Consider the following 72,089-nt stretch of genomic DNA (forward strand, 5'->3'; position numbering starts at 1 on the left):
AGCATGGCCAGGTGGTAGGGTGCTTAATTCGTAATCTGAGGGACACGAGTTCGAATCCTCGTCTCACCAAATATTCTCGCCCTTTCAGATGTGGTATCCGTGGGTAAAATAGTAGTCCAAGACTAAGTGGCGGGTGGTGGGGACGAACTGCCTTTCCTCTGAACTTACATTGCTATCATTGGGCACCTTGGCATGGTAAAAGCATGGTAAAAGAATGAGATCAGACAGCATGATAATTAAAAAGTCCAATAGAACGTGTAAATGCATGCTAAATTTAGGAATATTTAAAAATTTACCTTCTCTTTAGTGAAGACTTGTATATTACACGTCATATTCATCAGAGCTATCAGTGCTCATGAACTGCTTTTGTTTAGGGTATCAACACTGGATCTAACGTTTAGAGTTTTTTGTTATTAGGAATATCATCTTTATCAAATACACTTCTTTCAGTCGGTTTGTTTCTATTTGTTATCTTCAAGGAACGTTCTTTTCTACTATCTATAGTTCATGCACCATTTTTACTCACCTTTTGCACATTAACGTTTTAACACCTACTGCATGAACTAGCCTATCATTTTGATGTTCATAGAAAATTCTAGTTATTCCAAAAAAGGTTTGAGCTTATGTGGTTGAACAAAACGATGTTTGGCACTATTTCAAAGTGTGGGTCACTGAAACAAATTCATGAGCTGACCTGAAACCATAAACACTAACATGGAGAAGTTAAGTTGTAAATGTAAAGTAAACTTGTTTGAAATATTTCAGTTACAGATGTGAATGTGATGATGATGATGTAAGAATGTATTCGAAAGTATCACAATTGATTTGACATACTAGCTGAATCGGAGAGCCATCAACTAATTAATGCACTGACAGCGAAACATAAAACAAAGAACACAATTGTATTGTTATCTTAAAAAGAGAGTTTGGAATCATTAGTTGCAATATTATGTCAAAGTAATACTACAAAAAACTCAAAGATGCAGAGTTCATGTTAAAGGAGATGCATGATGCATTAGAAGACGATTTAAAAATACCATTTCTTCAATGAAGAGTAGATATAAGAAGGAAGATATGATGCTCATTATGGCATTACCACAGTATAACTAATATAGAATTCATTACTAGGTCATAGTTTCATTAATATTTAGTTGTTTCTCTTTCTGTTGAAAAGCTGTTTCGAGTTTCATTTACCAGGATATATTAAAATAGCTCTAAATCGCCTGCTTTCAGAATGAGTCATGATATTTTCAACACATTAGTGAAAGATGTTAATTCAAATTAATACGAGTACTAAACACATATTCAGTGTATCAAGATGGTGCAGGACGGTCTCAGACAACCAGTACTAAGCCTAGTAGAATTTGTTATATCCATATGTTTCAGATTGTTATGTAAGAAATGGAAAAAAATGTAATTTAAGAGAAATTGGACTTCATTTGATACTTGCATGATCATTAGATCAACAAACATTTCATCATCTTCTGAACTTTTCAACAGCTGGCCATATAAGTAATAAATAGACGGTGCAAACGATAAGATATCAATTCCACTGAGTTAGATACCAGAAACCTTTAATGGATTAATATAAATCACGTGAACAGTGCTGTGAACCAAATGATCCACAAAGGGCAGCTATAACAGTATTGTGTCAAAGCACCACTTGAAATAACTGTTGTCAACGTGCTTTTCTCTCTACATCGACGTAACACAGAAAATAAATACATTCTCAAATCACTATTTCATAAGTTCATTACATTTTCTGAATAATCAAATAGTACTTTTTAGACAATAATCTTCAATAAGACAAGTTATTAAAGATATTCAATAACCTGATTATAATAAAAAATTCTGCACACAATATTTCTTTTTAACAATATATTAATTTTCGTACAATGAAGATTTTCCAACCTGATCTACATAAAATGGTACGTCTATTGAGGACATATATACGTGAAAATGTTTTACATGAAAATCGTGAACAAAATATCACTGCTATATTTGTGGGATCCAAACTTGGATATGAGTTTTCGTTTTGACACATGTAGACAACAATAACAAACATAATATATATAATATTGCCCACACAAAGAAGAATATGGTTCTTCTGGTAATTTTTGTTGTAAGTCGGCGTTCGATAGTTCTTATTAGTAAATGTTGTCATGTTGACATTATGTGGAAGTGATCTTAATGGATCAAAATATTCTATTTCATTTTGACCAAAATAAATAAAAATCCAGAGGCTACCGGGTTTATGACTTGGATCCAAGTTGGCGATGTGTACTTGTTTTTCTGAATGGCAAGTGTACCTCCAAACTTTTTTCACGTACACAAATTTTGTGAAAGCTAGAAATATATTTCTAATGTCTTTATAACTTCTCAGATATTAGTTATGATGTTTCTAAACTTATCAACTTGTAAAAGTGACTTAAGTTTTACATATGCTCGAACATTTATAGTGTTGTGTTAGACACTACTAAAACTTATTTAAGTTCCTAACCATATTTTTGTTTTGTTGGGTGAACTAAATACCCTTTTGAAGAGTCATCATATTATAACATAAGAAATAGTAAATTGAATAAAATTTTTATTCCCACAGGTTTCGATACTCAGGGTGGGAAGAACACAAATAGCCCTTTTGTGTAGCTTTGTGCTTAATTCAAAACAAATATAAAAACAAATTATTAAAAAGTGTAGAGAGCGACGGATTGTGAATTTGAAGTTCCAGGAGTTGTGCCTCGCTATTGCCAATAAATAAATAGTGTCTGAATCTTGGGCTATGGGTTATATGAATAGCTGTCTGATCCTATTATAAGATCTTAGTTAGCAAAGTGTTACCGGTTGTTGATGGTATGGAACTGCTTTCATTTAGTCATTTTAAAATTAGGCCGCAACATTGAAGAAAACGAAATATTTAAAGAAATGATGTTTCGAATTCTTATTTGAAAACTAATGGCAACTCCAGCAATGGGTCTGAATAAGATAGTTTGTGTTCCACAGGGATTACTGCAATTCAGCATTTTTTAAAGAATTTCATTCAAAGTAAATTTCTTAGTCGTTTATAATCATTAATGTTTTATTTCTATGGTGTAGTTAATCATTTGTTTTTTCTAAAAAATTCTGGTATATATTAAGGATTCTGCTCAACAAGGCTTATTATAATCACACACCGATATCAGAATATACTAAATAGGTGTTTCATTCTTTTTAATAACTTTTACATTTTAAACAAAGAATATCCCAAACTTAATATATTTGGAAGGGTGGTCAACGAGTTAGAGTGTTTTTGTATACTCTTAAATTTTAAACACCTGATTTTTAATTTTATTTCACCACGTATCGCTACTGTTTTTCTCTTTATACATGGATTCCTAATACATATATTTCAGCATTTAACTATATGTTGTAATTTATGGATTGTATTTTAAATCATTTCAACCTTGTTAGAATTAGTCAAATAGAGTAGAAGATAATGATTCATTTTTGTTTTTTTTATCAGTGCTTTTGAAAACTTCTAGTATATTAAAACATACGATACTGTAAAATTATAAAAGTCGCTGTTAGGATATTTATCGTGAGACATTAGTTGTAACTTAGGTTTCAGTTAATAGCGTCAATGAATGTTTCCAGCAGTTAACTTATGATTAGAAAAACAGTTGTTACTATTTTCTACCTTAACTCTACAAAATGGAGTACCTGTGCTCTGTCCATCGCATTTAATCTTACTCCGAATTTTTGGGATTAATTTCATAAACTTATCACTGACCTAGTGGGGACAATAATAAATGTAATTTTGGTATTTTTTGTTTCTTTATTTGTTTATAAAAACATACACAATAAGTGTTCTACGAAAATGAGTTGTAGCGGGAAATTATTTACAGTAGCTTTATTTATTATATGCATATATTCACTCGTTTATTGTATTTTCTAACGATACATCCGAACGTATTAGATGTATTCTGTAGTTTTTAATGAATACTTTTCTATATTTTTCCTCTTAAGTAATTACTATTCTTATTAACACAAGAATAATGTAACTATTGTTCTTGCTACTGTGAGAAAATACGAGATCTTTTACTCTTTTTGAGAGTATTGTGATATGTGAATGTATGTATATATATGTATACGTATGTAAGCGATTGAGAAGTAGCGATCAATGACTGGGTGAATGAGGTGTGGTTAATGTAGGTGGCTGGAGAAGTAGAGTGGTCCTTGTGGTTATACTAAAATTTGGTCTTGCGATTCGTTAAGACAACAGACAGAGGTTAGAATATAGCTCATTTTACTTAAATTTGACTCTAATTTTTTATTTTGTAAAGTATTTAGTAGATAAAGCTAAATATTAACACAAGAACCAACAAATGCTTTTTAATTTTACGATGCTCCATACAGTCTATGTCGTTGTATTAGAATTATTATAGTCTGTGCTGTAGTAAGTAGGACACTACTACTAATATTTAGTGTACTAATATAACTATTTAGCACTACTCGTAATATTACTTTAAATATGCTGTCAGATTAAGATCACTTAACTTTATTCAAGGTGGGAGGACAACAAGAATTAAGTCATTAATTTAATCACTTTGTCAACATGATGCTACATAAGTAGTATAATAATTTTACAATAGTGTATGTATACTAGTTGTGAAAAACTGGGTTGGGAGGTGTGTATGTATGTATACACACACACACACACACACACACACACACACACACTGTATTATAAGTATCATCCTAATGATGAAATATAAAATGTGGTATGTACAATGTACCATTCCAAATAAAATGATTGTTTTGTAACATTTTGTTCCTTTGACAAGAACTAGACAATTTTTTTTAAAGTATGAAATAACAGGTGGAAGTTGTTAGAGTTTCATATAGTAAATGATTTTTGATGACTTTATTTGATAACTCTCATTTTAATTGCGTGGTATTTTTTCAGCTAAAAAAAATGCTCAAAATTCTGAAATTGGATATATATCATTTGGCTTCTTAGCTTGTTGTATATGTATGTACAAAGTAAAATCTTAAAAGCTGTGTTGTTTTTCTTGCATGTTTTATATGATTGGAAGAGGAAGATTTTCAAGAAAAACCCAGTATATTTTTTTCTGACATTCCCTGGATTAGAATTAATTTAAATATGTTCCCTACATCTGGTCAAAATGGTTTTAGAAAAGTATTTTGCTATTTTGACAAATTTTGGGATTCTGTGTTTTTAGATTACAGTACTCTGATACATGTTTTGAGTGATGTTCAGGAAGCCTTTAATATGTGCTTCATTGATAATTTATTACAAAAAAACTTAGTTAGTTAAAAATAAAGAAATTTTAAGCTTAAATAAATAGTTATATTAATTGTGTTTTGTTTCTTATCTCTGGATAATTATATTTGTTCTTTATTTTGGTTTCTTACCAGAAAAGTTTTTTTGTGTAGTTTTAGATGCATGCATGTGTGCTGCGCACACACACACACACACACACACACACACACACACACACACACACACACATATTTTGAAACTATTTAGTTTTCCAGCTGGTGACAATTGTTCAGGATTTTGTCTGTTTTGGGTGATGTGAGTAATAATTTAAACTTTCCTTACATAACATTCATTTAATTTTTCATTGGTTGATAGTTTGTGTTATCAACTGAGTTGGGTTTGTGATAGCTGACATTGTTCCCAACCATAATCCTTATATGATTACAGTATAAGGTTTCATACCTAATGTGTGCATGTATATTTTTATAAACACCATTTATTTTGTGTATTAAAGAAAAAAGGATGTTATCAAGAAATTTTAAGTAATGCTGTTTGAAAATTGTTGAAGATCAAGAATTTGTAACAGAAAATAATCTTTGTATGACCTTTTGTTAGTTTTTATAACAATAACATCATTGTTTTACAAGAGTACATTTATGACCCTTTACATTCAAGTATGCACATTTGTAAATAGCTGAATTGTAAGTTAATGACTTCACCTGAATCATTCTGGCATGAAGTTCAATGACATGTACATAGTATTTTTATTGTCATGCATTAGTAATATCCAAAATTTGGAATCAGTGTACTGTGATGTGTTTTTCAATTTGAAAGTAATTAATATTAGATATGTCTTAGTCCTCGTTTTAAATTAATTATGTACATAGATGTATTATATGTGTGTATGTGTATGCATGCATGTATGTATGAATCACTGAGTGCTTGCAGTGTAGGAAGTGTTGCATGGTTTCCAACAAGACATCCATATATTGTAAGTACATCATATTGACTCTAGGTTTAAGAAGGAGAGGGTTCATTTCCATTTAGATCCTTTGTGTTATATAAATTATTGCCAAGAAAGGGGAAAAATATTTTGTGTATTGTAAGTAATACAAACTTGTATCATAAGTGATAAAGAATTTTATACCTTGCATATCTATACCAATTAAATTTAAGTTTCCTTCAAGTGAAGAGAATTTTGCAAATAATAAAATATATAAGTTGGCTGTAACAAATCAAAAGTGACACTTCAGTACTAATACTTGTTTCATAAATTAACTGTATCTTATTAGTAATATCTTAAATCTGGATATTGATAAGTAACTTTATTGCATATTTTTGTATTTATTTTTCAGCTTGGTGTATACTGTATAAATGATATTAAATATGTATCATTAATTGAGTAAAGATACTAAAATATACAACAAAAATACTTCATAAATACACAGAATAGGGTAGGTATATAAATATTAAAATTTTTTAAAAAATAATTTAAATTGTACAAGATACATGTGATAATACTTACTTATGTTTTTCTACTAAGCCTAAATGAATAAATTGTGAAGTATGTTAAATGCTATGCTTTCACTGTATTGACCTGATAGTTCATATAATTAAATTACTTATTTATGATAAAGTCATGAGTACATTAAAATGAAACTTCATTCACTTTCTGAAAATACAGTAGAATATTGCAGAGAAAAAATCAATGAGGGAAAATATTAAAATAAATTTAAAGTAATATGCAAATTTAGATTGTACAACAGCTATCTGCTTGACATTTTGTATCAGAACTGTGGTATATATCTTAATGCACTGATTTGACATAGTTTTAAAATACATCAAGGCTTTACTTTAGATTATGTCATTGAGTAAGAGAAAGCAAATAAATTCATCAATATGGTTTGTATTTCAAAATACTTAAAGAAATAAAATTGTTTAATATGTAATGTATATTTTTTATGTATATTGATTCTATTACTATTTTTATTACTTTGTAAGAATTTTAAAAATGGTTTTAATAAAAATTGTACAATCAGAAATGAAAACATTTAACAAATTTTAATAATACTTATAATGTGAAAAAATTAAGTTATCTTAAGACTGTGAAACTGTTTACCTAATAATTGTAAAGAAATATCAGGAGCCATTTTAGTTTATTTGCTTATTAAGTGTGTGTGATATTGTTTAATTTACTTTGAATATATGCAGTCATTTTTGTGTGCTAAAATATGAAACAATACATTTATTAAAATTATGTAAAGTGTCTGTATGATGAAAACAAGCTATAATTTTAGAAGAACATTTTAGTTATCTCAGTATTTAATCCAAGTTATCCATTGCTCTAGAAGTAATTTTCCACTTTCACTTAAGTGAAAATTTAATATTACTTACAAATATTCATAATTCATATATGTTTTGCAAAGTAACAAATATATAACTAAAACCATGAATGACTTAAACACATGCAGAAAAGTACTTAGGCTATCTTTTGTGTTTTTACAGAGTTAAAATGACTACAAAGTTGTTTGGGAAAGACCTAAAAGATTATGATGATCTAGACATAGATGATCTTTTGGCCAAACTAACCCCTGAAGAACTAGAGCAACTGAGCAATGAAGTTGATCCTGATGTACGTTTTGTGTGGTCATTGGTATTTAACAACACAAGTTAACTATCATTTTAATTCATGGTGAATTTACAATTTAAGAATGTACTGTGAATATTTATTTCATGTCATGAATATATATTTTTTTTAAACTTTAAAGAACAATGAAAATATTAAGTTCATATGAAAAATGCAACATTTCTTGGATCTGCCCTTGTTATGTGATTTGAAATTAAGTTTTTTATATATATAATTGAATTAAGCTTTTAATTTTTACAAAAGATTATCCCTACTGGGTTGGGAATAGAACTAGCCTTTAACTGGAAATTATATTTTAAAGTATAAAACATGAATTTATCAGCTGCTATTTTTTGGTGTTTACATTATGCTTATATGCACAGCACTGATATTCTAGATTGCTTCAATTAGTAGCTGTGATTAATTATATAGTTGAATCCTATCCATATGGCTGGCCCATAGGAAGGTTCCAAAACATTGCTATAAATACAGTAATTCAAATAGCACATCTAAGCATGTGCTAATTGAAACAGAATAGACTTGTAACTTATTTTAGGTAAAGGCTTCAATTTAAAAAAAAAAAAAAATTGTCATCAAAATAATAGAATCTTGAACATCTTTTCTTTTTCTTATTTTAAGAACATATAACAAAAATACTAATTTTTTGCGTGTATTTATCATGGTACGAATGTCAGTTTTGTATGTTTTATCATTAAAAAAAAAAAAATCTGTCATCCTGAAAATAAGGTATCAGTGTCAAACATGGTGGAATATTAGAAGATGCAGCTTAAGTGTTTCTATGTGTGGTTAGTCATGCTGAACCACTGTAAATGTATTGCATCCATGTTTGGTATAAGGATAGATAATGTAAATGTTATTGTATGTGTAGATGTAAGATATGGTTACTAAACTTTTTATTTCAGTTCAATGGCAGTTCAAAAACTGTTGATATTGTAGTGGTTCTCTTTGTGTGTCTCTTCTATACATTAGAGGATCATGTAATTTTATACTTTCTACAACTTGTGTGACTATCCAATATATCTATCTTTGGCTTTGCTGACAGGTCAAGTGATATAAATTTGGTATTTTTACTTAAACATACAGACATTGGGCTGTAGTGCAAATATTTCATTGTATTGTGCCTCAGTTATATACAATTTATATAAAATCCGTGAAGTATACCCCGTAATCTTGTTTTTTGTATAGTTTGCTGAGATGTGTATAAACTTATCTTTAGATAAGAACTTTAGTAGAACTTAATTGTTTTTTCTCAGGAATTTTCAATGAACCTTTGCTTTTGTATGTTAAAGGATTAAAATATATTTTGCACACATTTTGAACTCAATGTATTGGTATTATCATGAAGATAAGAATGATAGCAGAATTGAAGTTGAAACCTCTAGTTATATTCTTAACCCTCATACACACGGTGGGGGTCAAAAATGGGCCCACTTGTGTTTAAGTTGTTATAGAAATATCAAAGGTGTGACTTTCGGGCCTAAAAATGTACCAAATTTAATCTATACTAATAACATACTATACTAATACGTTTAACATGTATTTTATACAAATGGGGTATTACACCCCTTGTCTAATGTTGAAATTCACATTTTCCACATTGGGGGTCATTTTTGACCCCCGTTTAAAAAAACTCAATTACATTTCTAGTAAACAATCAATTAATATTTGATATGAAATTTTGTGTTCTCGAGCATTCTAGAATATTCTTATCTACGTTGCATAGAGAGCCCTCAATCGATGATGAATCAGGAAAACCTGAAATAATATCATACTATAACTCCACCAAAGGAGGAGTCGATACACTAGACCAAATAGTTAGATTCTTTTCCACAAAATGAAAGGCCAGAAGGTGGCCAATGGCACTATTTTATAACATTCTTGATGCTGCCGCATACAATGCTTACCTTCTCTATAGCCAGCGCCACCCAGAATTCGCATCAAAATACCAAAAAAGAGTAAGACGTGAATTTCTGAAGTTGCTTACTGATGAATTACTGCCTGAAGAAGATACAAATGAAGTGATCCCTCCAAAAAGACAAAAAGTTGCTGAAGAGAACGTTAGGAAATGGTGTCAAATATGCGCACATGATTCAAGGAAAAAAACTTCTTCAAAGTGTATCAAATGTAGTAAAATGGCTTGCAATGACCATAAAGTTACCCAGAGTGTATGCATAAATTGTATAGAATAAATATTTTGTCCAAATATGTACTTTGCTTTTGTGAAAATAAATTTTTTAAATATTTTTGGTGGGGGTCAAAAATGACCCCCAGTGTGGGCAACGTAATTTTTTTGAGTGTGTGTACTAGGGTTAATGCAGAGAAATCACTAATTGTCTTTGGTACTAAACAAGGTAATAGAGCTTAAAGTACAAAAATATATTTATTAAAATTCTGTTAAATAAGATATCAATTTTTTGCTCATTTTTTTTTTTTTTATGGGATAAAATACAGTACTCATTAACATGTTGAGATTGGCTGATATACAGATATTATACACTAATGTTAGTTCTTTTGCTCTAGCTTACACCCCCTTGCACTGTGACTGGGACAAATACTTCCCATTGTCATTCACTGCACTTCAAGTATGCAAGTAAAATGAGTTAAAGTATTTATTGTCATCTCACCTAATGTTAATATATGGTTTCTTTCAATGATCTTCACTCAGCCCTTTGTTAACCAACAAGATACTTAAGTGGAACACGTACTTTTGCTGACCATATCTGCATTGCTTGAATGGCAAGTAGTTACCCAAATTACAATGTGAATATGCTTGATTCACTTGTATGGAAGATAGTAAAAGTGAGTGAGGTGGTGTTCAAATGTGTGATAAAGAGGCAATGAGATAAATACTAGCTCTCCATCTAGTGATGATACCCAAGATGATAAACCTGGACTCAGCAGAGGTAGGTGTAAACAGCTTTGACAATGGGGAAGCATATATCCCAGTTGCACTGCAATTAGGTTGGAGCATTGGAAATGTACATCCAATTCACAGTGAATGGGTTAAAATACTGTTTGCAGATATTTTAGTTAGTGCAAACTGAAACAAAAAGGAACATTTTTAATGTTAATGAATACAAGGTATTGGTATTTTAAATGAAATGAAAACTAAAACTGTTTATTCAAAATGATCGTGAACTAAAATGAAAATCTCAAAACGGCAACAGTAATTGGTAAGAATTTATTCACTGGGGAAGGTTTCAACCAATTTTCTCTCAAGAGCAAATGCTTTAAATTTTCTTATGGTATTGGAAAGACTAATAATGGTCAGTTTACTTATCATAAATGTCAGTACTGAGTAAACTTTTTGTCACATAAAATCACAATGGAGACTAATTACTATAAGTTATTTTTATAATTTATACTTGTTTACTTTGTATTTTATCTGTAAATTTAAAAAGGGTGGAATATATTAACTGGATATTTGTTTTTGATATTTTGAGTTTGTCATAAATGTGAAGCATAGTTAGTAAGTGATATTTCATATTTGTAAAACACGAATGTATTTTACTTGATTGTTAATAGCATTGATATATTTTTATCTTCGAGCTCATGCTCAGTTTTTATTTAATTTTTCTAATGTTTTATTCACATCTAGGACTGCAGTTTATTCTTTACTTCCTTATTATTTTAAAATAACTTGTTTTCCTTATGTAGGACTCTCTTCTACCTCCTAGCCAGCGATGCAAAGACCAAACAACTAAAGCTCCTACAGGACCATTAAATAGAAGAAAGCTGTTAGAATATTTAGAAACACGAGCCAAAGAGCAGGAAGATTGGCCAGAACATAAACCTTTTGAGGCTGGTATAAAACGAGGTAAAATATTTCCTTTTAGCAATAATTCAAGATTTTCTCCATCAAAAATGAAACAGACTGGATTCATCATTAAAAAAAACAAAACAAATGAATTTTGTATTAAAATATCAATCATTAGTCCTCTGAAAATATAAATAATTCCTTAAGTTTCAAACTTTAAATATTTCTTTTGGATTGTACTTTAACTTGACCAAGAAAATGTGAAATAACTTGTTTCATTATTTTTTTGTGTAGACGTAAAAGTATCTCATATAAAACCTTTGGTTTTTATGCTATTTTTACGAGTGAAAATTTTCTGCACGTTTTTACATATTGTTAAAATAAATAATAGTTTAGTGACATGAATGATTATTTTTTTTGAGTATTTATTTATCACATTTTTTTTTTAAAATAAAATGCCAGTAATGTAGAAGAATGCCTTTACTAATAGATTAATCTGTAGAACTGTTTAAGTGTTCAAAAACATGCACCTCTTCACAGAACGGATAGCTAATGCCTCATCTAGTTACTGGAAAGGTTTTGCTCGTGAGGAAAGTCTTTTGAAAACATTTCTGCTTTTACAAAGTTTACTGCAATGATCATAGTAATTTTATGTGTTTAGAAAGAAATTGAAATGAGCCTATCCATTGTTGCAGATAATTAAATATACTTGTGTATCTACTTGTAAGGAGTATAATGAATTTTCATCAGTTGGATGCCATTGGTGTTAACATTTTTGGTCATGATGCAATAGGATGGTAACACTGTGTATACCAAAACTCATTTTTCCCTTGGAACTGCATTGCTTTGGCATTTTATTTTCAGTTTAGAATTTTAACTTTTCATTGACATTTAGTATGTTATCTTTGCTTTCAGAAAGATACAAATTAAAAAAAAAATTTCTTTTTGGAGATTTTTGATATAAATCATCATTTTCTTGTATTAATTTGGTATTTTGTTAATCTTTTTTGTTGTGAACATCTTTTAATGTGCATGTCTCAAGATTTTTAGTAAGATGCATTCAAAATTTGAAATACTTTTTGTTCATTGTATACTGATAAGTATAGCATATAAATGTATCTAGTAATCCATATTTTTAATAGTATTTAAGTGAATTTCCCCTATTGTAAGAATTGTAACATTCTCTCTTCAACCATCTACTCATTCCAAATTAATTTTACCTCTCCTCCAAGCAATATGAAATTTTACACAAATTGCTCATTATGATGTTATCATTACTTGGGTGAAGTATAATTTTTAGTCTTCAATATTATTTGGCTACAGAACCATCGGATCCCTTTTGTCGTGCCCATGTTTCACGTTTTCTCCTTTTTAAAAGTTGCTAAAGTTCTGATGCTTAGTGTCGTACATAACCAATAGATAGCAGAGATACTATATTACATTGTTTTCTATGCAATTAATTGTCAATTTCACTTTCAATTTAGACTTTATTTCCACAGGAATACATCAACTAGCTTAGATGAATTTGTAATGGCTCTTGCATAGTTTTAATTGTTGTGTTGTTGTCAGCTTTTAGCATGTTTTCTTCTGTCTTGTGTAGTTTCTTATGTAATTCACACAAAATGGACCTTTTTACCTGTAATTTCTTGAAATGATCACTGGAAATCTCTGGAATATCATTTCTGCACAGGTGAAGGAATCTGTTTATTAATAGTTCAAGTCAGTTGTTATCAGATCATAAAAAGGTAGACATGAAAGGCTCTGTTAACAAAACTGGTGAAAGGGAATGAAAATCAATTAGAAACAAAAAATATGAATAATTATAATTTTAGGGTATGACAATTCTGTAACAAATATAAACTTGTGCTTTGAGATTAAGTGCAATGTTTGCAAGACATTTTCTTAGATGCTGTGCAAAAATTAACATTTTAAATACTTTTATTTTCACCTTCCTGAGTAAATTACTTTAAATAAATGTTCAGAAATAAGTGTCAATTCTAAAGATTTTTTATGGAAAATTTGTAGAAGTAAAGTTACTGTTATTTTTCTTAAATTTTGGCATTTGATTATACAGATAAGCACTCAACACATGAAAGGTACGTTGTAGACTGAAAAGGTTGAGACATGTAAAATTGATTCATAAAATTACTGAGACAGCAAATATTATCTTAATTTTTATTAACTTTATATGCTTTGTTTATTGTTTTCATTTAAACTACAGGTAAAGTATGGATTCCAAAGGAGAGGCCTAGCGACCAAGAGGAAGATGAAATTGAAGTTGAACTTGACCTTGATCTTGACTATGAACAGGCTCTTGCAGGAGCATCAGAGGCTGAACTAGTTGACTTGGCTGGTAAACACATTTTGTTAACATACAGTTCTACTTGACCCAGCATGGTCAGCTGGTTAAGGCACTCGACTCGTAATTTGAGGGTCACTGGTTCAACTCTCCATCACACCAAACATGCTTGCCCTTTCAGCCGTGGGGGAATTATAAAGTGTCGATCAATCCCACTGTTCATTGGTAAAAAGGTAGCCTGTGAGTTGGAGGTGGGTGGTGATGACTAGCTGCCTTTCCTCTAGTCTTGCACTGCTAAATTATGGATGGTTGGTGCAGATAGCCTTTGTGTAGCTTTGCACGAAATTCATAAACAAACACACAAGCCTACTTGGTAAAGAGATGTTATTAACAGTGGTCTTGAATTTTGTAAACAATAAGTGATTAGATATACTTAATGTTATACAATAGTATCGGGCTACTGCATATGAACTGTCAGATTTTTATGTTCAAATTTGAAACTTGCATTTTAGTGGCTGAAAGAGAAGCATTTTAAGTTTGTCAGAATAATATAGTATTGACTGTTTCATTTCAAGTTCAATTTATTTGTCTTATTTCAGAAACTAAATCATATTTATACTGATTTTTGCCACCATGGGTAAAATTGATATGATTTTCTTGTATGAGTTCAGGCTTGGTCACTGTGTGGCAACAGCAGCTTGTAATATCAGTCAAGCATTTGGTGATGGCACAGCTAGTGAACACTAATCACAGTGCTGGTTTAGATTTTACTCTGGTGAAACAAGCCTTGGAAATGAGTCTCGGGTCTGCCCTCAGAGAGCCATTAATGAGGAAGAATTGAAGACCTTGGTTGAATTGGATACTGCCAAACTGTCAGAGAACTTGCCAACAAACTTAATGTTCAATACTTAACTGATTCTTGACATCTTGAAGTAACTGGTAAGGTGAGAAAGCTTGATAAATGGGTATCTCATGAATTGACTTAAAACCATCAAATAGGACAAGTTAGAATTTGTTCCTTACTCGCAACAAAAACAACCTGTTTCTTCATGGAATTGTCACTTGTGATGAAAAGTGGATTCTTTATGACAATCAACAATGATCCAGAATATGGCTTCTCTAAGAAGCACCAAAACCAGCTCTTCACTCTAAGAAGCTTATGGTCAGTGTTTGGTGGGTATCAGCATGTGTGATCCTTTATTCATTCTTAAACCCAGGAGAAACAATCATAGCAGAGAAACATTGTTATGAACTTATGCACCAAAGTTGTCATCCAGCATTAGTCATTTGCAGTGGATCCATACTGCTTCATGAAAATGCTTGACCTCGTGTCTTACATTTTACTGTTCAAAAACTAAAACTTTGGTATGAAACTTTACCTCATCCACCATATTTGCCCAATCTTTCCCTTTCAGATTATCACTTTTTAAACATTTGGACATTTTATTAAAATAAAAAAACGTTTTCAAACCAAAGGTCAATTGAAAATGCCTTTTGAGAACTTCATCACATCAAAGGATGTCCAGTTCTTTAAAGATAGTATTTATAAAGTTAAAACTTATTGGCAGAAGTGTATTGAGTCTAAAGGAGTTATTTTGATTAACTAAATTAAACAACAAAAAGATGTACTTGTTTCACATTTTCCTTTAAAAAATCTGACATTTTATATGCAACAGCCTGATATTTAATATTTTTATGGCTTTAACCTGTTTCAGCTTATGACTTTAAATTTGATACTTTTGTATTCGCTTTCATAAAAAAACACTCAGAAATGACAATATCTAAAATACAGGTACTTCATGTATAAAATATAAGCATAGAACATTTTTTATTTTCAGTAAGATGCCACTGATAAACTAAACTAAAAATTTTAAATTAATTTAAAAAACAAACAAACAAGGTACATGACATAAATATGTCATTATGTGACAAGTTTGTAACCATTGTTTTGGACCTTGCTGGCCTGGTGGTTAGTGTTATCAACTTGCAATTTGCAAGTTGAAGATTTTAGTCCATGTCACACTGAGCATATTTATACTTTAAACTGTGGAGGTATTATAATATGGCAATCAATCCATATTTTCATTGGTAAGTGTAGCTTAAGAGTTGGCAGTTGATGATGTTGGCTAGCTACTTTCCTTCCAGTATATTACTACTCAAATAAGGAAAGCTAGTGCAGGTAGAGCTCATGTAGCTTTGCATGAAATTCAAAAATAAATCAAACCATAGATCTGAAATATAGGTTTCAAAAAGCCTACAGGGTCTTGATCTCTTGAAAATGAGGGTGTTTCTTTAATAATGGGTCTGGAAAAGTGCTTGAAAATAATTATTCTAAACTAATCATTTTGTGATATTTATCAGTGAATTTCCTGATAAAATCATAAACCTGATTGTGAATGGTTGTTCAGGAAATATAACTTTCTACCAGCACTTTCTGTTAGAGTAACATCTACAAAAGGTATCTTGACCTTTATCATATTGTATATTGTACTTAAATGTACCTTTTGTAGTCCATTTATAAATTATGTTCAGTTGTTTAAAAAAACAAAATACTAATGCCTAAGCTTGCCCTGTGTTGAAGTCCAAGGTAAGATTCCATAATTTCAAATTACAAGTTAAATTGTTTGTAAAGCTAAGAGGAACTGTCAAAATTAATTTCATTAATAAAAAAACAGGACTTAATAAAGTTAGTTTATAAATTAGCATTCCAAGTCACATACAAAAGTAGTCTTTATATAACTATATTATTTCAATATGTGCAATCATACAGAGGCTTTGTGGGTATACACTAGAAGTTTAGAAATTTACAGTTCTTGTTAGGAAAGAAAGACCTCTAAAGCAAACACATTGTAAACTAAAAATAATGACATATTTTAGATAATTTAGTCATGTTTAGCTTTAAGTTTGGAAACTTTAAAATAAAATAAAATGTACAATGAGTTGCATTTCACAATTTCTAATACCCATATCTTCACAAATTTACTTTTTTTTTTTTTTGAAGTGTTTTAAGTCTGAAATAAGTAACAAACATCTAAACATAATGTAGTTTATTGTACTAACTTTAAACAAAAAATCAAATCAAATCACAAGATATGTAAAGACTTGTAAGTAAAAAAAACTTAAATAAACACTAATTATTATTCATTATTATAAGAGTATTTTGTTTATGTAATTTTTATGAAGTGAATGTTTGTGGACACTTAATGATTTTAAAACATAAATCCACATTTAAATTGACTTTTGGAAATAATTTTTTTTTCTTTCAGCAATTTTGGGTCTCCATAGCATGATGAACCAAGATCAGTACCATGCTTCTATTTTGAACAAAGGCCAGAAGATAGGTGATAAGTTTGAAAGTCAGTGCATATTTTGTCTCATTCTTCAGGTTCATTATGTTTAAATTGAATTTGAACCATGTAGTATTTATTATGTAGGTGCAGTGTAATGCAGATCAGTAATTTAATTTATTCAGCTCAGGTTATGATAGATTTAAATGATTAATATATATAATTGTTTCAATTTTTATGTTAAGAAATGGGAAATTTTTGGAGGTGCAATGTATGAAAACTTTAATTTGTGTATTTTAATAAATATTTGTATATTTAACATGTACATATGTAATTATTTAAGTTTTATTTTTGTATAACAGTAGGATTCTATTCACTTGATTGAAAGTTATTTAAATACTTTGAAAAGTGAGTTCCCATCCTTTCAATTTTTGCTGTTTAAATAGTTTGTGATGTTCGTTATTCCTTAACAATGGTTTTATTGAAGAACACTACTCTCGTCCTTTAAGGTAAACTAAGATTTGTTGAAAAAGGAAAGTTGACTACTTTAACAAGCCTACAGTGTTGGAATACCAACATACCAAATTTGAAGGTAAATGAATGAAGAAACATTGAAGAAACTTGTTTTGAAGTTAAACAGTGAAGAGTTGAGTAAGGAAGGGAAATCCATCAAGAAACCTGAGATCTGTATAATTGAAGACACTGTTTATATTTGGTTTTAGCAAAGGGGGAGTTTATTAAACCTGTTTTGTTATTTTGTATGAAGTGATTTTGAGTATAATAAAAACAAAACAAATGGTTATCCAAGTTTCAAACTAGCATTTGTTTTCTAAAGTAATTTTAAAATTTGTTCATCTTACTATCTTATTGAGAATGTAAAATTATAACTGAAAATTGTGTCCATTTTTCGTATGAAAAGTAAATACTGCTTAGTGATCTTAATAGTGTGGTATTGACAGTTAATTCATACACCTTTTTGTGAATACATATTACACTACAGTACTGAATAACAGTCTGTTATTAATAATAATAATAATTACCTGATATTCATTATTAACTTGTAGAGGAAATGTGTAGAAAAACCACTACTGATCCTATGAAGGCTGAGTAAATTTTTGAGACAAAATCTAACAATTTACTTTAGAAGTCAAAAGTAGTAGCGTAAGAGTTCTTATAAGAAGAGTAGAAGTTTAGTGTGTTAAATTTGTCTATTGTTTTACAAATGAAAAAAAGTTATAGCAAGCTTCTTGACTATTTCAGGTCTTGTACATGCTACTCAACCAAAATGTTTAGGTCTCGAACCAGATAATGACACTAATGTAGACAAAACTTTGGATCAGGTTGTAAAGAATGACTCATCACTCAGAAAACTTAATTGGAACAACATTAAAGTTAGTATGATTGAATAAATAAGTTTTAAAATGATAATCATAGTAATCATAATTTAAAAGTTTTTACCCCTGAATTATTGTTATGTAAGTTAAGGATTAAATATGATAATTTTGTATTAATAATGCTTTCAGAATTCTGTATGGGTGTTGATTATTGCAGTTGACTTGTAGATTGATGTAATTACTTGTATTGGTTCTAACCTGAAGCTATTTTGCTAAGCAGTACTATCTAAAGGATAGCCAATCATGCTTAAGTAGCTAGATTGTATAATATGAGTGTATATGTTCCATGTCTTTATAATATCTGAGATGTTAGCCAGCAGAGGTTGAAATGCCAATATAATAAAAATGACAAATGTATAAATGTATAATGTTCATACATTTAAGCTATTTAGACTAAACATTTGTTTTTCAGTTAATTTCTAGTAATTCTAGAAAGAGAAGCATAATTTATATTTATTTCCTAATTTTTATGGTGTTCAGAGATCAGTCAGATCTACCAAACACAGATTCCAATTCAATAGTGAAAATAACAAAGTGTAAAGTTTTTTTTTCTTTATTTGGATGTTATAAAGATTTCTAATGTAAATTTTCTGATACAAATACTTTTATGAAATTTGAAAATGAAAAGAACTCTGTATGTTGGATAGTTAACATACTAAAATAAAAACATTTTGTGAAAATCTGTACTTAAAAAAAATATCTTAATATTTAATTCAAAAACCTGATATTTTGTGTTTGAAAGCATTGTAATGTTTACCAGCAACCTGCAAAATTTTGTAAATATGTGCATATGTTATCAAACATCAGTGTATAATTCCTCTTGTGAATACTTTCGTGGTTACAATCCGATTGTGTTTCACCTAATACCTGATGGAAGGGTAAATAGATATTTGGTTTCATCAAAAAGAATTTGGAAATGTAATTATCAGGTCATTCCATAAGTAATGTTTGTAATACTAAGATTTAAAAGGAGAAAGAGAACTCTGGTAACAACTTTAACCAATTATGTATCTTCCATCACTTTCAATAACAGTCTGCCAAAGTCTCAAGATTTTCAATACCATACTTATATATATATATAAAAAAAAAGGTGGTTTTGAGACAAAGGTACAAAGGTTATTTTTAACTCATCCATAGAAGTAAACTGTTTTACATTCAGATGATGTTACAAGACTCAGATGACGTGCAGATAGTAATCTGAAGGGGCAAGATCAGGAGAGTAAGTGGGATGGGAAAGTTTCTCCCAGCCAAACTTTTCAGTTTTTCTGGAAGTAATCCTAGCAGTGTGAAGATGTGCATTGTCATGGTAGAAAACAACTCCTTTCTGATTCATCAAAGCTAGTCTCTCTCTCTTTTTTTTTTTTTTTGAGTGCATTGTTCAGTTGATCCAGTGGCTGACAGTATCTCTCAGCAGTGATTGTCTGGTTTGATTGTAACAACTCAGTGTATTACACCACCTTTATCCTACCAAACACTAAACAAAACCTTCCTAGGGTGCAGGTTTACTTTTGGCTGTGGTGTAGCTAATTTTCCTGCACTAACACACTGTTGGCAGCACTATACATTTTGATGGAGTACACATTTCTCATCTCCAGTCACTAGGCAGTTTGCTTGAAGATCACAAGAGTGAAGAGATGTGCATATGTTTACTCATTCTCTCAGATTATCAGCTGACAATTGCTGATACTAAGTAAACTTATATATTATACAAAGTTGTTGAAAATGTTGATGAACAGTGGAAGGAGATGAATTGAGTTTCTGGGCTAATTCTTCAACAGTTACAGCACAATTCTCCTCGAGTGCTGTTAGAAGCAGGTCATAAGCAAACTCAACAGGACATCCAGTACGAGCTGCATCTGTTAAACTGCAGTTACCAGTTATAAACTTATTGAACCATCTTTGACACTTATTCATATTGAGAATGCCATTGCTGTATATCTCTTGAATGCTTTGCATAGATTCTGTTGCACTTTTCCCATTTATGAACTTGTAAAACATAACATGCCTTATGTGCTCCTGACACTTGACACTTCCAAGATAATTGGAACTTCTACAATAAATAAAACAAAACCTAGTAAGGAAACAAAATGGCTTACTCTTAATGTCATCAAGTCATCCCATATAACTTGTGATGTTAAGAATAACTTCATTTAGCCAAGAAATATGCATTTAAACTTATCCTATCCCAAAAAACGACATTACTTATGGGATGACCTGATAAATTGTTTCCCTGTTACTTCTTTGAGTGAAATGTTTACTTTTAATTTTATTAATAGCTTAAATCATTGTATATGTTTTTCTATGACTGAATTTACTCGTACAGAATATTTCAAAAGAAAAATTCAAGAGACTATTTGAAGGACTGAAAACCAACACAAATTTAGAAGAATTAAGTTTGGCTAACACAGACCTTACAGATGGTCCTGTAGAGGTATGTTAACTTTTTCTGTTGGGATTGTTTGGATATTTTTAGGTTAAAATGCTATGGTATTGTTAAAAATATTTAACTTGTATAAAGAAGAATCTTAAGTATAACAACATATTTTCAACTCTTACCAAATATACAGACTTACACTCATACAAATGTCTAATACCAAATTTTACTGAAAATTAATCATTTAAAAAGTAAATGCAGAGGATTTGAACAGAAAAAAGTGAAAAAAACTAAGTTGCTTTAATATACATATAAAAATGGCTGGTATGGGTAGAAAAAGCTTTATGTAGAGGAGCAAATAACTTTTCGACCTTCTTCAGTCATCGTCAGGTTCACAAAGAAAGAAAGAGGTAACTGACCACGTGTTTTAAGGGGGTTGTGTAATTCAGTGTAGGAATGTAGAGGGCGTACTTAGATGTTTGATTATATATATTAATATGGATATAAAGGTGTTCCTTTGTATTGGTTTATTTTGGGCTTAAGTTGTTGTATAAGTAAGGCTTCTTTAATTTTGCATTTGTTTGTTTGTTTCATTTAGTATTTGGGTGTTAATTTGGGTATATGGGTTCATACCAAATTTATCCAAAAACCAGCCAGTAGGAGAATGGAAACCAGATTCAAAGAACAGTCACCTTCACCCATTTTTGAACACTGCAAATCAAATGAACACAACATAACCATAAAATACACCCATTTACTAAATGAAACAAAAAATAAACAAATGCAAAATTAAAGATGCCTTATTTATACAACAACTTAAGCCCAAAATAAACCAATACAAAGGAACACCCTTATATCCATATTAATAAATATTATCGAACATCTAAGTGCACCCTCTACATTCCTACACTCAATTACACAACTCCCTTCAAACATATGGTCAGCTATTGGTCAGTTGCCTCCTTTCTTTCTTTGTGAACCTGGCAATGACTGAAGGTCAAAACGTTGTTTGCTCCTCTACATGAAGCTTTCTCTACTCATACCAGCTGTTTTTACACATATTTTTCTCTACAAGTGGGTTTTCTCATCATCACAGGTTCCTTTAAGTCTCTTTTTTGTTATTTATATTTGAGTTAATTCTTTTTTACCAAGTCAGTTACACTTCAGTTACCAAGTATTATTTAGTTAGTCTGTTAAGCAGATTCTGGATTCTTTTGTTGATGTTTAGTTTTTATGTTACTGAGTTTTCATTGAAGTTTGGTATTCAGTTTTGAATTTCTCATTTAGAAAGTAAACTACTTTTATCTAATTACTGTTTGTCTTTATAAAAGATCTATTGACTTAAACACCTGTGGTTGTTTTATGCTCATTTGTATCAGTTTTCTCATTGTTTTTAAAATAAAATTTGAAATCTTTATCTTGTAGTATGATTTTTTAAAATGCTTTTTATAAATTTATCTATTACTTCATCTTTATGTTTTTAGTTTTTTCTCAATCAAAATTTTTGGCTGCTGATGACTTTAAATGGTATACCCTGTTGCACTGTTTTTTGTTTATTTTGGTGGTATTTCAGGCTTCATTATAAAATCATTTTGCTGTTTCAAGCTTTCTTAAATTTCAAATCTATTTGTTGTAGTTGTTTTTATTGCGAGGATTTTTCACAGCAGAAGACAGATGTTTGTTTCTGAAAGTAACTTTGATTCAGTTTGCCTTTATGTTCTATGCAAAATTTTATTTCCTAGTTTTTAAAATCGATAACAGGCCTGCATCTAAACTTTCTGCTTTGTATTCTTCAGATTTTCTCTTTTTAAAATGCGTTATGTGGAATAAAAGTAATTTTCTTCATCAGTCATTTTTATCATTATTTTTATTCCTGACCAACTTTATTGTAACCTTTAATTTCATCTTAGTTTAAGTCATAACTAATTAGAATAGTTATAGTAAAGATCTTGCTTTTTTACTTTCTTGTAAGATAATGTTTAAGTTAAATGACAAATTATAACTGATTGCAAAATAATGTTTACATTAAATCACAAGTTATAACTGAAAGTTTTTTTCTCTTTCAGTTTTGAATCTGATCTAATTGTGTGGATGCTTGTATTCTGTACTCTGTTTGTTTATGTAATACTTGTATGTTGATAAAGAGCCTTTATCAGTGTATCAAAAAATGTTTTTGCCTTTCATAAGGTATTTGTTTCGTAATGGTTTGGATCACTTGAACTTGTAAAATAAAATTTATTAGTTCAGTGTTGTAGTGTCATTGGAAAGTTTGTTATATATGAATATTACGTTCAGTTTTTATTGTTTTACACAGTATTAAAAAAAAACACCTTAACTGGAAAAGATGGCATATATCTCATGTAAAAAATGTATTACTAGAAAATAGTTTTTTTTTCGATTACTACAGATTCTCATTCAAGCCCTTGAACAGAACAAGACCTTGAAATCTCTTAATGTTGAGTCCAACTATCTGACACCACGAACGATTTGTGATCTAGTCAAAGCTCTATTGCCCACCCAAAGTATTCTGGAGCTGAGAACAGTTAATCAGGTACATATACAGCAGTTAACTGGTTATAGTATTAAGAATATCTGTTTTTAATAAAAAATGAAATAGTAATTAAATTATACCCATGTGGTGATATGACTTAATCAAATTGTTAGTGTAAGTATAATATTTATCCTTGTTAAAATTAGTAACAGAACACTTTTCAGAGAAACCTTAACTAGTAATATTCAGTGAATAAATGGTGACACACTGTTTTCAGTTTTGTGTGTTCTATGGACATATCCATATTTAGTTTACTGCTTCTTTTTCCATTTGTTTATTCATTCATAATTTTAAGAACGAGTGGTTTTGTTTGTATGACTAAAGGTTCATGGAATCGCCCTTTCTTTCACAGGCTGTGAGATGTAGTTAGGCTACAAAAAATATATTAAAACATGCATATTGTAGACATTGTTACTTTAAATCCATTATTACAGCATGATCTCTGTTTATTTGTATAACTATTTTTGAAAAGTGAACTGTACAGCTTGTTTTATCTGCACACATAGATTGTATTTAAAGAATTGCTTTTAGGTTTTTTGTTTTTTTTTCTCTTTAGTTTAGTTCTGGCTTATCGTTACAGTAAGTGGAGATTTGAGCCTCTCCACTTTTCATTATTTTGAACTCCCAAGTTTGTAATTAAAACATACATTAAAGTTTTGTTGATTGACAGATATCTTGCTTTGATAATATTACAACTATTCTTCATTCTGAAAATGTTGTTTTTTTTATATACACTTTTAGAAGTTTTTGTATTACCTTAAGGATTTCAAAAGTTAGAAAAATTACACATATTGTAAAAGTGTATATTTCCATGTGGAATTAAATTGTTCTTTGAACCCAATACTTAGCTATGTTTAGAATATTATTTTTCAAAATTTGATCAAAATTCTGTGTTTCAGTCTAGTTATCCATTGTCTTGGAAAAGACCGTATTAAAGTAAGATTTTTAAACATATCTGTTTTTTATGTTCACTTATTAGGTAACAAAGTTTGTTTTTTAACATAAATTCAGAAATACTACTGTTTATGATTTAACTAGAATCATAAATATAATCTTAACTAAATTGTTTTGTTTCAAATTTTACTGATTTTTTTTTATATATAGTTTTTTACATACAAAACATTAGGTTTAGAACCTTAACTTAATGAGTAAAGTTAAACCAAACCTATTAATGTAAAACTATTTGATTAAAAAAAAGTACTATTTAAAATGTTGAAGTTTCTAGCTTTAATATAACCATTTTAACAGAGTTAGTATCACAACCTTTCATTTTATAAAATTAGACTGTTTATAATCAATGTTTCAAAATGTGGTATAAAAACGTAGGTAGCATAAATATTTGAATTATAAACTAAGTTTTGGTTTATTAATTTCAATAGGTTATGTTCAAATTCTCGGTTTTTCTTTCATTATAAAGGGGCTTTTGATTGTTCAATGAATGAAAAATACATATTATATAGATGTTGATAAGCCAGAATATAAAACTTATCTTTTTCTTTCTTTATTAAGATATCGTTAGTTGTTAAATCAACATATGGCCTTTTTTTTCCCTTTGTATTATAAGAAATGTCAATTTTCTCATACATTGCTATTGGACATATTTTTATTAAACAAAGAGAAGATTGTTGTATAGTAGTCATAGCTGATATTTTGTGAGAGGAGAATTTGTATTAGATTAAAGATGTTGCTCTAAGCAGTAATGTAATTTAACCTAGTTATAGGTTAATTAGTCTAAGTTGTATAGTGTGGAGTATCTTATTTGAGTGCCTGATGTGTTTTTGTGTTCTAAAATTCATACTTGAAAGTTACAAAACATATTTTAAACCACACTGCAGGAAAAATAGGCTTACTGGATCACACAGCTAAGTGCAAAAGGTCTCGTATCTAGTGTAAGATTAAGTCTCGTGCTTTTTGTACATGTTTTATTTATTGTTATTATTTGTTTAATGGAAGTAACCAAAGTTTAAAAATTTGAAACTTATCGGATTATAAAACCTAAATGAATAAAAAAAATTGCATAGAAAAAAAACTTATGATCTTTACTTATGTGATGTAAAATGATGGTTTATTTGCCCTAAACTCTTGCCATGTTATGTACTTCTTTGTTATGCTAGTTAAACATGGTTTAGGAAAAAGTGAAATGGTAAAACTAATGGAAAGGAGTCATGAAAAGTTAAAAGGCTTGAATCTGTTAGAATAAATAATTCTAATTTTCTATTAGAGAAAGCACTGAATTTAGTAGAAAAGATATTTTTCAATATTTTATTTCACTGTAGATTGATTTCACTACGGTTAATGTTAGAATAGAGAAAGTACAAAGTTTTACCAAAAAATGTTTTGATATTCATTTAAGAGGTTCTAGGGTATATACAAGTGAAGTATGAAAACGTAACGTGAAAATTAACTTTATTCACGTGTAAATGATACGTCACTCTACTGAGTCAGTAAAGGCATCATAAATTCACTGACACATCTTTAGTAAAAATACTTTATTAAAAAATCAGATTACAAAATAAAAGCTTGCCAGGTTTGTGAAGTTACACTTTAAGTTAAAAGCTATGTAGTTTTGTGATTTAACTGGTACATAGGAGGTTAATCAGTATTTGACTCGTTGGCATAGGGTTGAAGAGCTATTCATAATTATTAAAACTCAAAGATTGTTGCAAATTTTTAATCCTATTTTTTGCAACTTGTATTCTTATTTCAGAGCCCACAGGTTCTTGGCACAAAGATTGAAATGGAAATAGCAAAATTGGTGGAACAAAATGATACTTTATTAAGGCTTGGAATATTCTTTGAGACTGCTGATGCTCGAATTCATGTCACTGCTAAGCTGCAAAAAAACAGTGATGCCAGTAAGTATAAATATTTTTTTTACATTACAAAAAGTACTGATAGTACAAATTTGTTTTTTGTTTTTTTTAACATAAAGAAATTGCAAGGGAATACTTTTACAGAATTTGATCAATTTTGTTGGAAATATTTTAGAAGAATTTGATAATTAAAAAAAAAAAATTAAACAAATGTGAAGTATTCAAATACTTAATCATTTTAGACTAATGTAGTAGTTCTTAAATTTTAGTCACCCAATCTCTCTTGTTGTTGTTTTTTGTAACTGTTTTTGCTTTGAAAACAAAAAAATTCTGGTATATGAGACATTACATTCCAAAATATTTAAATGTTTTTTATTCCATAAATCATTTTGTATGTATTTTAATAAAATTCAGGCATGACTAGTGAAACCAAGGGGTCTGTAGACCCCAGTTTGTGAAATGCTGGACTAATCTATTACTGAATAACAAAACACTGTTGGTGTTTAGAGGTATTATTTGTATAAATCTGAAATTAAATATTTCTTATAGATATTTTAATCTCAATCTATTTCTTTAGATGTTTTTAAAAATACTTTTTAATTAACCCTTTCATGATGGGTCAAAAATCATTCATCGTGTTTGTTGACTTGCATTCAAAACTTTGGATGTTGGATGTAGCACTGTTTAAAATCAGATGTTTGTGATGTCAAAATATGAAACCTGCAGTTTTGTAAAAATTAGGAACTCAAATTAATAATATTATCAATCAAGAATATAAAATAAGAACCTTGTATCTTTTTTATTTTGCTGAGATACAGCTTATGTACTGAATCAAATACAGTGGCTCCATTCACTTCTTTTATTTTGGAAATGGTCCCTCATGTACACTTGCTTCAATATATGATGAGAATAACTGATCAACAGCTTAGAATGTCCAAGTGATTTTCATCCATTTTAATCTGTGAAAAGGCTATCACATTCTTTTAAGTTAAGATTTCAAGGAGGTAGATTGTGTCTATAGTCTGTCTACTCGATGTTTCATATTTTTTAAATCTAAATAAATCTTAGTTACTAAGCTTAATAAACTATAGTGGAATTTTAGTGTCTATCAATGCAGTTATTTAGTAGTTTTTTAGTTATTCAACTGTATATATACCAGACTTGAAATAAAATTTTATTTGGTATCCTCCACATGTGAAATTTTAAGTTTTAGTAACCCACGTCCAGTAACAACTGAGTACAAAAGTCATAGCAAGAAGAGAACTGTTTTCTTTACTTCTTGATTTATTGTTCTATATTTTAAGAAAGATAAGTTTAGTTTATTTCTAAACAATGCTCATTTAAATATAGTATCTGAAATGTGATTGTATATTACAAAATACTAGTTTACTAAAACAGTGAAGACTGGGAAGATGAAATGTCAATTTTTATATTGCTGAATATGTAATGTGATTGCATATGCACAGAGTTGGTGCAAATTATGTAATGTTAGGAAGGCATGACTGGAAAGTCAGTATGCTAAAATATATAGCATTAGGATACTTAAGCTGCGTAGACTGAACATTTGTATTTTGATGTTAAAATATGTAGTTATTCTAGCATGAAAAAAGCATAATTTATATTTATTTTGTAATTCTTTGTGATGGTTTATGAGGTGGGTCAATCGACAGACCCCCGCATACTAACAACATATAAAGTTTTACTGAAAACTAACTTTTGAAATGTATTTAGGATGTTTTAGAAATTATGTAAATAATATTTAAAGTTTTTGGGATGAATAGTTTTTTAATCATAACATGAAATCACTTTGACTAGTAATGAAACAGACTATTTTCATAAACAATCTTTAGTAAAAATGTTACATTAAAAGAAATAATTTTTTGTATACAAGACACTTAACCTTTACTAGAAGTATATCAAATTTTGTGAAGATGCACATGGTATTATCAAAAGTTAGTGCAAATATTTAACAAAGATTTCAAGGTTGTATATATATATTTAAAAAAAAAAAAAAATTATTACTGCCATACAGATGCACCAAATGAAATTGTATTCCTGCAATTAAACAAATACTGTGATGATTAAATACTTTTGTAAAAAAGAATAATAATTGGTGATGCACAGTTTAAAATATTTTAATAAAATTTTATCATGGTTATATTCATTATATTAATCTTCTAAAGATGATCAGTAACTATTTAGACTGCAAAGTAATACAAAAAAATACCATTGAGGAACTATTTGTTTGTATTAAAAAAAAATAAAAAAAAAATAAAAAAATTGGTTAAATTATATCATAAGAATGATAACTGCATAATATTGGTCACACTATCTGGAATAGTTATCTCAAATAGAGATTGCTGTAGTTTATATAGAAGATTCAGATGGGAAGCAATTTGATGGTGATGTGTGCCAAACAATGAAAGTTACACTTACAATTTTGCCATTTAGAAGAAATAACTATTGTTATTAGTTAATGTATTATTAACAGTGTTTCAGATTCTTTTAAAATTATATTAATCTTTTTTATATAAATAAATGTACATTTTTAATAAAGAATATTTGGTAACAATATTTTCTTTATTTTTCAATGAAAGCATTAATAAAGCTTCTAAGATTTACTAGTTCATTAAATGGAAATACTTCAGTGGATTAAGAATGGGGAATAAATATGTTGCATTCTTGGATTTTTAAATTTGTTTTAGTAATGAAAAATGTTTTTTCTTTTAGTTCGAATAAAGCGAGTTGGAGCTTAGTGAAGTTTTCTGCCTTGATGCTTAGAAGAACTGATAGCAAGTGACAACACCATATTAATCCAAAACACATACATCATTGATTGTAACTGGTGTATCTGTGGGTTTCATTTGACCAAATAATGTAATAGGTTTCCCAAATTCCTTATGTTCTTAAGTCTTTTGGTTTTTCTAATATTTATTAGATTTAAACCAACAAACTTTTTATATATATATATATATTTTTTTTTTTTCACTTGTTACAGTTCCATGATACATCTCTGTATGTTAGAAATGTGGCTAGTAATACATGATTATGAAAGCTAGGACATTACCTGCTGTATGTAATCTATTTTGAATTATATTTTTTACCATGCATCTGTTACTTTTAAGAGTTAAATATTTTTTTCATATAAATTAAAGTTAATAAATAAAAGTAAATATCCATGTTCAGTTAAAAATCACTATCAGCAGTTAATAAGATGAATAAGTTTAAAACATGCTTTGGTAAGAATTAACAAATACTTGTACATGATATTTGACTTTGGGTTTTTAAAGGTAAATTTTAAGTACAGGATTGGAAATCATAAGCCTAAAAGCTAGGAATTAACAGTAAGATATTAAAGAATTAACATAGTGTATTGCAAGTATATAATCCATCATTAAAAAAGAGCATTGAGAAAAAATTATTGAAACTGAAAAAAACCATTTAATTTGTATAGTATATTTCTAGTACTCTGAATATTAGTTTGAAATTTAATCAATTTTGTTTTTTGAGAAATATTAAGTTTTTCAACTATAGTAATATTTGTTTCTGAGAAAAACAAAAATAGAATTCTGTAGTCTCATGTAGAATTTAACTTGTTAAAATAAAAGTAAATGCATACACACTATTTTCTTTTTCAGTTGTGTTTTAAGTTATTTTCACAACTTAAGCACTGATATAGCAAATTCTAGGTCTTGTAAAATTAACTTGTGTATAGTAGTTCCCCAGTAATACTTGACTGTTGTTTTTAGGTTGAAGTTTGCTAAGAGGTCATTGTAAAATTAACCCAAAAAAAGGAAACCTTAGTCAAGCATTTTCAAAATGTTAGTCCTTCTCCACTAAGCACTTGGGTGTTTCTAGTGATTGTATGCATGTCTTTTTCTGAAGTTATAATGGTCAAAAATGCTGTTATACATGTTTAAAACTAAATATGGTAGTTTGACTTGTACAGAAATCTATACAGAAAAATACCAGCATCACATGTCTTCTTTAATGTTGATCTAAGAAAATGAGGTAAATAAATAAATTGATCATTTGCTTAAAAGCTTGAACAACTTTTAATTCAGTTTAAATATTGGGAATTTCTCTATCATGTATTTGCACTTGTTTTCTAAACTGAAATTTGTTTTAAAGAATCATTTTAAAGTATTACTGGAATATTTCATAAATCATGCGACTTGAATTCATAACTTGAAACATGAAATACCACATGTTAAGTGTTGGTGTATGGTTATATTGATGAAATTAGTAACATTCCTTACAAAGCACCAAATGAAATATTTCCATTTTATTTTATCTGTATTCCGATATAGTTTTTATTTTACTTTTAATATTTTGTGTTATTGTATTGTAGTTTGTGTAGTTATGTTATCTTTGTCAGAGGATATATTTGAAAAATAAAACCAGTGAGTATAATAAAATCTTTTGTTTTTTCATACTGTTGTTTAAATTCTTGCTTATTTGTTCTGCTTTATAAAAATATTAGAATTATATAGAATTTAAAAGGTAACAAACAACGAATATTTTTTATTGATTTTCTTTCAAGATTTTACTGTAATATATTTACTAGTTGCATTATGGTTTGGAATGAAGGCCACCATTTGAAATTATTATGAAATAAATATACAGAAACAGAACTTAATGACTGTGTGGAAGTATTTTGGTTTCATAGTTATGGCTAGGTTTCTTCTAAATAAACTGGCAGTGTAGATATATTTACTGTATATGAGTGAAGGAACTTAACTCATTTTTTGGTGATCCTAGAATTTTGAAATGTTTACAGTTTATTCACAAACATTTCAAAGAAAATTAAGAACCTTTGTCTCAGTTTATTGGTTAATGTTTTAAGTGTTAGAAATTTAATAGATATCTCTTCAGGCAGAGTTAAGTAAATGTGTAGTTTTACAAATAAATTACAGCAGTCCTTCATTTCAATTTAGAGTTCAACATTTAGGGTTGAAAGTCCAACTTAGAAACATACTTGAATCTAGAGAAACATGGTTGAAAAATCCAGATTATAACATGGTCTAGGTATTTGTGTATGGAAAGTGAAAAAGAGATAAAGGAATGGGTACCCACTTGATGAAACATTGTATTCTAATCTATATAAGTAAGACTAAGAAAGTACACTATACTCCATAGCAGGTTCATTTTTTAATCTCACTCTTAAGGAGGTAACTGGCTGTGATCGGAGGTTAATATTAATTCTCCAATGGAAGTCTATTATTGCTAATATTCTACACCTTTAGTATGTGTGTCTAAAATGTATATTTCATTGTAAGAATCTATGTGAAACTTGTTACAGATAGGAAGTCTTAAATCTGATTTGAAATAATGTGGAATGCTAATTTACTACATGTATGAAAGCCCAGCATGGTGGCCAGGTGATTGGGATGTTTTACTTGCAATCTACAGATTGCTGATTTGAATCTCCACCCCACAAAAAATGCTAACCCTTTCAGCTGTGGGGGCATTATGATGCGATTGTCAAACCCACTACTTGTTGGTAAAAGAGTAGACCAAGAGTTAGGGATGACTAATGCAGATAGCCCTTGTGTAGCTTTGAATGAAATTCAAAACAAACCAAACTTATTACATATACTGTAACATGCAAGATTAAAGTGACTGTTAAAAAATTACAATTGTACTCCTGGCTAGAAACATAGTTGAGATGCAGTATCATTTAATTTTCCCTCCTGATATATTGTTTTATAATAATTTTATTAGTGCAGGAATTTGTGTTATCTAGATCATGATAGTTCAAGATCATTATAGTTGCTTTCTGATGGGCTAGTTTGTATTTAACTTCATCCTAATTGGGAAATTATTATTGTCTGTCACATGAAGTAGAGATACTTCTGGTTTTACTGGCCCACTTTTGTGTTTGATTAGCTGTATGGAGAATTGGTTGTAACAGACATTTATTTTCAAGTTAATCTTGGTTTTATCTTTGGATAAATGGTATCTTGTATCAATGGTCTAAGAAGTAATATCTAAAATGGACCTAGTATGAGACCATTTTGAGCTTAAAATCGAATATGTGAACCTACTGAAGCATCTAAGCCAAACCTAAAACTGCACAAGACCATCAAGAAATTGAACATAAGAAATATGAATCCATTAAAACATTTAAACTGAATCTAAAAGACAAACCTTTCTTAAATAAAACAAATTTGGTCTTGAAGAAATATGCAAGTTGCAGAAAACTAACTTGCATGGTGATTATGATGAAATTCACTGTTATTTAAACAAAAGTGTAAGTAATGCTGCATTATGTCTGTTGCCACAAAAGAATGTGGGTAAAAGTTTTTAAAGCCATAAAACAAAATCAAGGTCAAAACAAGTGCATCGCTCATTCACTTGTGTATACTGTTTCTGGTTTCAGCTTTTTTTTCATCTCTCACATTAGAATGACAGCTACAAACCTATAGTATATTTAACATCTCGTATTACTTAATTTTAGGTTTAATAAATACCTAGAAACTGCTGATGTTTGAAGATGTATGTACATTTATAATTATTGTTTGGTTGTGAGCTTTAATTTGGTTATTTTTGGGACTGGTAAATTAGATTTATTGAGAAATGAGAATTGAATATATTCTCAAGGATACATAATTGAACTGTAATAACATATGTCACAAAGTCTGTAATCAAGCAGAATAACTTGCTACTGTTGATATTTTGGAATGCATGGCAAATAACTGAGTGATACTGATTCTACACTTTCCTAACTTCCTTAGCAATATAATTCTCTCATACTGAATTCCTGACTTGATCTTTATTAAATGAAACTGTTATACTGTTTACTAAATGGTAATTTGTCTGAATTCTGGTAGAATGGTATATTAGTTACATAATGTTATAAAAACATGATTCAAGAACTGAAAAGTGTTGATACTTTATAATCCAAGCACTTTCAAAGATAAGACCATGAATAAGAAAGCTACACCTTTTGCAAGTGCTTGAGTTGTGAGATGTGTTTCATTTTATACTAACTTCTTGGTGGTGGTCCTTTGATTTTTCACAAAGATTTTCCCAACTTTTCAGCCTAAATGCAGATTTCTATCAGTTAGTTAGTTAGTTACAGTAGTATTTTCTGTTAAATTCCCCTTTTTTTTGCTGTGCAGAATACTTCCAGATTTACTCTTTAATAAATGCCCTTTTCACCAAAATTGCAGTGCATAATTATAAAGAATAATTTAATTAATAGGTATTAATATTATAGAATGTATTTTAGTTGATTAGCAGAAACTTCATATAAAACAGTGTTAATGCATAGTACACATCTCTCCCATTCACCTAACTTAAGTTTTTTTTCAGTAATAATTATGATTTTCTTGTTGACAAACTAAATCTGTCAAAAGACTTTTGTTATAATGATAAACTATAGCAGTTTTAAGACAAATTATCAGTTTTATTGAGACAGTTACCTAAGTTTACTTGCTTTCTCTGTCTGTATTCCCTTGAAGTCTTTTTTTTTTTTTTTTTTAATGCTGTTGACTTTTGTTCATTTCATTTCTCAACACCTTGTAGCCTAGAGGATATAAATCTGGATGATATTAGTAGGAATACACTTCCAAAACTAGTTTCTTCCATTGTTTCTTTTTTTGAATAATTATTTTTTGATCTGCCCATTTTTAGGTAATTGAGTTCTTATAACACCTATTCTGTATTTTAGTGTTTGATTCTATTTAACACTGCCTATTAACTATTCCTGAATGCAAAATGATCTTCCTCTGAATGTATAAGACTTTTTCATGTTTACACCATTTTCAGTTTGCTAAGATAAATCTTTTCTTTACAATATTGTAGAGTAATAAACTTTCAAACCGTTTACACTTTTCAGTTTATACTCATTCTTTATGAACACTAAATAATTTGTTATATTTAAAATTTGCATCAAACACTAGTACTTCCATCAAAAGCTTTTACTGTCAGTTGGATAGGCATAAGCAGTCAATTCTGTGATATAGAAATTTACCTATAAAGATTGAATTTTCTGTCATTGAGAATGATGCATGTTTGACAATAATGAATGTAGGTCAATAGATATAAACTTTGTGGTGTTTGTTAATATACAACATGTACTCATGCTACCAAAGAAATGCAGGTCACCTGTTTTACATACAAAACCAGAGGTTAATTTATGTAGGATGTCAGTGCTTTAAACCACAAGATGAAGATGACTGTCTTTATTTTGAGGCTGATTTTACTTAGATATTGGTGGAGCCTTGCTTTTCCAGTTGTATCTAGTCAAGAGCCATTCACCTGAATGAAGTCTGTTAACTGATTATTTTAGTGGTTTCAAGCAGAAACTCTGTCTTTTGCCCTTGATTCTTCAGGACTTGCCAACCCCATCTAGCCCTGACAAAGGTGGGATTGACCATCAAACCTTTTGGCGTATGCTATATATGTTGCACTTCATCTGTTTGACTTCTACCTAGGCTTCATTTGCCCAGAGTGGAAGTAACAGTAGCTTCAAACCCTCTTGCATCTACTGTACAGTTTGCCAATACTGGTAAATACACCTACATTGTTATATGACAGTAATATATGGGCACTTTACTTTGAAGTGACCCTGCTGCTTCCATGCAAAGCAAATGATTTTGTCTTCTGTTATGGAGCAATATTTAGGTAAAAGAATCATTAGTATTGGCTATACCTCAAACATCAAGGGAAAACAACGAAGCCCAATCCATTCACTGAAACCAGTGGGGTTGTGTTGCAGCACCAGGATGTGCTGCTCTTGTCAAAACTTGACTTCTTGATTAGGGCAGTTTGTCTGAGGTACAGCCACTGCAGCTATGACCTATTTGAAATCACCATTTTGAATCTTTCTTCACACACTAGTGATTTGTGATAATCTTGTAAAAGACCCATTAGTAATCTTATTGGCAGGGATATCGTCATAAACTATTGTTCATGGAGAATATCTACCTAAGCAGCTGAGCTCTCTGAGGGTCCATTCCTTGAGCCATGAACTTAACCTAATAGATAGCTTGGTTCTGCATTGGGTCCATTTTGTGTGCACAACTTGGTAACTACTGTATTCAAGCTTTTTGATAATGAAGGTCAACTGTTGTATTGCTTGTTTTAGAGTGTAACCATTTGAGGTTGTAATCTACCTAAAACGCTGTAGAAAGTAGTCCAAATCCTGTTTTGACTATGGCTTTTATCAATTATGTTACTTATAGTTTTAGTATAAATCTCTCATCCACAGACTCTTGGTTCAATCAATACTGAGATATTATGAATGTGATATGCTGGAATCATGCAAGGCCTCTGAGCTCAGGCAGATGTTAAGTTAATATCCTTGGATTGCAGAATGGTATGTTACTGACCCAAGGCTTCTCTGTTACTCATATCAGTATACCTCTCATCACTCAGTGGCTTAAGATTGCATCATAAATCTCCGCTATATTAATTTATGCCTGCTTCCTTACTAGTGAAATTCCTCTAATAGCACTTCTAATCTGTCTTAGCTGGTTGCAAGTGGTTTTAACCATGAACTACTCTGGCCAGTGAATATGTGTTACTTTTATAGACATTGAATATTCTCACTCATCAGACTGTGCACTACTGCAATTATCTTCAGTCATATGTACCTCTTGCCCTGAAGTTAATCATCAGAGGGAGAACTTGAGTTATCATTTTGAGTGCACCCTGTTCTAGTAGTTTTCCTTTCTTGAAGATGATGCACTTTGTAGGATCAGAAGTCCAGTGTTCAGTAGAGTACTTCTCCAAACCCACAACTTTCCCCAAAAGCCATTTATTCATGGTTTCCAACTCTTTTTGCTATTCATAAATCCCTTGACTCATAATAATAATAATAAAAAAAAGTCAAAAGTTTGAAAATGATAGAATTCTATAGGACATACCCAAATGACAATTTCAGTGAAAATGTAACTTGCAACCTTCTGTATCAACATGATTTTGAACATGAAGATAAATGTTATCAAACAAGGTACATAATTTGCATACTACAAGAGTTTGTAGAACACCATGATACAGTTAAGTAACTTGACTATAAAACAAACCTTTCTAATTGTGTAAAGACTGCCTGCTTTCTGGAGTGAACAAGATCTGTACTATCAAAGATGATAAGGAAATAGCACATCATTACACATCTAATTGTCAATTAATATGCAGAACTCTTAATGAAAAGGAAGATGATAAGACTAAGCAGATGCAAATTATTGATACACATAAACATATTATGTCAAAGGTTTCTCTGAAGATATACAGAGTATAAGTAAACATTATAAACTCAGAATAATGCAATATTCAAAGGACATACTGCAATACCTTGTAGTTAAATGCATCAAACCATGAAAAGCTGCAGTGGAAAGGAAGAATTTCATTTACAAAATAACTTGTGAATATGGTTTCCAAAATACTCTAGAAACTAAAAGACGAACAAAAGTTGAAATTTGGGAATATTAGAGGCATAGAAAATTCTATAATACCAATCTGTCTTTAATAACCTTTCATTCTAGAGAGGAAGGTAAGGTCACATAATAAAACTGTGTTATACTAAAGAACAAGAAATATGCTGCATGAAAATGAGAGATAAAGAAGCCAGCAGTATTAACTCAACTTACTTCCAGTTTACCTCTAAAGAAGAAAGGTCCACCTTTTGAAAGTGCTAAGGTATAGGTTTTTATTTCATTTCAACTCAACTGATAACACACTTATTTAAACTGGCAAAGAAATCTGTAAAACTTGGATATTTCTCTTGAAAGCACTTGACTAAGTTAGCAGAATTGAGTAATAAAAATGTAATTAATGAGTAATAGCAGAGAGATACCCACCATATAAAGTGAAATATATTCTTCATATGGCAGTTAGAAGTGATAAAACAAACTTTGAAGTTAGTCAATTCAGTTAGAATTCATGACTTCCCCGTGTGATTAAAAAATTCATTATTCTTGGATTTTTGATGTTCTCGTGCAATGTATTCTTTTGCAAAACTTTGTTAAACCTGCTGTTTCTTACAGTTTTGTTTTGGTGATATTAACTATTGTCTCTGTCTCTCTTCTCAGTATAATTTAACTATAAGTATGGAAGGGGCAATATCTATAACCAGTTAGAACTTATGGAGATTATGAGCGAGGTGAAAACAACATAAGAATGTGGCAAAGACTAGGAAAAGCCTTCCTCTGAACTGAAAGTTTCTGCTATTTGTGTTGAGAGATATTTCCACGTTCTTAAAGATAAGTATCTTGGAGTCACATGGAAGAAAACCTGATTAGTGGTGCATGACCTTTACTATTTACCTCGTTTATGCAGGTAGTGAGAATTATTATTGTTGTAACATTCTAGTTGGCATCCTGAGACTAAATCCAGTAGAGTCTATGGGACTCTTAGACTTTGTTGGTCAGCCCAGAATGTTATACTTAATTATGACAAGAGAGAACATAAAAATGTGTATGGTAGGGAAAATCTCCCTATAATGACTGTGATGTTGCAAGATTGAATAATCAGTATTTAACTTTGGTCTTGTGGGTACTTGAGACAATAAACAGTTTTTTCACTGATAAGATATACTAACAAAGTTATTTGAAAATGTCTAATGACTGAGGTTTAAGCAAAACATGATAATTGTGGATATTTTTCTTGTCATAGTGATTTATTCCTAATCTCGTCCAAAGATGCCAACATTAATCAAGATATGCATGCCTCCTAATTTTGAAAAAGAAAAGAGGATCTTTCTTCAGGAACAGTTCTACTTAAATACACTTTGGAGTTGTTTGAAGAAAACTTCTTAAGTCTGTTTTGACTAACTTGTATTCTTATGACACTTCTAAATAGCTGCTCGTCTCTAGAACAGAAGATGTTCACATTGTATGTGTGTATTTACTAGCTGAAGTTTCGAGTGTTGTACCCTCAAAATAATTTAAATCAGTGCCATATGAAAACGTTCGTCTTCTCGCCAGTTAAATCTTAGTTTATGTATTATTTTAATACTATACATAGTTTAAAAACAAACTTACTGCTCACAGAGATGCTGCAAATATTGCTTTTCCAGCTTGAGGATGAAAGGAGTTGACATTCACACTGATTCTGCGTTAAATACACCTTCTGTTGGCTCTAGGTTAAGTATAAACAAAAAGAAAAGTGGATGGAAGATTTATGTCCGTATAAAATGGGAAATTAATAAACAAATGGCCCCTCCAGTGGCTCAGCGGTATGTCTACGGACTTACAATGCTAAAAACCGGGTTTCGATACCCGTGGTGGGCAGAGCACAGATAGCCCATTGTATCACTACGCGCAGCAAATTCAGTTTCCAAGTTTTTTTTTTCTTCTGTACATTCGAATGGAGAAAAATAAAGTTCTCTGTAACGGGAAACGGAGGCGAAACGAGAAAATCGTGAATCCTGTTGCAAATTTACATGCACACAGGATAAAAACTTCGCCAAGTTGGGGGCTGCACATCGGGTAATAAAAGAAAGCCCCACCCCCACCCCAGTATCATACATGTAAGCAAGAGTTTCATTATTATATGATGTTTTTTGAAAACTGTCCCAATTTCAAATTAATGGCACAACTGCGCTTGGCTGAACAAATATCACGTCTATTCCACGTTAATGGCAATTAACTTATTCACAGGCGCAGTTAATTAATTCACTTTCATCTTATGTACGCTTAACCACCATGCATTCACTCTTTGGAACAACATTCATTGTTGGATAAAAAACATAACTTCATAAATTATTAGTACTTTAATGTTCAAGTTATTTTAATAAATTTAAATATTTATTTATGAAATCTATCAAACCTTTTAATTTAATGCTCAACTACTTTCTCCATTATCTTATATGTTTCATTTAAAATAAATCACATGTATTGTTTCTTGGCTATGCTCTAAAAGTCTAAACATTAGAAAACATTTTGGATTTTGGAAGAATTTATTTCCTTTAGGGATATATATATTTTAAATGCAATTATTCATTATTATTCGTTTCAAAACTAAGTTAAGCAAACTATGATCAGTATGAATACATTATGATTTAATAATCCAATAATACAATTTACTTTCACTAAAGTTTCTTATATGTGAGATGAGTTTTCTTTATTCATATTTGACGTTACCGTAAGAACATTCAATTATTTTGTAAAGAGGTGGCGCTTTAATGTGATATAAGGATCAGTTTACGTTTTATTTTTTATTTGAGTTAATATCTTTAGTTGTAATTTGTGAGTGGGATGTGCTGTTAATGAGAAATTACTGAGAAAATCGTATGGCGAAACCATTTCAGAACACGAAACTAAAAGCATTGAAATTTGAGTATAATTTCATCATTGTTATTTTCGTAGGATTTTGTCAAATTAAAGGTAAGATTTGTCATCTATAACAGTGTAACTTTTAAGTACAAGAATGAATAGTAGTGTTAGTGTTGCAGTTATGCTGGCTATCGCTGTTCGTATTATTATTAATATTAGTAACATTGAATTTTGAAGTGGTGCTTGTGCAAGCAGTAACATCTAGGCATACCGCAACACTAGTGATAAGTGCATACTATTGATATTATTTAGTTTTTTTAATGCTAGTAATGGTAGTCTGACTTCTAACTGTATTATATATGCATGCATATATATATTCTCGACATCACTGATTCTAACTGTATTATATTTATAATTAATTGCTTATATATTATTAATAATTTACATCTTCCTATCAGAGCAATCCATGTGCTTAAACCTGAAGTGAAACTGTAAATCAATCTGACAATCACTATACTGTATAGTTAATTAAATTTCTAAATACATTGGTCTCATGTTGATTTTAAGATTCCAAAGATAATGCAACACTTCATCAGCTGGGTACCTTTAATTGTAATAATATTTTTGACTGTAATCCTACATGTTCCATATATTGGCAGTATCATTAATATCTGAAAACTTAATGTTTTCAGTTCTAGATTTTGAGGTAATATTGTCTAAATACTTTTATAAGTTATGGACGTGGAGGGATTGTAACATTTACTTCTTTTTAACTTCATTTTTAGGTTATGGTGTTAATAGGATTGATTTCAGTTGGAATTTTTCACATTTTTTGTTGAGTATCAGATGAATTGAGCTATGTGTGAAATTAGATTAGACAAAGAAAAAGGTTAAGGAATTCTAGTTATGTGTAATGCAAGAGTTGTTCCTATTATTTTTATAAAGTTCATATTAGAAATGTGTCCTTGGTATAATTTTCATAGGCAAAAAACATTGATGAAAAAACACAAGATAGATATTTGTAGCTGTAAAAATTTATGAAAAAAAAAGAAAATGGTGAAAAAAACTTCTAACAAGCAACTTATAGGACAGACTACTCATTCAGATGAAAAAACAGACCTTTATGATATTGTAAAATAAGATGCACCTAATAATTTTTTTATCTACATTTAATACATTAAACAGTTAATAATGGTATATATGTTAGTCATGTTTCACACTTACTGTCAAGCTAAAGTAAAAGAAGTTCAAGTTAAGAGTAATAGTTGAGACTATTTGCAGGAAGGCAGGCAGTCATACAGTGTTATAATTTTTTCTTTAAAATACATATAAACAAAAATGAATTATTGATTTAACAATATGTACATGTGCAGAAATATTTTTCATTTTAATTATTTTCTCTGTGAGATTTAAAATACTGTGCTGATAGAATATTTTTTTCTAGTTGAAGCAATTAAGCAAAGAAGCAACAGTGCATAAGGAACAGTCTACTGTGTGAATAATGTAGGTTTATTCACATAAACGTTTGAATTCTTTAAAGAAAGTGTCTTAAGTTTGTTTTGTTATCATTGTATCATTATGAAACTTTAAATTAGTTGCTGGTGTCTAGAACAAAAGACATTTGTGTAGTTTAGTAGTAGAAGTAAGACAAAAGCTCTGTTAACAGAATACACACAAATTCAACTAATTAATAAATGAGACTGATTTGTACAGCTACAAAGTAGTGTATGATCTAAAGAATTAGATTTTGAATATTGAGATTTTTATGCAATTTAAAAACTTTATTATTAGATTTCTTTCAACTAGTTTGTAAGCCACAACAATTGAGTCATCTTCTTAACTGGGTGATGTTTAACATTTTTTATGAATAAATGCTGTACTTATAACATTGCTGTCATACAGTATAACATTATAAGAATGCATCTTTAGAACAATATTTTTTCAAACCCTATTGGAATATGATATATTTCTAAAATTGCAATCATGTGTGATGTTAAAGGAAATTTATCCTGTTATTAGTACAACTACCAAGAGAGACCAATTCTAACTTATTTTAACATCTGAAATACTTAACTTTAAATGTGCAACTTGTACAATTTGGTGATAAATCTGGAACATTCAATATATGTGAAATTGTTGAATGTATTCAAATATGCTAGAACGATAGCTATGATTAGGGTTTCAATTGTAGGAAAGTCGTGGTTTTTGTAATTTTTAACACTATAGAGTTGTTCAACATCCTTTTACCAATATTTATTCATTTTATGTTGAAGAGTTGATTGTTTTTTTGTTTTTTTAGTGATATTTCCATCGTGTTCTACACTATAAAACAGGAAAGTTGTTTATTTCAATAAATGCAGTTTATGTGAATAGTGACTACAATGAAATCTGTTTAGGATTTTAATTTATTGGCTAATGGATTATTGAAATAGAATTTCTGTTAATTAAAAATTGTTCATTATTAGTATTGCAAGAATTAATTTGTATTACTGATAAGATAAATTGTCATATTTCACTACATTACAAAAATTAATGTTACATAACATTAGAGAATAAGGAATCTTAGTCTGTGTAGGCTTTTTTGTTCATTAAGTTAAACTACCCTTCTCCAATAAAACATTCCATGATAATACCTCACCTCCACACACTTGAATCCTTAATTACCTCTCTTTGAAACTTGCATGCTACTGGTCTTGAGTCAAAATCAGGTACTTGATTAATTCTTCTAGTTCTTATTTTGAACATTAAACATGTAGGTAAACAAAAGCTGTATAATTTCACTTATTTCATATTGTTAGATTGCAGAATGTTAATTTAACTACTAAAACTTTTAACATTAAAATGTGTACTTGGGAAAGATTACATCAGTGATTGAAACTTTACACCTGTAAAAACTGTAACTTGCAATAATTGGGAAGTAAACACGAAATGAAACTTTATTAGAAGTGTTTTTTAAGAGTTTTAGGCCATAAGTGCTTAATTATAAGTTTGCAGTTATTCATGTACTTTGTAACCAATCAAGAAAAATGAATTATAACTGATTTTATTATCAGGCAAGTTTAGCCAAAGTAAAAATCTGTTATATTTTGACATTCTTCAAGTAGCTAGGATTTAAATAACATAATACGTCTGATAGTTATGTTATTTTATAATGTTTGAAAACCATTACAAATTGGATAAGAATAAAACTAGAAAAATCTGTTCACATAATATTGTGTAACAACATTTAACTCCTGCACACTAGCTGTAGTAATTTTTCATTTTTACAATAATACCAATGAACTTTCTAAGAGTTTTGTTTATTACTGTAACCAGATTTTCATTATTATTATTTGTTTTACATGACAGAAGAAACTTCCACTGTAATTATACGGTGTCTTGGATAACTGAATTTTGAATCACTTAAATATGTTAAACAAAGCTAAAATAATGTTAATATATTAAAGCTATAATCTAGTGATTTCAAAACTTGTACCCTTATTTCTAGTAATGTGGTTGATAAGAAAATAATTAGAAACAAGTATTTCAAGCATTTATTTAAAAAAAAAGCTTAAAGATGATCAATTACTAGCTGAGACCTCAACTAGACTGCTGTAGACTCCAGCTAAAAACCTTCTATAGTAATTAATAACCTATTCAAATGAAAACACTGAACCTTCTTTTTGTGCCTAACAATAAACAAATTTATTTCTGAAAATATGGGAAGGAGGTATTCCTTCTGGACTCTTTCCTTACATTCATGCCTTCCTGTTCAATATTAGTAATAGTTTTTAATTTCTAAAAAATGGTGATTTTTGATTTCTTAGATCAGCCTCCTTGAGATATCTATTTGCTTATACAACTATTAAGTGACGTAATTATCAATTTTGTAAAAAAGAAATGGATGGATATTTAGCCTATGAACATCCTGTTCATGCATCTGCCTATACAACATGAACAAATATAATTATTACTTGAAAAAACAGAGGATGACACCCTCACATCTATTCTTCTTATACATTATTAAAGGATATTGACATCCAATTTTAAATGTTAAACATAATACATTGTAAAAAACCCAGTAAATTTATACTTTATTTAACATTTAAATATCTAGAGATTGGTAGTGCCAGCCATATTTGCCTTCCAGCTAGCCAGCAACTCAAAATTATGTAGCTTTGCACTAAACAACAAATAAGCTTACTGGCAATATTTTCATTATTTTGATAGATGGAATTCTGAAGGCTATTAATAATTAAAAATCCTACTTTCAACTAGTTGAATATTCTCATGAAAGCTGATTTAGTTTATTTAATTGAAAAAGGTAATAATCAGAACAACTAGTTTCAGTTAGTTGATTATTTTTATGACATTAAATGATTAATCAAAATTTCAACTAATTCCATGAGGTTACAAGACAGTTGCTTGAAGGTAATTGATTGATCCACCCAGTTCTGAAGCTGTACATCTAAGAAATATAGGTAAAAAAGAAAATTTTAGAATTTCATTTATTTTTATAATTATTAAATTAAAACTGTTTTTGTTGAGTTTTAATATGTATTTTTTCTATATTTTATAGATGGAGTAAGCCATATTGGCGAGAAATGCTTTTTATCCACATTTTGCAGAGCAAGTAATTCTTACTGTGATAAAGAAGGAATCTGTAGATGCAAACCTGATTATCCTATACAAGTTGATCCACATAAATGCAAGCAAGGTAGGCTACACGTTTTGGTAAATGTTTCATAAATTTATAATTTTCTGATGTGTTTGTATATAATTATAAAATCATAATGTGCTAATTTATATTTTCAGGTAACAGTAATTTGTTACATATTTATCATGTGATTGACAACAGCTGCATTCTGTCACTGAGATATGTGTTTAATATTTTGTCAATTTTTATCTTCATTTCTTTAAATAATGCCTTCTTTAACAAGAAATAAACTAGCATTTTAACTCATCAACTATACATAGGAATCTATGTAGTTTCTCTTATTTGGGCTTAAAATATTTGAAATGATAGTGTCTTCAATGGAAAAATTGATTTATGTTAGGGAATATTAGTGAATGTAACAGTTCAAAACATAACTAAAATCAGCACACCATCTTCCAAGTAAGTTTTTTAAAAGAGTAAATATTGAGACAAGATGAGAAAGTACATAAACCATTCATTTAATTTAATTTATTTAAAGGAGTGAAAATTGAGATTAGATAATTTCAATCCATGACTTTTCCAGCTAAGCAGATGTTTTTGCCAATCAAACTACTAGATTTTGATTTCTGTGTCATTTTTCACCCTCACTGGTAGTTAAATATAGAACTTGGTATTGCTCTTGACCTATGTCATTTAATTTCTAAACCTTTCATTTATGTATTGCTGTTTGGAGGTTCTGGTTTTTAAATTATTTGTTTCCATGGTGGTATATGCATTGATATAAAAAATTACATAACTTATGTTTTGGTACCTTCCAATCCTATTGTAGTCAACTGTTAAATTATATATACACTTGTATTTTCAAATGATCACTTAGTATTAATAGTTTTGTTTCAGAAATTGGAAATGATTAAATGTTATATTAAATTAGTGTATTTTTATTTGTTACTTTGGTTCTTGAATGGTAGCATCTAAATATATTTTTCCACCTCAGATACTAAAAATAACTGTCTACGAGAAACAATAAAGGTAAAATTATAGTCTGTGCTATCAAAGTTTTAAACTTTACTAAGGCTGAATAACACGTTTTAGGTATTGAGTGTACACCTAGATATCAGATTTCAAAAGTTTGGCTCCATTTCAACGATTTTTAGATCACAAATATTTTATAATTGATAATTTGTAATTTTGTACATTTGTTTAATGTAATTAGCAAAGAAAAGTAATCAAACTTTAATTTATGCAAAGTTTTGAGAAGATTTGTTTGTGATTTAAGGTTATTGATTATAAAAGAAATACTGATATCAATGTATAGGTTTGTATCTCGGAACAGCTGGTATGAGTATTAACACTTTTACTGATAAGCAGAGGACAATGTTTCAACCATCCTAGGCCATCTTCAGATTAACCTGAAGTTAAGTGTTAATACTCATACCAGCTGTTCTGAGATACATTTTTATTTCAAGTGAGTTTCTTGTCATCAAGAATCAAGAATGTATTGGTTTATATTTGCTAGTAAACTGTCATCTCTTGAAAATGTAAGTTTGTTTTGTTTCTCATGAGAGTTTTCTCACAGTTTGCTGTTAACTTTTTATGATCTCACATAATGTTATCTGAACAATTACTAATGAAGCTTAGCTTCAAACTGCCATGAGTCAATAACAAAACAAATAATGAATACAACAAATTAGAATATAGTAACATCAGTTTAAAATACAAACAGTGATTTAATTAGTAATTTGTGTTGCTTTTTATATTGGGTGTTCAAAGTTCATATAAAGATTCTTTTGAAAATTTTAGGAACCAAGCTACAGATCTGTGAATATTTAATTGGTTTCTTTGAGTATTTTTTGCCTCTGAAGATATGTTTTATCTACCTGAAAGCTACAGAAATTTTTGATGTTAATACATTATATGAAGCTAGTTTAGAATTTATGCTGAAGAATGGAAAAAAGTATTCCAATTATTCAAATTCTTATTTATGGAATAATGTTGTTAAGTTGATTGTACTTATTGGTAAAATAACTTGTTTACCAAAAGAAACTGTATCTATTAGCATGATACAATAATGTTATTACAAATTGATATGCTAGGAAGAAAAATTATTTTAATTTTTTTTTTTCAAAGCAGCATCTTAGAAATTTCACAACCTAAAAAATGATAAACACTAAATGAAATAAGATGAAAAACTTAGAAGCAAAGCAAATATATTACTTAGTAACTATTTTATAAGTTCTATAAAATGTGGTCAAGAAGTGATATATCTTTTATCCAGAGATGGTTAATCCTCTCTTAGTCTTTTTGCTTTATTTGTAAACTCAGAGCCATATATCAAATATAATTTTGTCAATAAATTCATCTTATTAGAATACATTAACACATAGTTTATAGTGTGTAATGTATTTCCTTTTGTTCGACAACAGGTAGACGGTATGGGCAGAAATGTGAATATACAGAAGAGTGTACTTATTATGACGAAAATTCTTATTGCACACAACTGCCTTACAGAAGTAATTGTGAATGCTACATAGACTTCTTTTTTGATCCAGATAAGAAATTGTGTTTAAAGTGTAAGTGGAATTTAGCTTCATTAAATAAATTTCAAATTACATTAATAATTAAAATTTAGAAACAAAGTATGTGTTACCTTAAATTGTATGCATTTACACAATGTTCTTTTACTGTATACATTTAGTGCTTTTTTTTTATTTCTATAATCTACTAAATTTTGAGCTTTGGCTGGCACATGCATATTGAACTTGGCTGGTGTGGTTCTGCTTGCATGAAAAGTATTTTTTGATTTTATTTTTGCTTTCAAATTGCTGAAATTTTACTGGTACTTAAATATCCCATTGTTTCTAACAATCAGTCCATTTATTTCTTTGGTGTTTGATTATGTCTTAATGAGAATTTTAATTTATATAATATGAAGCAGTTGAGTTCAGACAACCAGCTGTTGGAAGTAATTGTTTGAATTGTCTTGGGTTAGATATACATTAATACTGTGCAATGATTATATTGGGTTAAAACAGTTTACATTATATGAACATATGTAGATATATAAATGAGTGCAGGAAAATGTTTTACCATGTCATATATTCATTAATAATTTTAATATGCAGACAGCTGTTGGCGTAACAGACATCACAAAAATGTAAAATTAAGGACTTTTTAAATCCACTTGTCACTTGGTTATTATTTTGTTCAAATTGACTTAATCAACAGTTTTATGACATACATGCTCAAAATAAGTTAAATATGTATAGACTCTCAAAACTTAAACACATTTTGAATAAGTGGGACCCATGTCAGTTCTGTAAGAAAAATTACATGTACAGTTAGTTATTTTCTTTAGTTTTGATGAAATTACAAAACTAAGTAAATAGTTTTTTTCTTCTCTGAGGTAATCGTGCTAACCATAAAGTTTTACTGTTTCTGTGTACAACATTTCAGCATTGATTTTGTACTTAGCCATATTAAATAAATAATGAACCCAAGGGAATAATGGAACTTGTAGTGAGTATTTTTGATTGAAAAACATTACTTCCACTGTACACTTACACAGTTTATCTATGTATTTGGGTTTAAACATATATCCATTTTAGTTAACATGCTGTAATTTAGTTGCCACAGGGTAACTGTTTAGTGCTTTTGTCATGTATAAGGATGACAATACTCATGTGGACCTAATTAAATGTGCTTTTTGTTATTTTATGATATTAATACTTCAGTTTCCAATATAATATTCAGACTATATCAGTTGACTGGCATTCTCATTCATTATGATGTGTGCATGGATATATTTATCAGCAAATACTGTCATTGATTGGTATGTGATATATTGGAAGTTTCAATGACTTTGTTGATCTAACTTTTGTATACTGTTGAAAAGATAATTGTACATTTGGACCTATTTGCAGTGTTGTTTGAACATTAAATGAATATTGTCATTTTCTTTAGTTCCAGAACATGAGGACAGTAATCGAAGGTTGATGCTTCCAACTGCTGTTGGTTTTTCATTAGCATTTGCAAGTGTTTTATGTTGTTGCTTGGCTCTAGTTCATGTATTTCGCAGGTGAGAAATTTAAACACACACATTATTGAAAATAATTTATTTAGCTTTTTTTTCTCATGAAAGTATTCAGTTATAAAAATTTATGACAAAGATAAAATCAAAAGATTGAATTTTATTTAGAGATTAGACAATCCTTGATTTTTTTCAAAATTTGTAAGGTCACTAAAAGTTTAAAATAGTTGTTGATTGTGTAGTTATTTGAGAAAAAAATGTTTGTTTCATGAATACCATGAACAACTGTTACATGTTATGGTCTTTGGGGCAAGTATAATCCTGCTTAATGTAATGTTTGTTATTTATATTTTGCTTATTTCTAAATATTTATCTCGTGTTACCTTTTGAAAACATTGTTAAATTGTTCTTCTGAGTTAATGAATAATGTGATTTCAGTGTAAGTTTTAACCACAGTATGATGTGTGTGTGTGTGTATTTTCACTGACAACATTTCAAATCACATGTTAGCTGTCAGTTTCTTATACTGGCTAAAGTGTATGCATAGTTTAAATCTGATTATAGCTACTACAACATAGTTGAAAGCATACTAAAACATTTAAGCATGGAGAATTCTTGTGTTAACTCTTTTACAAATGTATGGGTTACTAAATTTTCAGCTTGGAGTAAAATATCATGGTAACTTGCTAATTGGTAAGAAAAACTTCTATTAACTGTTTCTGTAAATATTTATAATACTGTATTCAATATTTGATACTTGTAGCATATTGAGGGATGCACAGCACATATTTAAACTTAGAAATGATAGTCACAATTAAATTCTTACAAACTACTTTTTAATGAAAGTTTAACTTTTGGAAGCATTTTTTGGTTCTTTTTGTATTTCAGATAATAATTTAACATAAAAAAAGAATACTGGGGGGAGTTCTTTAGTACAAGCTTTGAAACGTTTTTTTTATAGTCATGTCTATCTTTATTTTACTAGTTTTATGTTTCTCTTGAGCTTCACATTGTTTTAGAGATATTTTATGGTTTGTCAGTAGCTGTTCTAGTTCTCCTTTGTGCTTATCTGTTCATCAGATGTCTCTCCCTTTGATGAAGCTGTCAACTTGATGATGTATCTGTGACTTGCAGTGGGATCCCATAGTTTCTTGATTCACTTCATCAATGGTGTTTTGGTTGACTAGTTACACCACTGGTCATAGAAAGAGGGTTTGTTTAACCTATGGTCTTAAAAAATCTTAGTAGTAGGTCATCAGCTCTTTTACCTCTTTTTTTCTTTCCTTTTCTCCATACAGAAACCTGTTTCATCTTAATTGAAAAAGTGCAATAACTTTTATTCAAGGAAACACTTGTTAAAGTGCAACCCAAATTTTGGGTTTTATTTTTACTTCATTATGATTCCTCAGTGTATCTCGCTTCTGAATTGATTTTTTAATGTGTTCCACGGTTAAAGAAGGAAAATTACCACAAGTTATGTTGCCATTTGCAGAAGACTTTGGGGCTGCCAAAGTAATATATTGTAGACATTTTCATATTCTAATATATTTACTCTTTTTTCATTATCCTTGTTTTGAACACAAAAACTATCACTTTCTAGGCAGTTGATTGCTTCTTGCATCATTTCAACTTTGTACTACACAGATAGTGAAATTCAATTTTTTTGTGTTCATTATTTTGAAAAATCCAAATCCCACTATTAACCATATCAGTTTGTCCATTCTTCTCAATGTTTTGAACCTGGGCAGGTTACAGCTACTACAACTACATCAGTAGATTTTGAAAATACTGTTTCTATGGCACTTTGATGACTGTAGCATCTTTGATATTGCTGAATAAGGCCCATCTGCACCTTCTTTGTGATATACTTTCTTCATTATTAGAGACTCAGATGACATTAAGCTGGTAGATTGATGGAAGTAACACTACAAAAATATTTCGTTAGAATTTCCAATCTCAAGTCATCATTAATTTATCTACGTATAATTCAGCATACTTTGAGATCTTTGGTCTCTAATGAAACTATGGAACTATGTAGGTGTTCTGGAATTGTAGCAGTGTGAAACATTTATATGGACTTTCCAGTTATTAGATTTTGTGAGTTATTTGTCTTGATAAATTTGTGGTTGTCACCTTTATTTACATCCTGGAGAAAACATACTCTCAGGTTCTGTGTCTGGAGGCTGTATTCTTAGTCTTTTGGATGAGTACTCATTCTATCATTTTATGGGCTTGTCATATTCCAGGAGTAAAGTATCTTGCAGATCATCTTCCACAACCATCGAAGATAGTGCCCAAAGAGTGACTCCTTCCTGCTTACACTTTGACATTTCTGTATGTGTATTGTTTGTTTAATGATTGATATTTTGCAAACTCATGGAACCACAATTATTTGTTTTATGGCACATGATTGATCATGGAAACACCTTTATAAATATCTTTAAGTTTGTATTCTGGAAATATCACACTATATTTACTAAATATATAGTAATTTCCTTTTGAGGACACCTTTTTGACTGTCTTGGCTTTGGTTTCATCTGTGTTGTATGTGCATCATTTAGTTTTCCTTCTACTTCTCAAATGCTTCTGTGGTAGTCCAGAACCAGATGTTTCTAATTCACCCACACAGTTTTTGTTTGAATTTTCATCCTTGGCCTCTTTCATTTGGTCAGTGAGATTTTATTCCTAATTTACAAGAATAACAATCAGTTATGCTAGTTTAAATGTATTTTTGCAAGTGTTGTTGGAGGAATATACACTGAATATATGAGAGAGTGCCATAGAAAACATACAAGTCATGACAGTATTACACTGAGACTTTCATATACGACTGACTAGGTCCATTCATGTGATCAGTCATATAAAAAAAAATCAAGTGCAAAATGTGCTCATTAATTTAAATTACTGAGCTGTAAGGCTCGCAAGTTAATTGGTTCTAATAAATCAGGTGATTTATAACCCTTAGTATTGTACAAATTTAAGTTTAATAAAAAAAATATTCAAGTTTAAATTCATGATTATTAACATTCAAAAGTATAATTTTTTATTGTGCTTGGAGAGGGTCTTTAACTCCTGAATTCTGTAGAGTAGCCCAAGAGTTGGCATTGAGTGGAGTTGACTAATTACTTTCACTCTAGTACAAAATAAAGGGCAATTATTGCAAATAGACTTTGAAGCTTTGTATAAGTGGCTTAGAAAAACAAAACAGATACAGAAAGTGTACATGTCAATTTGTTTTTCCTTGTTTTTAAAAAAATTATAAGGTTAATAATATCCAAGAGTCATTATTTTTTTAATTTTATGAGAATTGTTATTTTTGATAGACATTTCATATTTTCAGACGAAATATGCAGAGAAATTGTTTCTCATGGTTTCAAAGAAATAGAACATCTTCAGTCCAAACAGAAGACCAGACTACACGATTACCTACAAGAGTTGATAATTTACCTTCTTATGAAGCAGTTGTGTCTGAGGTATGAATCTAATGTTATACATTAGCATTTTAAGAATTGACTTTCTATATTGCAGCAATGCATGTGAAATAAAATAGGTACACAAACGCTGCATATTGAATGGTTCCAAATTAGTACATGTAAGTTTACAATGTAGTTTGGGTGGAATGTAGAACAGTGGAGACTGTTTATGTATTGGAATTGGACAATGTTTAAACTATAAAATTCAGGAATACATAGTTTTCAATAAATATAAAATTATTGCCATTACAAATTTAAATTTCGTAAAATTTGCTTATGTTTTATTACGGCATTATACAGTTTGTACAATGTGTCTTAGGAAATTTGTCAGTATTTTATTTAAAAAAAAAACAACAGCATCTGTAATATGAGTTTTGAAGACCTCTATGCATTTATCTGCCTTAATTGTGTAAGGTTTTTAACTCAGTATTTAGTGGCTTATTAAATTAAAACTGTGTAAAACTGGCAATTTGGTTACTTGTCAGTTATGTGAAATTGTAAAAATGTTTGTACAAAGGTCAGGTACCTAAAACTCCATTTCAGGTTGTTCTTCATAATGATTGAGTCATCTGGAAACTATTTTTCTAGTTTTTATTAATGTTAGGCCTATTTTTAAAATTCTGTTACTTGTTTAATGATCAATATCATATTTTAGCAATGAGCATTTCACTTTACCATGATCATTTTCCAGGCTAGTGTTGGGTGAACAAATTAAAGAACAGATAATTTGAAAAAGAGTTAATTTAAAGGTAAAAGTGAAAAATCCATAAATAAAGTTATGTAACCTTTTAAAACGTGAAAAAAACGTATTTCAGATAACCATTGTAGACAAATTCTAAAACTGTTATATTATAAGTGTGTTTATATAAACTATTCTAAATACACAGGTGTATTTACAACACTATAGAGTTGTGGTTTTATGTTATAAAATCTGTATCAATATTTTTTCCATTTATCACATGTAGGACAATGTTGAGGAACCTCCTCCTGTATATGAAGAAGCTATTAAAGCTCCACCAATCATTACCAAAACTGTTTCCAATAGTGATAAGCCATGACTTAGGTGTTTTTTTAAACAAACATCCTGTCCTTTAACATTTGCTCCAGAAACTGTTGCACATCATCAGCTTAATGATACAGACCAGGGATCCTTTTTTTATTTTTTCAAAGACTGTTGTTTACTTCTAGATATGAAACTAGATGTTTATCATTTACAGTCAAATTATTTTAGAGAAAATATCTTCACAGAGTGGACCATTTCAGGTTGTTTTTACTTGTCTAAATTTTTGGCTAGAATTCTTTAAGCTGTTATCCTGTGTTAGCAGCTTGCATAAACATTTCCATCAATATAAACAAAAATATCTTCAGATTTATTTGATAATTTAGATATAGGTATTAGCTTACACAGTTGCATTAGGGTGAATAATATTAAAAATTGTCTCTGTTGTTCATATAATTCTTTTGAGTGAAACATGATTTACTGTTTGAAAGCAGTGTGAAATGTGCACACTAATTATATAGCAACTTACTCCAAAGAAAAAATACAAATAATAATTAAGTTAGCATTAAGTTCTGATGTTGTGTTGGGTGTTTAAATAGACATGAGATTGTGTGTTTTATGTTTTTGAGATTAAATAAATTTTCTTCTATTTTATCTTCCCTATTATGTAATTCAGTAATATTTGAATGTTGGTGTTAGTGATCCTTTCTCTGAATTTCATATACTGAAGTCTGTGTTTTATATAAAATATTTATATACAGTTTTTGTGTATGTAATTTCATGTAGATTTATCATAATTTTAATGAATAGACACAGAACTTTATTTCAGAAAATCAATAATGGTTTTGACAATTTTTATATACAGAAGAGAGGGATAAAGTGAATAAGGAATGAAGTTAAAACATTTGTAGTAATTATAATTATAATTGCTTTTAATTCAAGAATTAGTGTCATGGCAAACTAGCTTACAAAGAAGTTAGAGGGAAGTTTTCATTAATATTTGATTAGAATACATATTAAAAAAATAGAATGTGTAACACTGGCATTGAAAAGCAACATGCCAGTTTGTTGACAATGTGCATCCATTTTGCACATGTAAAATAATTATGAAACTTGTAGTGACAAGATTGTGTGTGTGTGTGTGTGTGTGTGTGTGTGTGTGTGTGGATACTTGTGGAAAGTATCTCAGGGAGAGAAACAGGGATTACATTTATAGGCTGAAAGTTTGACTTTTCAATAAATTGCTATGTATGTGACTTTTTGTTCAAGTTACTTCTGTGACATTCATAGTGAATGAGGTTGTAACAAACAGTTGTCTAGTATTCAGCAGATGTCATTAAAGATTTAGATAGGTGGCTACCTGTTTACTCATAGGCAGCACCTTCTGTAGGAACAAAACCTTTCTAGGCAAGGCTGTAGATTTATTATTGTGAAATTTAAGCTCAAAATAGGACTACTGAGTTGTACTCTGAACTTGAATTTATTGACACATTATGTAGTAGTTTTCTAGAAATTAATAACAGATGAACACATCACTCTAAGTAACAGTTTTATTTAGAACTAGAAGGTCATAAAGACAGTATTGGAACAGTGGCTGATGAGGCAAAAATGTATTGGGCCAATTCATACTTTATTACCACAGGAGTGTTATTCCCAATGTGATTTTGACATTTTGACATCTAGTTTTCAAAAAATAGATTCCTGTTATTTTATAATTAATTGTGTGTCATTATGGTGTATTACACACAGTTCTGTTAAACCAAGCAGGGTTTGAACTTTCTTGATTACTTTGTAGTATTAAGGTTAACAAGAAAGTTCCGTTTCAGAGTAATCCAGGACCAGGATGAGTAAACAGAAAAAAAAATCAACATTTAACAGATAAAGGGGAGAAAACACACAACATAAGTGAACAAGTAAACAAAATTTTTAATTTGCAGTGCAATATGTCAAGTCTTACTGGCTAGTCTCTATTGCTTTATTTCTACTGGCTGCTAGGGTTGAAAATTTTTTTTTTCTAAAATTTCTAACCCTAGACGGAGCCAGAACAAAGTAAATTCTGATTTACTGTCAAAATTAAGAGTGATATGCCAGACTTCACGTCACAGACTATTCCAAACAACATTTATAGGGATGAAAATCCCTATGACATATTAATTTGTAGAAGTATGTGAAGAGACCCTTGAATTGGACTCGCACTCTACCAGCATTCTCAGACACAGGATCAAGTGATACTATGTTGAAATTGTTGGTATATGAGACTTCACTACAAAAGGATTAGTTCGTGTTTATGCTTAAAATGCTACATGCAGAAATTGCATAGAACTCAAAACATCATATGAATGTAAGGAAGGTGCATTTTATGGCTATTTCATATATCTCTATATCATAGCATAAAACTAATAACAGTTGAAAAGTATAAATAGCTTCTTATAATCCTATAATATCATTAATCAATGCAATCCTTGTGGATACTTCTACAAAGTTCAACTGATAAACATGACAGGGCACACAAGATCCCAAGACAGATTCTATGCCTTTTATCGTACTAAAGCTTGAACTCTGTCAAGATGGATGGTCAGGTGCTTAGGGCATTTGACTCGCAATCTGAGGGTTTTGGGTTTCAATATCCTTCTCACCAAATATGCTCATCCTTTCAGCCATGGGGACATTGTAAAGTAATGGTTAATCCCACTATTCATTGGTAAAAGAGTAGCCCAAGATTTGGTGGTGGGTGGTGATGACTAGCTGCCTTCCCTCTGGTCTTTCATTGCTAAATTAGGGACAGCCAGCACAGATAGCTCTCGAGTAGCTTTGTGCAAAATTCAAAACAAACTAAACGCTGCTAAGATTCTTGCTATGACAGAAGCGTTTGTTTTTTTTTCAGCTGGACTAATAAAGTTTTTAATACAAAGACAAGACGTACATATCTCTACAAGACATATCTGTGCATGTGTGTGTATACACACATGAAACTATTTTATTCTTGTGATGTAAAGTGACAAATACAGTTTACTTTGGATCTGCCTAATTTTTTTTTCTTTTTCAAAAACATTTTTTTCCATCATTTGTTGCTGAAACATCTATCAGTGTATTGTTTATTTTCTTAGTACTTTGTCATTGTTTTATTATATCCTAATACTTCTGTCTTCTTTCTAACATTACTTGAGTTATTGTTTCTATTTTTCATGTTTTTAGTGTATCTTGAAGGTTTAAAACTGACTTCTATAAGCATCTCATTTGCCACTCCAAGTTTATATCTTAATATATCAGAGAACAGGTAACATTATGCATAGCTTTTCATTAAATGAACAAACCAAAGAAAAAATTAAAATATGGTACATTTGGGTTTCTTAGTGTAAACAAAACCTATAAATTCTCAAGTGTTATTTATGTGAAGTTTTTTTCCAGACTATTTTGATTATTTGACAAAGAATGTTTTTTTTTTTCATTTTTAGAAATTCACCTGTTACGATTTTGATTTTGGCTTTACTTTTAACTGCCTGTGATTTTTTAATAGATTGTTTTTTATTTTATATTTAGCTCCTGAAAAATTACAAGAATAATGAAATATAAGGTATAAAATATAACATTTTGTGTTTTATCTGGGGGTGTAAATCTGTAGACATCAAATTTCATCAAAAGGTGAGAGAAACATTACATAAGTAAAACCAATTAATTGCAAAATGCTATTTAATAAAAAAAAAACTAATTTGTTAGCCACAAATATGCATATAATGACATGAGTATCTTAACAGGATATGTGTATAATATTAACAATGTATGTTGCCATTTTAATTTTAGCACTTAAATTCAAAGAAATTATGTGCTTTACAGTTTTAATTGTAAGGTTAATACAAATAATAAATAAAAGGGGTTTTAAAGCTCTACTTGGTCCAGGAATAATATAGAAATAAATTTATAAATAGTTTTGGTAAATTTTTTTTATCAACTTTTGATGTGTATTTGTTTATTTTATAAAGTACAGTTAAAACAAGGTTTATTGTTTAAAGAACTTTTAGTCACTGATGTCTTTCAACTGGATCTGTTTGAATCTTATAAATATTATATGAATTGATAACTCACTAAACTAATCTTTAGTTAAATAGTAGACTGAAAAAGTTTTTTTACACTTTTTCTTGAATATTTGCAGACATTTTAACTTGCTCAGAAGTATAAGATACTATATAAGTATTTTGAAATATGGCTCATGTGGACATGATATGAAGTACTGGAAGTTGTGTTTATTATCTAACATCATATCTGAGAACTTACTAAAATGTTTTCCATTTGTGTGTGTTGTTAACTTGTACTGTTGATATAATGAGTGGCATGCTTTAAATCAATAACTATTTATTAAATTTATTTTACTTATTTCTCTAAATTCATTCAAAGAACTGAGATGTCAGGGATTAAGTTGTAGTAAGAGTACTGAAACTGAACTTAAATTAGTACCATTTTAATTTTAAGAGAACACTTTGAAGAAATCAGTTTATTAAACTTGCATAGTATATTAGTTTGTACTAATCTGGGATTGGGAAATAAGATTTTTTTTTCTTAACTGTCATGTGGAGTCTATCACATACTTATTTCCTTTGTTTGCTTGCTTCATATAAATAGTGACTTCAATAATTTTTTTTAAGAAGAGCACTTTTGCATACCATATACTTTTACCTTTATAAAAGAATAGAAATATTTCTGCTCTTAAGAGGATTTTGAAATTAATTATTTAAATAAAAATAAATCAGTGTATACTAATAATGTTCTTTATAATTAGCAGCCGATACTTTATTAATACTTTGTTGGAGTTTTCTTGATACCAAATCACTTGAAATCAATATCACATTACAGGATAGAAAATAATAAAGCTTTTATTAAAATCACATGCCATGGGGTCTTATTCTTTCTTGGTATAGGTTTGTATATGTGTGAAAGGTCTATATGATTATGAAATGTAATAAGTTTAATGTTAATATAAAGAGATTTGACCATAAATATTTTTCTGTGTAATTATTCAGTTCCATTTGTTCTATTCAACATTTTATTACAGTTTTATATATTTATAAATGATGCATACTTCAACTACTAACATCAGTGGTGCAATGTTAAAACTTTTCATGTTATTAGAATTATCAGATCCGAGGTGAACATAGTAGCAGCATTGTTACTCCTTGTTATTTATGTATCAAATAATTATTTTTTTATCAGTAGAATACTTATAGATAAAACCAATGTAAAATGTTTTACTATACATGTATCTAAATAAAATGTTTATATCTTAGAGTTTTAAAAAATGGCTATGAATAGTTTCATATGATCCTTTTATAATCACTGTAAAAGCTTTATTTCATCTACACTGTGCAGAACTATGAAATCTTGTGATGTTGCTATGAATGGATACACACATAAATGTACTTACACAACTATTATAAATCCAGCCATATTTTTAGATGCACAAATTAATCAAATTTTCTGCTTGCTTATGTTTTTTTTTTTTTTTGGGGGGTAGTATATTAACTATGCAAAATAAGTTTATGTGTACTTAACTGTATAATATTAAATGTTAATTAGAAGAAAGTGTCATTCCAATAATTTTTTGATCAGATGTGACAAGCAAGTACTAACCTTTTGTGGATCTCAATATTAATAAAGTTTAATGTATTGTAATTATTTGCATAAAATGAAATGTATTTAAAACTGTCAGTCTTTATTACTGTAATTATACTGTCTATATTTTATCAATGTATAAGTAAAGTTTAATAAATGAAGTAAAGGTATTTGCTAATTGATTGCTAATTATTTAAGATTTTTCACAACAACTTACTACTAGGTAATCCATTGTAAACAGTCGACATGTTTTAAATATATACACTTAGAGAAATCACAGTCAAACCTCATTCTTTCAAATTTTTATCTCTACTACACACTAGAATATATTCAACCATATCTTCCTGTTAATAGGCCAGTTCTCTTAACTACATAAAACGTGGTCTAGAATATACCACATGCTTCACTCATTCATTTGTTATTCCAAGGGATTCTTAAAGGACACAGGAAACTCAAATGCTGCAAAGAAATGGTTAGATTTAGATGGTTAGTATACAGTAGGGGTACAGAAAATTCAAATGTTGTAAACATGAACTAGGTACAGAACTTTTATTTTCATATAGTGAAAAAGGTCCTAATTCACAGCTATCATTTCAGCACGTTTGGGGAAGTTTCAAATTCTTTTATGGATGTTAGATATTTCAAATTTATCACCAATCTGGAGATACTTAAGTTGAAAGTTTCACTGTGACTTGTTTAACAACTGACCACAATAAAATAAATGCACAGTTGATTTTAACAATAAAAGTAGGCTAGTAAAGAAAGGTTCAACTAAACATTATGAATGACATATTAATAAACATATTTAAAAAAAACAAAAACATTCAGGATTCTCTCCAAAGACTTCATTTTATGTTGATGTTCAGTAAGGAACGTTTTTCTTCATTGAAGTTTTCAACTAAGCACACAAGTTTATGGTTCGGGCAAATCTGGTTTCTCTGTAATAAAAATGAAGTGCTTAAAAAATCAAACAATTAGTTTTAATATAAAGTATTCTTAGCGTTTTTACAAGAATTCAAACCCTTTCTTTCCAGAAATTGTTCAATTTTGGTGAAAGATGTTTTTAAAGCAAACAAAAAATTTAAGTGGAGAATTGTACATCATTTGAAATTTGCTAAAAGCCTTTAATTACCTGTTTTGAAATGTATCTATGGAAGATATTACAATTTGCTAGCCTAAAAAGTGTCATTAGGCTCTTTGCTAGCAGAACAAAATATTGTATTCAATTGCGTATTCAAACCTGAGAATGAAATGCATTAAAACCTTTCAAATCAAATTACAAAAGTTCTTTTTTGTTATTGCCTCCCAGTGGCTCAGCAATAAGTCTGAAAGTTTATAACGTTAAAAATCGATTTTCGATACCTGTGGTAAGCACAGCACAGATAACCCATTGTACAACTTTATGCTTAACAAAAAGAAACTTTTTAATAGTGTTACACAATGTGCTGTTTTAAAAATAGTTTATTTGCATGCGGTTTAAAATACATGGCCCAAGGGTTAGGGAACGTAACTTGCAATCTTCATGTTGTGAGTTTGAATCATGTTACCGAATATGCTCGTCATTTCAGCCATGGGGGTGTTATAACGGTATGGCCAATCTCACTATTCGATTAGAGTAGCCTAAGAGTTGCCGATGCTGACTTTCTGCCTTCCCCGATTGTAGGACAACTGTTCCTTAGGTAATTCCCCTCTGGATAACTGCCTCCCACAGCCATATATACTTTTATTAATATAACGGATTAAAATAGGGAAAATGACACACTTATACTTTGTAAGAGAACGAATTATCTAAACAATCAACTGCAAGGATGACAAACTTTGTAGAATATTAGCAAAGCTGTAGTTTGTTGGAATTTGTGAGAATAGCTCATGGCCAGGTCGTTAAGGCACTCAACTCGTAATATGAGAGTTGCAGGTTCGAATCCCTGTCGCACCAAACATGCTTACCTTTCAGCCGTGGGGGCGTTATAATGTTACGGTCAATCCCACTATTCGTTGGTAAAAGAGTAGCCCAAGAGTTGGTGATGGGTGGTGATGGCTAGTTGCCTTCCCTCTAGTATTACACTGCTAAATTAGGGACAGCTAGCGCAGATAGCCCTTGAGTAGCTTTGCGCGAAATTCAAAAACAAACAATCTCGCCATAAGCGAGTGCGTAAAAAGCTCGACTAACATTTTGTTGCTATGGGGAAGTGATGGATACAACATATTTTATGAATCTAAGACAACATTATAAAAGAAGTTCAATTGGCTCAATTACATTAACGACATTTCAGCAACTGCGAAGAGAAAATTACAACGTTTACAACGGAATAATAATACATATTGAGTTTATGGTTAAGTCTGGACTTGTTATACCATCTGACTGTTGGACGTGAAAACTAGTGTTAATATTATGTTTAGGTGTGACATCAGCTATAGAATGAAACATTCGTTTCTTTATTGAAACAACCATTTAAAGTCTGTCGTTATACCGTAAACAAACCTGAAACAGGGCTGACCAGAAAGGTTGAGGTAAACTATTGCAGAGGTTCCCGGGAGATATAGCATCTGATTTTCATGTTCCACTGACTCCAAAAAAAAAAAAAGCAAGTTCACGGTTTTCTCGACTTGGTGAATGAGGCGTCGCAGGAGGATAGTTTTTCTGTGATGTTTATAAATATTACACTTTCATGTTGTGATATCAAATTTAAAAAAAAACAAACTACTCTGATAATAATATGTTGATCACATAAATGCTGTTTTTTCGGATAACATCACGTAATGTTTATGACATGTTTCGATACACGTGCTGGACAGAGCATAGATAGCCCAATATATAACTTTGTGTTTAAACTCCAAACAACCAAACTGACGTAAGGACGTGTAGTTTATTTCATACTAACATAGTGTATTCTGTTAAGGAAGCAAAATGGTATAACTGACAATGTTTCCCCTTGTTATTAAATCCATATTGACCGCATTAGATGCTAATTGCATATCCTGCTCTATGGGAGTTAAAAATTGGTTCATTTAACTGATTAAGTTCTTGTGTTTTAAAATTTAAACGGACTTTATTTCAGGGCGTGTATTTTTATCCCCTTTCTCGAGCATTAATTTTAACACAATATAAACCAAATACACCGTTGATCAATTTCCAGTCACCATATCAATAATTACAGAATGAAACCAACTCTGTGTGATGCAAGCCAAATGTGCACAAAAAAAGTAGCATACTTCAGGTGTTTATCTTCCTTATTGGGCAGAAGTTCTAGTACAAGATAGCCAAAGTTTATCGTATGGCAGTTTCCTTTAACCAAACCAAAACATAAGGTGAAGGATGCTAAACACACATACATGCGTCACTTTATAGTAGGACTATGCATTCTAATATGACGCATTTCCAGGTGTTTTAAATAAGGTATTATACAGATGTGTAAGTAAACCCCGCCCATTTTGAAAGACAGATGATAATTTTTATCTTAAATACCTTTACCTTTACCAGTGTTCTTGTAGATGGCGTTTACAAGGTTTAGTCTTTAAAGATTAAAAATAAATAACAAAAAAAACAAAAACGGTACAGACTAAACAGTCTACTAAATGGTAAGCCCTTCCCCCTCAACTCGATGACTTAGCAGTAATTTTGAGGGCTAATGACATTAAAAATTGGGTTTAGATATCCGTGGTTTTCAGACTCCATTGTGTAGCTTTGTTTTTCAAACAGTAAACAAACTAAATAGGTTTGTTTGAAGTTAAACATAAAGCTACACAATGGGCTATCTGTGCTCTGCCCTCTACAGGTATCGTTAGCCTGGTTTATAGCGTTCTTAGTTCGCAGACGTACAGAGGTGGGGGCAACTCAGTCGTAAGGAGGACGACAGATGTTTCTTACATCTAATATTCATCAGATACTTCATCATTCATGGTAGTAAACAATGCAATTATTGTGAAAACTAAATCTGATAATGAAATTTCGAACAGGATAGATTATATGAATGTACAAATAAGATAAATAAACCAAAGTACTTCCATAGGGTTTTGGAAGTGTTCCGTTTCAGTAGTAAATAAAACCAAAATTAAGATAAACAAACATTTTTATGTCTTAGTTTTAAAGTTGATACGTCAATGTGTATTGTAGCCTACTGAGTGCATAATTCTTCATGTGATTCCTGGCAAGTGCACGTTTCAGTGACGTCACGACAGTATAAATTGCAACATTAAGTGCCCCTTATCAAACGTCATTTTAGTGTCTACTAAATTATTGACGAAATAAATTATCTTATTACAGAAGTTATTGTAATTTTTGAATTACATTGTAATACTAAACCGACGCTGTATGATAAATATTAACTGAATACATATCAGGATCCGAAATTCGCGTCGTTTAGTCTACAGCGAATAGTAATATAATTACAATTTAAGCATTTTTTATTTTTATTTTATCTCATTACAAAACGTGCACTTCTGTACCCCCGCCACTTCAATCTCCCAAACTGACCTTTAACTTTCTGGGAATCCGTGGCCTATTTTTAAACGTTCTGAAATATCTCTATGACGACCGAAATAAAAATGAAGCGGTTCCTGGAATATGTGATTGACAGGATCGTTCTAAACTACGTGTGATAAATATTAATATCTTATATTTTGATCAATACTAAAATATTAATCTCAAGACACATTATGTTGTCGTGTTTATCTAGATCAAAATAAAGATTATTTACATTACTAGAGCGATATAATCAAAAACCGTTACAAATTTTGTGTGCTGTGACATCTTAACCAGAATAATGAAAAACTGTTGATTTGAATTAAAGAGTATGGTTTAATATTACACATATATAAACATGCACATCTGCAATTGTGTCTTTAATTTAAAAAATTAGATCTGTAATTGATAAAGAGGAATTATCATATACTCTAACTGGACCAGTTAAAAACCATCGATGATCAGTTAAAAATGATTTTAAAAGACCGGTTTTAAGTTCTATGATTTTAGACCCTGATAAATATGTGTGAAACACTATTGTATAAACACACCATTCCTAACAGTGCTAGCCGTCCCTAATTTAACAGTGTAAGGCTAGAGGGAAGGCAAATAGTCATCGCCACCCACCGCCAACTCTTGGGCTACTCTTTTACCAACGAATAGTGGGATTGACCGTAACATTATAACGCCCCCACGGCTGGGAGGGCGAGCATGTTTGGCGCGACCGGGATGCGAACCCGCGACCCTCAGATTACGAGTCGCACGCCTTAACACGCTTGGCCATGCCGGGCCCCCTGTTAATGTGGGCTATGGGTCCATGGATTCATTAGTGTTTAATAATGAGCATTTTAATGTACATCCCTTATTAAGTAATGTTCCAATTAAAGGTAGTATTGAATGTTTGGAACTAGGAATGAAAAAATATAATTTTACTTGATAAATAAATTACGGAATTCTGTAATATGGTAAACGTTTATGTAACTAACATGTCTTTTCAGCTAAGTTTTACGAACAAAGAAAAAATATCGAATATCAGAAGTCAACAATTTCTATTGTGTGATATGCTTATAATATTATGAAGTTATAGTAAAATGATTTAAGAGCCTCAATGTGTCATTATAGACCGTGTCGTCACGTGGTGTCGAGTTCTGTCTGACAACTATGCTTTTCAATAGCCCTTCAGTGTAGTTTACATTGTTAAAGATCCTATTGTTATGTCTAAAACATACTCTCCCTCCTTAATTCTTTGGAAAACCTATCTAGTACAGGAAGAAATTTCCACAGTCTGATCTTAAAGAAGTCCACAGACGACGTGTCTGGCAGGTTGACTGGTACATATTCGTATGGAACAACATATTACTCGTTTCATTCACTAACTGCTTGATGCGTGCGAAAATTAAGAAATATATTGGAAACTCTATTTGTACACTTGACTTGTGTTACTTTTTCAGCTAAAGAAATTTCTTAATTATGTAACCTACTGGTGTCCAGTACATATGTACAACTTTTGTGTTTGTAGATTCTCACCAGTTGCAAAACGCTCCGCCTTTCCTACCACGGATGGGTTACGACTTGTTGCAGGTCTCTTTTTTTTTTATCGTACTGCAACCAAACTTGATCCATATCCCTTTATTTTTCTAGTACCATTAGGTACAAGGAATAACCTATGTATTGAACGTTTTAGATCTCCAAACTGAAAACATATTTATGAACTGAAGGGTTTTTGGCGGCATTACATTACCTGTGAAACGCCAAATAACGTGAAAATTTAGAAGTAATACATGTCGCTCCACGGTAACTTAACCATTAGTAGCCGTGGTTGTCACGTGACTTGACGATATGCTAATCAAAATGGTTTTAATAAAATTTATTTAATCTTCTGTAACTTGTATTTCAGTACTACTGGGTACTTCTGTTTTAAAACAAACATGTAGTTGTCACCAGTTAACTTATTAGTAGAGTGAGTGTTTATTATCAGATATTATAAGCTCTAGTAAGTAATTAGAGACTCAAGTCTGTATTTTTGCACATTTTTATTACACTTTTAAACTGAACATGTAAGGATAACAAAACAAACATTGCTCATAAGTTTTTTGGTTGAAAGGAGTAAATGGTGTTTTAAAATATAAATAAGATTTACAAGTTTAAAACGATAAATACATATGTTTTGTATTGTATTTTTCAATCTGTTTTGAATAGTATTATTATTTAAGTTGAATTTTTTTAATACTTTCAGTTTTTAACTAGGTAATAATATTATAATATAATAGGTTATATTGTTATAATATTAAAACACTTTAACTTTATTGCTTTGCTTTTAATTTTTAGTGATATCAAAGTAGCTTAAATAAATTTTGGTTAAAAACATGAGCTTTCCAGTGATATCTCGTTAAATCATGAGACCTAAAGTAATACATGCTATAATAAGGTACCATCTAAAAATATTATGTTTATAGTTTAATATCTAGAAGCAAGTCTCAAAGTAAATAAGCTTTCTTAATTGTGAGAAATCTAACAGGACAGTATGCCTCAAGTTAAGTGGTAAGAAACTAACATTCATACTGTGTAGTAATACAACTACGTCTATAGCACTAAAACCTTTTATTTTGACAATCTACTGACGTCTGGGGCTGGAGTCAGACACCAGTTCCTTCCTATCAGCCTCTGATATATTACTGCTCCTATCACTGGCTCCTCTAGAACTCCTGTTTCCATACTGATATTCATAATCGCTCTGAGTTGCTGAGTCTTCTCTACTAGCTTCCTCACTGGAATCCCTAAATCACACACACAAAACGTGTTTCATGTTCACTAAGTAACAAGGACACTCAGAACTAAGAAACGTTCTCATTACGCATATCGTAAATAAAAAGCATAAAACAGGTTTTTCATTGCTTATCTTTAGTTACTTTATTCATTTTTATGATATCAAACTTAGCTCTAGTTGATTGGTTCAACTGGTTTACTCTGAAGCTTTTGTAAATACTAGGGGTGCGTTACCTCATAGTAGTTGATACCATACGTATTGTTTGTTTAGTTTTAAATTTTGCGCAAAGCTACACGAGGGCTATCTGAGCTAGCTGTCCCTAATTTAGCAGTCTAAGACTAGAGGAAACTCTTGGGCTATTATTTTAGCAACGAATAATGGGATTGACCGTCACATTATAACGCCCTCACGACTGAAAGGACGAGCGTGTTTGTTGTGATTGAGATTTGAACCCGCGACCCTAAGATTACGAGTCGAGCGCCCTAAACACCTGGCCATGTCACCATTCATAACTATGATAGATACAGAAGTTTTACCAACGACTTGTTACAAAGTTTGCTTGTCTGTAATTTATTAACTAACATTGTCTCATTGAAGTACTTCAGACTTGACAGTACTTCTTCGAACTCTCAGGTTTGATCAACTAAGAGGCAACTAGCAAAAGAAGTAAAATAAAAAAGTTTACTCTGTCAGTCTGTTTTGTTACTGTTAATTTGTAATGTTACTTTGCAGGTAATGCTTTTGATAAAAGAAATGAAGACCACATGTAGTATTCAATATTTATCTTCCTTTACTGAATCGTTAATTTTTAGCAAAAAACACTATTAGAAATTTGTTTTTTTCCATACAGAAGACTTATAATGTTTACTGAAAGCTTGCCAAATTTCGTGAAGGTACGTAAATCGTATCGTATCGGACGATGTATCGAGACCCAATGAGAAACAACGTATCACTATATGGCCACACCTTTAGCAAAATACCACTTCTAAACATCATTAGCAAACCTTTAAGCTTACAAGATACTGTCCAGTAGAATTCATAATTTGATTCCATATTCTTTTAGTTTTGATAGCTGTGTTTGTTGGGTTCTGCAAGACTACTCCATTGTATAGTTTAGGATTACGCAACTTTTGGTTCACATACATTAGTCAAGTAAAGGCTGTGAATACGTGAAAAAAGTTCACGACGTTTATAAAGTACTAATGTAATCAATATTTATATATTTGTTTTCATATACATAGAGAAAATATTCATGTTAATAAATATCTATCAGTTATTGATTGATCTGTGTTGTGTTATTGACTTTAGTTTATTACACTAACACGTTTAATTAAAATAAACAGCAAAAAGAACGTTGATATAAACAGCTAGAAACTTTAATTTTATTCTTTAAACATTACACTGAAACGATTCATCGAATATCGTTGAATGGAAGTACATGAGAATATAAATAGTAATATAATTAATGTATTAATTAGTAAAGAATAAAAAGCCATAATAACTTTGAACAAATGTTTCTTCAATAGCTTCACAATATCATTTTTAAACCTATATACATCAGGTTGAAATTTTTCAGAAAATAAACTTGAAAATGTTTCTATCAATTGCCTGATATTATTTAATGTTTTCTAAATTTATCATCGGTCTCATAGCGAAGTAATATCACAAAAACTACCTCTCAAAAGGTCATGTCTCGCGGTTAACTGTTAGTTTTTAGTGCAGAACTATACAATGTGCTAAATGCGCTCTAATCACCGCAAGGAATCGAAACTCAACTTTACTTCTCCCACCAGGAGACAGCGACTGCATCGAGGTGTAGGAGGCTCAGTCGACCTGTGTGAACAGCCTCCTCAGCCATGGCACACTAGGTGTACAATCCAGAAGCTATAATGTTCTTTTCACTGGAAACTCGCATATGGCCAATTTGTTTTTTGTTTTTGAATTTCACCCAAAGCTACACGACATTTATCTGCACTAGCCGTCCCTAATTGTACTGTGTAAGACTAGAGGAAAGGCAGCTAGTTACCACCACCGCCGCCAACTCTTGAGCTACTCTTTTACCAACGAACAGTAGGATTAACCGTCACATTATAACGCCCCCACGGCTGAAAGGGCGAGCATGTTTGGTGTGACGGGGATTTGAACCTGCGACCCTCAGATTACGAGTTGAGTGCCTTAACCACCTGGCCATGCCGAGCCTATTTGGACAATAATAAAACATTTGTTAAATACTACTATTAAACTTACTGTGATGTAATGTCACATGAACTACAGATCAAAGGATCACAGTTCGCCGCATATGACGTTATATACCAGAATGTACAAAAAAAGGCATATGTTAAGAGATTTTTAATACGTCACATACCTTTCTTCACTCACATCAGAGAGATCTCCATATTCAACAGGATTCATGCATGCTGTACACATGTTGTTTATATCCGTAAAACAGTCTATGCAGTAGATAGCTAGATAGTGTACAGAGTAGATAAAACTATATAAATTTAAACATTTTCAGTTCTATATCTGTTATCAGTGAAACACGCGAACATTTTACCGCTATAGTTATCACTAGAAACAATTTGATAATAATACAATTCCTTTTAGGTGAATGTGACAAATGTTAATTAGAAAACACTAAATATTTCATTTTTGACACCATTTTTCAAATTTTATATTTCAGAATAAAAGTTTTCAGAAAATAAGAGTTTCTAATTCTGTTTTATTTATCTAATATTACTTGAAACTTTTATAAAACAACTTGAAAAACTGATGTCAAAATAGGTGTTATAAATACTGGTCAAATATTTTGTATTATTTCGTAAACAAATACAAAATAAAACAAACAAAACAACTAGCCATTTCATACTTGATACGAGTTAGGGTAAACGTGTCTATGGAGAGACAAATATACTAATACCCTTGCACCTAGGTGTACTACACGTTTTGAAATTTCTCGTGTCCTCTGGTAGCCCTGGTTCTGCACAAATTAGGCAGTATTTTCTTGATACTCCAAAAAACTTCAAAATGCGGCCGAGTTTAGGATTGCTAAAAGATGGCATCAAAACGTAAAACAATAACAAATTTATTTTTAAAGTCTACAATGACAGCCTAGAATTCGAACATCTTTGTTTTTAAATAACCAAGCTGATTTAAAAAAAAAAAGTTATTTTGGAATAGAACAAAGGACAACAGCGAAACGTGTTTATAATTTACTTGTTTAATTACTATAGCTATTTTACAATCAAAAGTGCGCCAAAATATTAAAGCTCCATTTCTATGTTCAAGTGAATTAAAATTATATATTCAGATTTAGGAAATATAATCATTCAATCATTTTTCACATTTTTTTAAAACCAGATATTTATATTCTTTTCTGTATACACGTAAGAGCTTAATAAATATATCATCGTACAAGACTGATTTTTTATTTCGAAGGTACCGTTAGGTTTGTTTGTGTTTGAATTTTACGCAGAACTACACGAGGGCTATCTCCGCTAGCAGTCCCTAATGTAGCAACGGAAGATAAGAGGGAAGACAGCTTGTCATCAACACCGATCGCCAACTCTTGGGTTACACTTTTATTAACGAATAGTGAGATTAAACGTAACGTTATAACCCGCCTACGACCGAAAGAGCGAATTTCTTATGGTATAACAGGGATTCGAACCCACAACTATCGGCTTACGAGTTGAGCGTCCTAACTAACTGGTTATGCCTTACGTTATTTCCATTCTCTATATGTCGACCCGAACTGGACAACAAACGTTTCCTTCTCTACACTTGATAATTTCTATAAAGTTATCACTTTTCACAAAGGGCACAACGGAATTCAAGTCTTTAATTACCATCTTTTTGGAACCAGTTTGATTTATCAAATACGCATTCAAAACGAACTATAAGGTTTTATATTTATATACTAAAAACATTTCTCGATGTCAAAAATACGTTTTTTTAAAGATTCATTGCTCTCAAAATATCATTTATGAAGTTGAATACATTTTGAAAAGTAAGGCTTAATGATATGTACTTTGCTTTAATATTAACCGTTTTCAAGAGCTTTCCAAAACAAGTAAAATTATTTAGTGGTAAGCAGTGAAAACACCAAAGGACACTTTGATTTCGTGTTAAGTATTTTTCTTTCGACAAAATACGTATTTAATATAAGTCTAACTACGAAATATTCCAAAATATTAGGCATATGCATAAAATACAGGTTTTTTAATATAAAATATTTCAGCGTTTACTTTCACAAATCTATATAATACGACTAAGGTAAACACTAACTTAAAAAATGGAGCTTTTTTCGTATTCCTCTTGGTCCAGCATGGCCAGTGGGTTAAGGTACTCGTCTTGTAATCTGAGATTTGGGGTTCGAATCTCCGTCACACCAAATATGTTCGTCCTTTCAGCCGTGGGAGCGTTATAATGTGACAGTCAATCCCACTATTCGTTAGGTAAAAGGAGTTGGCGGTGGGTGGTGATGACTAGTTGCCTTCCCTTTTGTCTTACACTGCTAAATTAGTGACGGCTAGCGCAGATTAACCGTCGTGAAGCTTTGCGCGAAATGCAAACCATGTTCCTTTTAGTTTATTACATAATTTATAATTACGAATTTTACGCCGGTTAGTGAGCTAATATTTATATATATAGGGATCATTTTAATCATAGGCTAAATAATAAACTTGCATGTCATCTTTATTTATATAAATACGAGGTTTAGAGAGAAAAACATAATTTATATGTGAATTATTCCTAAGTTTATACAATATTCATGGACATTCACTAACGTTATGTTTTGGTATTTGTGTTTTATTCTTATAGCTAATTCACATAGGGCTAACTGCTGAGTCTATTTCGGAGAATCGAACCCCTGATTTCAGCGTTGTAAATCCCAAGACTTAGAGCTGTCCTACCGGGGTGACAACGCTAAGATGACCTAAAATGTCAAAACGTTGTTCTGTACTTTATTTTAATTAAAGTTTTAATATCCAAATCAGCCGTCTGGAGAATACAGAAAATAAATACATAGGGCGGAAACCTGTAGAAGCCGGAAATATCAAAATTTTGCAGCATTATCTTAAGATTTCTCTTATAAAACGCCCTCTACACGATGGAACCTGCGTAATGTCGACGGAATACTATCTTTCACCTACCTCATCTATCAACAAGTAGGATTAGAACCTGAGTAAGGCGAAAAAATGTTTTTGATTAAATATTAATTTCTTATTTGATTAATATTTTTAAAATATTAATAAATTCTTGTTTATTTAATAATTTATTTAAATATTAATAAATTCTCGAACATTTTGTTACCGTAACTATTGGTTAAATACACTCTGTTCTTTTTTTTGCCGTCATTATTTTTGCAGTTAAATTAGATTTATAATTTGTAGAAATATATTTGTCTTTTAAGTGCAACTTATACACTTTAAATAATTCTCACGAAAAAAATAAATTCCTATCTTCCCTAATTTTAAAATTTAGGGAAAATTAACTTAATATCCTCATTAAAAAAACAACAACTACTAAATACCCTCATTTTTTTTAAACAGTTGTTTGTTATGACGATTCTAGTGAAATCCAAACTCTGATTGAGAAGATTAATGCAGATGATTCTGTAAGTGTGGAAAGTTTTGTGAACAAGAATGTTTTTACAGAAACTGATGAAACTGATTTAAAATATATAATAGAATCACAAGATGATAACAGTGTGAGAGATTCAGAAGATGAAGAAAATGGAAAAGATAGTGAGGAAGTAGAAATTCCTACATCATCACAAGTGTTAAGTTACATTAACGCTATCAACTTGTATGTAAAAATGAAGGAGGAAAATGAACTTAATGAAAAGGCCGTAAATTGGTGTTCTCTTTTAACCACATGAGAAAGTCCATTAAAAAACGAAACAGTTGAAATTGGACACTTCAAATAAATTTAAGATTTTTTGTACTTATGTATATTTTGAATGTCTATTTTTGTTCTTATTCTAACAAATATAACAACATGAACAGTATAATAACTTTATTCACAAACGTCTTACTTCTCTTGAGTCAAACAAGTATTACGTTCTGCTCAAAAATTATATATAATTAAGGAAATACATGTTCACAGTCTCAGCCAGAAAACAAACCTGCTTAAGCCGGAAATTTTACTCAGTCCCGTGCGATTCCGCTTTAGACAGGTTTTACTGTATACTGATTTTTTTCTTTTAGATTAAATATAAAAATGAGAGTGTGTGTTTTCTTCCAGCAAAGCCACATCGGGCTATCAGCTGTGTTCAACGAGAAGAATCGAATCCATGATTTTAGCGATGTAAATCTGAAGACTTGCCACTGACCTCGGCCCAGCATGGTCAGGTAGTTAAGGCACTCGATGCGTAATCCGAGGGTCGCGGGTTCGAATCCCCGTCACACCAAACACACTCGCTCTTTCCACCGTGGGGACGTTATAATGTGACGGTCACTTACACTATTTATTGGTAAAAGTGTAGCCCAAGAATTGGGAGTGGGTGGTGATGA

The 72,089-nt window shown here is 30.2% G+C and overlaps 3 protein-coding genes across 4 annotated transcripts in view; 2 read left to right on the plus strand and 1 right to left on the minus strand.

Annotated features, from left to right (window-relative positions):
- Nucleotides 1-4,128: 4,128 nt before the first annotated feature.
- Nucleotides 4,129-30,815, plus strand: LOC143255161 (tropomodulin-like). The gene is made up of 10 exons (XM_076510403.1): nucleotides 4,129-4,264; nucleotides 7,766-7,892; nucleotides 11,565-11,724; nucleotides 13,886-14,017; nucleotides 17,230-17,319; nucleotides 18,511-18,641; nucleotides 20,968-21,075; nucleotides 23,426-23,569; nucleotides 26,277-26,424; nucleotides 29,113-30,815. Exons 2-10 carry the CDS (start codon nucleotides 7,773-7,775, stop codon nucleotides 29,136-29,138), a joined length of 1,059 nt encoding a protein of 352 aa, XP_076366518.1. The 5' UTR covers nucleotides 4,129-4,264; nucleotides 7,766-7,772; the 3' UTR covers nucleotides 29,139-30,815.
- An 8,688-nt stretch (nucleotides 30,816-39,503) lies between these two features.
- On the plus strand, nucleotides 39,504-58,515 carry LOC143255162 (uncharacterized). Its single transcript, XM_076510404.1, has 6 exons — nucleotides 39,504-39,716; nucleotides 44,164-44,301; nucleotides 46,665-46,811; nucleotides 48,202-48,316; nucleotides 51,609-51,741; nucleotides 52,707-58,515. The coding sequence occupies exons 1-6, from the start codon at nucleotides 39,623-39,625 to the stop codon at nucleotides 52,797-52,799; spliced, it is 720 nt and encodes a 239-aa protein (XP_076366519.1). The 5' UTR covers nucleotides 39,504-39,622; the 3' UTR covers nucleotides 52,800-58,515.
- Nucleotides 58,516-64,843: 6,328 nt separating this feature from the next.
- LOC143255163 (DC-STAMP domain-containing protein 2-like) overlaps nucleotides 64,844-72,089 on the minus strand; it is a 20,633-nt gene continuing 13,387 nt past the window's right edge. For both annotated transcript variants that reach the window (XM_076510407.1, XM_076510405.1), the window contains 3 exons: nucleotides 68,492-68,619; nucleotides 67,940-68,039; nucleotides 64,844-65,584 (listed from right to left, as the gene is read on the minus strand). In XM_076510407.1, coding sequence (XP_076366522.1) covers nucleotides 65,422-65,584; nucleotides 67,940-68,039; nucleotides 68,492-68,619 — 391 coding nt within the window. In that variant the 3' untranslated portion in view covers nucleotides 64,844-65,421. The remainder of the gene's footprint in view (nucleotides 65,585-67,939; nucleotides 68,040-68,491; nucleotides 68,620-72,089) is intronic.

Source organism: Tachypleus tridentatus, chromosome 7, assembly GCF_004210375.1.
Source record: "Tachypleus tridentatus isolate NWPU-2018 chromosome 7, ASM421037v1, whole genome shotgun sequence".
Lineage (NCBI taxonomy): Eukaryota > Metazoa > Arthropoda > Merostomata > Xiphosura > Limulidae > Tachypleus > Tachypleus tridentatus.

Bases quoted from the DNA above. Each gene is read 5' to 3' on its own strand.
- LOC143255161 (XM_076510403.1), top strand. From the start codon at position 7,773: ATGACTACAAAGTTGTTTGGGAAAGACCTAAAAGATTATGATGATCTA. The intron at 17,320-18,510 runs GTCAGTGCATAT...TGACTATTTCAG, and splicing joins GATAGGTGATAAGTTTGAAA to GTCTTGTACATGCTACTCAA. The intron at 26,425-29,112 runs GTAAGTATAAAT...TTTTTCTTTTAG, and splicing joins GCAAAAAAACAGTGATGCCA to TTCGAATAAAGCGAGTTGGA.
- LOC143255162 (XM_076510404.1), top strand. From the start codon at position 39,623: ATGGCGAAACCATTTCAGAACACGAAACTAAAAGCATTGAAATTTGAG. The intron at 46,812-48,201 runs GTAAGTGGAATT...CATTTTCTTTAG, and splicing joins TAAGAAATTGTGTTTAAAGT to TTCCAGAACATGAGGACAGT. The intron at 48,317-51,608 runs GTGAGAAATTTA...TCATATTTTCAG, and splicing joins CTAGTTCATGTATTTCGCAG to ACGAAATATGCAGAGAAATT.